Source organism: Centroberyx gerrardi, chromosome 6 (assembly GCF_048128805.1).
Source record: "Centroberyx gerrardi isolate f3 chromosome 6, fCenGer3.hap1.cur.20231027, whole genome shotgun sequence".
Taxonomy (NCBI): domain Eukaryota; kingdom Metazoa; phylum Chordata; class Actinopteri; order Beryciformes; family Berycidae; genus Centroberyx; species Centroberyx gerrardi.
In genome coordinates, this window is record NC_136002.1 from 1886605 (window position 1) to 1947552 (window position 60948).

General features: G+C 41.2%; 3 protein-coding genes across 4 annotated transcripts; 2 read left to right on the forward strand and 1 right to left on the reverse strand.

The window, feature by feature from the left end:
• The first annotated feature begins 12848 nt into the window (after nt 1-12848).
• Nucleotides 12849-15875, forward strand: kcnj13 (potassium inwardly rectifying channel subfamily J member 13). Its single transcript, XM_071901321.1, has 2 exons — nt 12849-13410; nt 15301-15875. The coding sequence occupies exons 1-2, from the start codon at nt 12894-12896 to the stop codon at nt 15873-15875; spliced, it is 1092 nt and encodes a 363-aa protein (XP_071757422.1). The 5' UTR covers nt 12849-12893.
• Nucleotides 15876-21416: 5541 nt separating this feature from the next.
• Nucleotides 21417-33478, reverse strand: efhd1 (EF-hand domain family, member D1). Its single transcript, XM_071901319.1, has 4 exons — nt 33201-33478; nt 26582-26729; nt 24926-25060; nt 21417-21562 (listed from the first exon to the last, which is right to left on the reverse strand). The coding sequence occupies exons 1-4, from the start codon at nt 33476-33478 to the stop codon at nt 21428-21430; spliced, it is 696 nt and encodes a 231-aa protein (XP_071757420.1). The 3' UTR covers nt 21417-21427.
• Nucleotides 33479-37986: 4508 nt separating this feature from the next.
• nlrx1 (NLR family member X1) lies at nt 37987-60502 on the forward strand. 2 transcript variants are annotated; one of them, XM_071901317.2, is made up of 14 exons: nt 37987-38099; nt 38270-38357; nt 38518-38605; nt 39381-39446; nt 40168-40280; nt 41315-41705; nt 42585-42816; nt 43605-44772; nt 45470-45653; nt 47312-47407; nt 51023-51109; nt 51785-52036; nt 56041-56251; nt 58577-60502. In XM_071901317.2, the coding sequence occupies exons 4-14, from the start codon at nt 39430-39432 to the stop codon at nt 58724-58726; spliced, it is 2901 nt and encodes a 966-aa protein (XP_071757418.1). In that variant the 5' UTR covers nt 37987-38099; nt 38270-38357; nt 38518-38605; nt 39381-39429; the 3' UTR covers nt 58727-60502. The 2 variants fall into 2 exon arrangements, with proteins under 2 accessions (XP_071757418.1, XP_071757419.1); XM_071901318.2 differs by lacking the exon at nt 37987-38099 and having other exon boundaries at nt 38335-38357; nt 38520-38605.
• Nucleotides 60503-60948: the final 446 nt, after the last annotated feature.

Sequence of the window (60948 nt, forward strand, 5' to 3'; positions counted from 1 at the left end):
TTGGAAAAGGCTTCTACGGAGTGCTGGCAACCTCTCTGTGTGTTATATGGACTAACAAACTTCACCTGTGTTTGAACTGGCATGAGGGTGAGTAGATAATGACAGAATTTTCATTTTCATCTTCTCTTGCAGGTCAGGCTGAGCACAATAGTCTTTCAATGTTGTTCCAGCCGTGAACTTGGGGACCGCAAAGTCCTCCCCCTCCAAAACTATTGCCACCTGTAATCACAGTTATTAAATAATATGGCATTACAATCATCCCTCAAAGAAAAAAAAAGAATTGTCACACAATAAAATTAATTTAACGTTCCCTTTTAGGACTGGAAGGTTGCTAATTACAATATACAATACAATAGTTAATGTAAAAATGGGGAGTAGTGAATAAACAAAAATTTGACTGACAGGACGGCTGTCAGAGACACAAGTGCTGTTGCATGTTCTCAACAACATCACTGTAGTGATGCGTAAGGTTAACATTAGGTAACGTTTGTTAGCTTGATATGCTATGTAGCCAGCTTGCTATCGTAGCAAATGTTAACTTACCTTTATAATTAGGGGTCCAAGCACATAGTGCTGGAACCCTATTGTTTTTGCTGGAATTCTTTCTTTCTTTCTTTCTTTTTATCCCCTAAAAGTGTCTGCAGCTCAGAAACCGTAAGTCCTACAGCAACCATATTTGGCAGGTGGGGTCCTACGACCCCCCACTAACCCGCCAAATATCATTTTCAATGTCCACCATATTATATTGTCCGCCATTTAGAATTATTTAAGAAACACTTTTTTCGCAACTCCTCCTAACCCTCTGATTCACACGAAAGTTGTTGTGTACAATCTTGGGACCGTCCTCTTACAAAGATGTATAAAGGTTATTGATAGGTCAAATGGTTTGGCTTTTATTGACCAATAAACTTTTAACGAAACATGCCCCAACACTAAATTGTCCATAACTCATTAGCCATTCATCTAATCAAGCCAAAATTTGAAACACGTTGAGGAGTGTTGCTTGAACACGCCCACAAAAGCATTCTGAGCTCTGCCACTAGTGGGTGCTACAAATACAAAAAGTTCATATCTCATAATTGACTGCATAGATTTTTATTAAATTTTGTGCACATGTTCTAGGATGATGTCCAAGTTGATCCATGAAATTTGGTCATTATTGATTAAAGTGGGCGTGGCTTATAGTATAATAACCAAATCTTCATAGGTATTAAATTCACAACTTAAAAAATTCATAAAAACTTCACTTGTCCCTTTGTTTTGTTTCCCCACTGTGGAACAGTAAAGTGGAAGATGGCAGAGTGGTTAAGCACAGGGCTTTGGACTACAAGTTTCTGAGTTCAAGTCCCTGATGAACTGTGACCATTTTGAAGTTTCATGAAAAGTAAATCAACACTAAATCACACAGTGCAGAAAACTCAAAGCAGGTGTTTGACATCATCTGTCAATGGCAAAATACCTGATTGGCATCACTGATTGGGGTGTGGCCAAAGTTTCAACCCAGAGAGAGCAGTGCAGCAGCAGTTTTCTGGCCCATGTGACTTAGTATTGTTTTATTCATTAGTGGGGAGCACTACAATGTTCTATAAAGTGATTAGCACTGTCAATCTGTCAATCATAGGCTGCAGTATCACATTACCTCTCCCTTTAGTTAGCTTCTCCTCAGTAAAGCTGTAACAGGCATTTGGCTCAGTCGGTAAGCCTTTCAGCCTTTCATGTGGAAGTTTGTGGGTGCAAATCCAGGCTTGACCTTTCCGAAGTCGTTAGTCGTCAAGAACAAGTAATAGAAAGTTTGGCCGTTGGGAATAACTTCAACAATGTAGTTGCAATGAAAAGATTAACTTGACAGAAGTCACGGGCCAACACAAAAGCCGGTGTAAAGCCATAACTAATAGACTGCATGTCCGATCTTCACAACATGTCAGTTTTTGTGTGTGTCCTTCTACCTGCTGTAATGTTTTGTCTATCTGTCTGTCTTTTCAAATTGTGCCTGGACACCCGCAATTGCCGCTTGCGGCTATATTCAAAAATGTAATTTTCGGAGAACAGCCATATCCTTTGTTCTTCTTTGCTCATTCAGTGTGTGGAAATTCCTCTATGAACCGACTAATGTCACCACTTGAGAGAGCTGGGAGATCATTAGGCAAGTTGGAAAATGCCTCGTTTCCATTTTGAAGAGGACTGGCCCGGATCAGATCCAATGTCACCTGGTTATGACATCACTTCCTGTTAACATATCGCTGTATGAAAAAGGCTCATTGGGGTCATTTAGATCCCATTATGTTGTAGATTCCAGACACAATGCATCTCATGGTTAACTCATCAATCTTTAGATACTGAGCATCACCACATTGTACATTTTTCCACATTTTTCCACAAATATCGATGTCCATCAGCTTCACATTTTCAACTAGTTATCTGACAAGAGGGAAACAAGCACTGCTTTATTTTACAGCCCGCACACCTTGTAGTTACTCCATAATTAAAGGGAACAAGTACCAATAACATTTGTTTTGTCCCCCCAATTACTTTATTGTACCCTGTAATTATTTTTTAAGTATGTGGTAATTATGAAAATAGTTACACCATAACATCTCTTATAATTGCAAAATTGTTACCCCTTAATTCCCGGACTTCTTTGTTTTGTTACCCTGTAACTACACCATTGTTATTTTAGTAGTATCCCATAATTACAAACTAGTTACACCATAATTAACGGGCTGTAAAATAAAGCGTTACCATCTTTTGTTTATATTGTTGGATGCTTACCTTATGGTGTTTTAATTTACCACTATCATACATCACTGCATGTGTGTGTGTGTGTGTGTGTGTGTGTGTGTGTGTAGGTGTGTGTGTGTGTGTGTGTGTGTGTGTGTGTGTGTGTGAGAGAGAGAGAGAGAGAGAGAGAGAGTGGAAAAATTAAAAGAGGGGAAAGTGAGAGGCGACACATTTCCCAGCAGCAGGTGAATGACCCATGTATTCTCTCACTCTTCAGACTAATGAGAGAGAATGAAGGCAGAGCTACAACAGCGAGAAAACCTCCAAAGAATGCCTGACATTCTCACACTGTCATGTGCCACTTCCACCAAAGCCTGTCAGAAGCAAACTGAATGTATAACTGGGCTGGTGTAAAACAACAGAAATATTAACTCCACTGACACTGTACTGTAACTTTTTAGTAGATTTCTACTTTTTCCCTTTCCTCTCCAGCACGGTTTTACACATCACAATGATCATATTTATCCAATGAAAATGAGAACATAGACACCAAATCATATATATGTTACTTGTGCAGTGAGCCATGCTGACACTTTAGCATACAGTATGTTGAGTGATAGTAGGCTCCATGCTAACACTTTAGCCAACATGATCTCATAAAAAGTTGTGAAATGAGCACAAACTCTGCAACACAGATTTACGTGCTGTGGACACAAATTCTGTGAAAATTACATACCACAAATTTAAAGATCCAATTTGTGTTATTGTCACAGAATTCTGTGACAATAACACAAATTGGATTCTGTGGCAACAGCACGAATTGAACATGGCATTTTCAGCCAAAGGTTGGATAACAGTTAACTTTAGGCAACTAAAACGACTTTGGTTAAGGTTAGGGTTAAGGTTATGGTTAGGCAACTAAAACAACTTGGTTCTCTTTCAAACATTCGTTTCGGTATCTCACTATGGGACACGCCCCCCTCGGTGTGTCCCCAGAAGCTCTCCCACTACGCCAGTATTGACTGGCTGGCAGAGATGACGTCTGCATCTCGGGGGAGGGACTTCCTCCTGCTATAAAGCAGCGTCATCTCGTCAGTCTAAAACTTCTTCTCGCTCCCAGAAGCAAGCAAACTCTCAGACGGCGAGCGCAGCTAACTGGATAGCTAACCTGTTCACAGAGCGAGCTAACCACTCGGTCAACGAGCGCTATCTTCGGGCTGCCTTAGCTATTTGTGAGTAATTTGGCTGGACTGTCTCCAAACAGTAGCCTCAGCAGCTAGCCACCATACTAACTGCTTCCCGCTCCTTCTTTATCTACGGAGCAAACCATAACATGTCGCAGTCCGTACCCTCCCTCACCATGGAAAAGGGCAAACCCCTGACCAAGATGTGTCCATGTGGGAACAAGATCTCGGGTGCAGACACCCACTCGGTGTGTGCTGCAACATGCTCAAACCGCGCTAGCATCCCCGGCTGCGTGTGAACACTGTGCCCGTCTATCCATCAAGACCCAATAGCGCAGACTAGCCCGCCAAACTAGCCTGTCCGGTGCGGACCCTATGACGGGGGTAACCAACCCCCCGTCACAGAATTTGACAGTGAGCTCCCAGGAACCCACTGAAGGAGTCAACTGCGGTGACCAGCTCGACGCCGCCTCACCGTTTCCAGACAAAGCCGACACCGGCCTCACGGCCCAGACAGAGTCTATCAGCCTCGGTTCTGAAAAGGACGAGGATGACGACGTCGAACCCTTCTTTTCTCCGCCACAAGCTGCAAAGTTTGTGGCTGCAAGTGATGGGTGCAGCGTTGCTAGTGGGACGCCGGACCCGGCAGCTAGCATGGACCTGCATGATGTCTGCAAAAGAGTGGCTGCAAAGCTTGGCATCGCCTGGCCCAACGTTCACAGGGAGACCACCACGTCTCACTACAAGGGCAAGAGACTGCCTAAAGCCAAATGTTAGGCCAGACAGCTACTGCCCGTCTTCCCCAAATGCCTGGAGGAGGCTACCCAGTCATTTGACAGTGAGCTCCCAGGAAACCACTGAAGGAGTCAGCTGCGGTGACCAGCTCGACGCCGCCTCACCGTTTCCAGACAAAGCCAACACCGGCCTCACGGCCCAGACGGAGTCTATCAGCCTCGGTTCTGAAGAGGACGAGGATGACAACGTCGAACCCTTCTTTTCTCCGCCACAAGCTGCAAAGTTTGTGGCTGCAAGTGATGGGTGCAGCGTTGCTAGCGGGTCGCCGGACCCGGCAGCTAGCATGGACCTGCATGATGTCTGCAAAAGAGCGGCTGCAAAGCTTGGCATCGCCTGGCCCAACGTTCACAGGGAGACCACCACGTCTCGCTACGAGGGCAAGAGACTGCCTAAAGCCAAATGCTCGGCCAGACAGCTACTGCCCGTCTTCCCCGAATGCCTGGAGGAGGCTACCAGGTCATGGAGCAATCCATTCTCTGCTAAGAACCCCGTCCAGGGAGGGTCTGCGTTGGACTCGACATGGAAAGCAGTGGATTCTCCCAAATGCCCCCTGTGGAACCCCTCCTGGCATCCCACCTCCACCCTACGCACAAGTCCACCATGACTGTGGTGGGCCCCACTCTGCCGTCCAGAGCCGACTGCTTTCAGTCTTCCATGACTGAAAAAGGCTATAAGGCGGTGGCCATGTCTATCAGGGCCCTGAATGCATCCTCGCTGCTTTTGGCTTACCAGGCTGCACTGGAGGAGGGCATGACGACCGCACCCATGCCAGCACTGTGGGAAGAACTGTGCGTGGTCACTGATCTCTGCCTGTGTCTACACAGATGTGCTGTTCAAGCCTCAGGAAGAGCTATGGCCCTGATGATCGCCCAGGAGAGGGCAAGATGGCTAAACCTGTCTAGCCTGTCCCATAAAGAGAAGACCCAACTCCTGGATGTGCCTGTGGACCCCAAAAGTATTTTCTTTTCGGTCCAGCAGTGGCGACTATGCAGAAACGGTGTGAGGAAAAGAAGAGGGAGGGTGAAGCACTTAAGCTGTGGCAATCCTCCATAGCGAGGATTGCCCCTGAACAGTAAATCTGCACCCAGATTCAACATGCCAGGTACGTAAGTGGCTCGCAACCATTCAGAGTGCTAGGGCTTCATCTACGAGAAGCGCATATGATGGTAAATGGTGAGCCTTTGACGACTGGTGCGTATAAGCGGGGATAATTGCTTTCCAGAGCCCCGTGTCTGTGATCCTGACGTTCCTGCAGGAGCTGTTGGATAAGGGCTTGGCCTTTTCTACGGTCAAAGTGTACTTGGCTGCCATATCGGCTTGCCATGTAGGCTTCGGGGATAAACCGGTAGGCCAGCATTCCCTAATTTGTCAATTTATGCGAGGGGCACGGCGCCTCCAGCCGGTATCCAAACCGCTGGTTGCCCCGTGAGATTTATCAATGGTGCTTGATGCATTGTCTCGTCCCCCCTTCGAGCCGTTACATCAGGTGGAACTAAAGGTGCTTTCCCTAGACACCTTTATTACTCGCGTTGGCTTCAGCAAAGCGCGTTAGTGATATTCATGCACTGTCGGTGAATCCGTCATGTATGCAGTTCTTGATGGGGGATTCTAAGTTCTTACTGAAACCCAATCTCACATTTGTCCCTAAAGTTTTCAACTCGGGGCTGACGTGTCGCCCTATTGAGTTGTCTGCATTTTATCCTCCTCCATTCTCCTCTGAGGAGCAGGAGCGACTTAATACACTCTGTCCGGTACGGGCGTTGCATGTTTATATTGATAGAACAGCTGGATTCAAAAAATCGGACCTTTCACACTGGATCGTAGGGGCTATCGCCTTGGCTTATACGAGCAAGGGTTTTCAACCTCCTGCAGGACTGCGTGCACATTCCGCCAGTTGGGTGACTCCCCATACCTTCGTCAGGTTTTATAAACTGGATGTTACTGCTCCTACATTGGCACATTTGGTCCTGAGTGTAGGTTCAGTGGCAAAATATGTCAGTTTGATCGGCTGCATTATATCAGTCCTTGAGTTGAGCTTGTCTGGCAATACGGGAGTCACGATATCCCATAGTGAGATACCGAAACAAATGTTTAAAAGAGAACTTTAGGTTAAGAAATTAACCCCGGTTCTCTGATAACATGAGTGAGGAGGGTGGTCTGGTGAGATACCTCACCAGACCACCCTCCTTGCCCAGAGCGATGTGCTTAATGAGACTGACAAGATGACGTTGCGTCAGGGCTTTATAGCAGGAGGAAGTCCCTCCCCCGAGACGCAGACGTCACATCTGCCAGCCAGTCAAGACTGGCGTAGTGGGAGATAGCTTCTGGGGACACACCGAGGGGGGCGTGTCCCATAGTGAGATACCTCATGTTATCGTAGAACCAAGGTTAATTTCTTAACCTAAAGTTAAGGTTAGGGAAAGGCTTTGGTCATGGTTAAATAAGAAAAACTTCTTAAAGTTTAAAGTTCTTAAAAATTTCACTTACAGTAGAAATTTCCTTTGTAGAAATTGGGAATTGAACCCTGGTCACCAGCATTGAAGGCAAACACATACACCCATCCACCACCCTGACAACAACACCCTTATTTTCCACTGTGCTACTTCAATATGAGACTACTTTCTGATTATAGTTGTGTCTATTTCACGTAACCGTTTTGTGCTGGGAACACATACTTTTAACACTTTATGTACCACCAACACGTAACTTGATGTTAACAAGTCATGTTCATTTCACATGAGATCAGGTTGCTTTAGCACACACCATGTTGAATGATACAAGGCCACTAGCATAATCCAAAATAAGAAGACTAACCCTTTAATAATAAAATGTTGTTAGTGGTTTTTATTATATGGCCTGTAGATTCATTCATTTAAAAAATGATATATTATAAAGTCAATATAGCAGATGATTGCCAAGTTTACTTTTGGCACTATTTCAGGTGAGCAACCACATACAACCACCTTCACTTCCTATGGAAACAGAGAAAGTAGTCCCTGATAGTTCAAAACCAACCAAACTGCCAGACTTGATATCATTTAAAATGTCTTATCATTTAGCTTTAGAGGTGCTACAAGTTCTCATTTTCTCAGTTTTGAGATAATGCTGGTAGCCTATTATCATTCAACAGTGTATGCCAAAGGTTTAGCATGGAGCGTGTTACCGTTCAACATAGTGTATGCTTAAGTGTTAGCAGCCTACTATTACTCAACATAGCGTATGCTATGAAGCACCAAGCCAACGATCTACCAGGTACGTATGGATGTTTTTGGAGTCTATGTTTTCATCATTTAAGGGCTAAGTTAACCAATGGGTCCAACTACTAAAACCTTGATGTATTCCTTTAAGAATGAGAGTAACAAAAACACTTCATACCAACAAATAGAATGATCCAGATATAAAGATAAAATCAGTGAAAATATCTCTGCGTTTGAGCCACTCTGCAGATCAGCAAACTCAGATGCATGCCTTGTATTGTCAGTGTTGCGTGTTGAGCCTGGCTCGCTGTGCCATCTGTTGTACACTGTTCAGTTACATAGACATCAATAATAGACAGATATTCATATGCTTAGTGCCACTGTTCACTAGTTACATGGGACTGTCACGTGGCTCTTTTTTGGAGTAATTCCTGCCCCAGGAGCCCAGTTTTATTTCCCACTGTTTTGCCTTGAGTGTGTTAAAGGACACATTGTGTATTGGAATGAACCACAGACCCCAGTGTTGACCTTTGACCACCAGTCATATGGCTCTGCTATACTTTTGCCATAGTTTCTCCAATAATGGAGCTCTCAGTGATGTCTGATTAGATTAGAAAAATTTTAATGAAATTTAATAAACTCATTGATGCAATTTGTTTTACAGTTTAAGAGCAACTAGCAGACAACAGTTATTTCAACATTCAACACAATTATATCATATTGGAGAAGTGGAATCACCTATTAAAATAAAAGGCATACTGTAAAATGATAATTGTACAATAATAACAATGGTTAAGCGAGGTTGGGCTTTAAACCACATTAATTCACAGTGAGGCAGTAGTTTTCCAGGATAGATTAAGGCAAAACCACAAAAGCACATACTTTGGGTAATATGTCACTTTTCAGAGGCCATGGAAGCTATGCAGAGGTTAAGTGTCAAATGTTAATGAATGGACAGGTTGGTATAAAACCTGTAAACATTTCCCCATCATTTTTTTAAGCATGTTCTATGCACAAATGTGTATGTGTTCCTTAAAATGTATAATCGCTTTGATAAGAGGCCACTTTTAGAAAGAGTCTGCACAAATTAAGTATGAATAACCACTGTCAACTCTGTACTGCACATATGTGAGAAGAATTAATTTTGATGGAAAACAACATACTATCCAACTTATTGTGTACTGTCACTTTTTTAGGAGAGGGAGGGGACTAAATATGTAGATGCAAACACGTGCATGTATGCGTGCGCACACACACGCACGCACACACACACACACACACACACACACATACACCTCCTTATTCCCAAACCCATTTTCTCCCAGCAGCCGCAGGACACCAACCAACAAGCAGCTCTTTGAATGAACTGTGACAAGGTGTTGTTCTTTTCCCCCTCCCCCTGTCTTCTGTCTTCCGGGAACACTAATAGGCTCCATGCAGAGTAATGTGACCAATTGAATCATCCTCGGCCCGGAGCTGGAAGCTGCAGATCGGAGGAGCAAAGCACTGCGCTCAGTCCGGCTGACGCTGAAAACGTCCTGGGGTGACACTTTTAGTCCTTCTTTTTCCTCGGGACTCCTCTGGGATTTACCCCCGTCCTCTCGACCCCAAGGAACTGGTGGCAATTTTCCATCTGCTTTGGCCCCCCTATCCCTTTGGCTGACCTCAGAAAAGCTCTCAGGTGAAAAGGTCAGAGGGCACTCCTCAGCCCTGCTGCTCAAGGTGAGTACAAACTACAGTGTCTTGAGATCTTGACATCTGCTTGAGGCAGATGCTGGGCAGACTAGATGCATTGATACAAGGACAATGAGTGCAACTGATCAAATTTGGTGATCAATTAAGGCAATCTGAGGAACGTTAGTCATAGCAACTTGTTAACATCATAATCCACAATGCCAGCGAGGTTAAGCTGAAACAAGATTCATGACATGAGATCAGTTGGGTACAGACATTAGTCATTATAGCCATTGTTAAGTACATTAATTGCAGTAAAGCAGTTATTTCTTAAATATTTTAGGCAGTGATGTAGACAGAAACACAAAAAGAGGGCAAACTATGACCTTTAGTCGGTGATCATCGTAAGACAAACATCCACCAATATACACAAAATCAATTATGTTTTCCAAAAGGTATTCATTTAAGTTTTTTTCTAATATCAGTTTGATACTACTTATGACGATATATGCTACAGATTTAAGATACATAAAATTCTGTCAGCTTAAAACTCCATTTCTCCAAATAAAAAGGTGGGCAAATTGAGTTGGATGGGTTTACCCTCCACTACAATCCTGGTCGTAGGTAACAAGCATGGACACAAGGGCAACTGAAAGTCAAGACACCAAAAATATAGATTTTTAATCACCAGAATGCTATGGCTTATCAAACATATTAGGTTTCTTGTTGCTATCAGACTCTCTCCCGTCTTTATCCTTGTTCTGTGTAAAAGTGGTGTTTAGAGAGACTAGTAGAATGTTACAGCAGCAGTCAGACTGTATGTTACATAAGCACTTAGATGTGGAAATCTATGCACCCCTCTGACTTACACCTTATTGACAAAGAGATATTTTCACCAACTTGTTCATATGTTAGCATAAGTTTGATGTGGGAAAATGACTTGATTAGGCAGCGTCGCACCTTGATGATCATTATTATCCGATTATTACGGCTAGTCTAAATATTACCACTCGCCTCAGGGACTGACGGATCGTCCAACGTGTCAGACAGAGTGCTGTTTGTTGGCATCGTCATACGCTATAAAAACTCATAGGGGAGTTTAGTGAAACCAACTAATCTTTAACACATTAACTCAATGTGTGTACATGTTTGCCAATTTCAACGTACAACTGCAGCTTATCAGCTTCATAACTTAGAATGAGTTCATGAGTTGTGACTTAAAGTTCTGTGTTGAAAGAACATCTTACCAAGCATTCATTAAACTGAATGAGAGACATTACCTGGTTTTTAGCAGACTTCCCAGCACACACTGCATTTGCATGAACTCTCCAGAAACCATTCCTTCTTCTTTTTGGGATAAAGTTACAGGGTATAGACTTGTTATGTGTGTATGTTAGGTGAATCATAGGTCAATATATGATGAAAAGAATGGTAATAATGGTAACTAAACATGCATTACTGCAGATTACTTTACTGTATTACTTCTCAGCATACAGTATATTCATTGTGTGACAACTGACAGTAAAATCGTCTCCACTAGTGAAAGAATAAATAACACTGGAATGCATTTCATCAAATCATGGATTCAACTACTAAACACTTTTCAACATGACTGGATATTTAACTTAAGTTCCCTCAGTGAGTTTTACTACATTAGAACAACTCATGAACTTTGACCTCACTATTCAGTACTATTACAATTTCAAGGCAGCAAGGAAACGTACGTTTTTAAATTGCAGGTTCTTAATAGTTGTATTGCCTGTTAATTATTGGACACTGACTGAGGAGACAGGGACGGTTCTGTCAGATTTTACCGTACAGTGAGATCCAGTATAATGAAGCCCCGGCCAGCACATGGCCCTCATGTGACGACCTCGCTGATCGCATCAGGCTGGTGTTTCCCTCGGCCTCAGCACAAAGAAACACTTCTTACCAAGCTGACAACACACTTACACTACACTACTTAGAACCCTAGTATTACTTAATCTGTTGTAGTGGCTTGTGTCAGAGATAAACCCTAGATTTGGTGGCTTTTGTTTCATAGCAATAGTTTGAATATATCAAATATTGATGGATCTTGTCCCCAGATTGATTATGCTATCCTTATTGCATGATACATGCTGAAATGGACAAAGAATTATTTAAGGTCTTTGAAGAGCCAAATCAAACCAGAGATTCTCCTAACTTTTAGAAAACAAGTTTTTGCCCATGACTGTCTTTGTGTATATAAAGACCTTGGAAATGATAACCTACCAGTGACACATGCATGGTGTATAACATACTTATGTTTTTTCTACTTAGTGGCTTGCTTATTTCTGTAAGGTTAAATGAGGTGAAATGTGGTTTAGAAAACTATATCAAATAGATGTTTTTATGTGTAGTCTCCACCAAATTCAAAACATGTTATATGATTAACAAGATTTATTAAAAAAATTAAACAAAGTAATAAGATGTCCAAATCTCTAACTCTAACTCAAACAGTCCATAAAACATTGGTGCAAACAATTTGACAGAAGTTGACAGAGTTTTATCTAAGACACTACACATACAACATTATTCCCCCATGCCTTTACACTTGGCAAAGGCAAGGCAAGGCAAACTTGATTTATATAGCACTTTTCATACACAAGGCAAATTCAATGTGGTTCACATAAAACACATAAAATACATAATTTGTCTAGTAAAATTCCATTAAAAAAGAAAGAAAGAAAGATTTACTGTTTGTGCACACTTTAAATCTCTTGCTCTCCCTGCTCCAGTTCCATTTAAAAACTATGCCAAAGTCAATGCAAAGGCATAAAAAGAAGTTGTGAGTGTACATTGCATGCATGCATTACATGATGTTAAATGTATACTGTCGTTGGTTAACAAGACAAGAAGTTGAGGGACATGCAGGGCAGTGCAGTAAGTCTAAAACTCCCCACAGATGAAAGACACATTCCTACTCTGCATGTCGCTGTGTTACACAGACAGATTCCCTACTGGGCCCTGCTCTAATCTCCTGGCAACAATATTGACATAGAAATAGAAACTTTGGAAAGGACAAGACTCTAGCTGTCTGGCTGTAAGGCCGTGAAGACTGCCTTCACATACATCTGGTGATCAGAGTGCCTCTACACACATAAGACCTGTCTGGATGAAGTACATGTTGATTCAGTGGATAGAGCTCGACCATTTGCAGCTGTTCATAGCAGACAGTATGCTATGTATTATCTGTACCTCGAATCCAGCCCACAGTCTTATGAAATGTGCCTGGGTGTTTTGACCATTTCATTTCAGGACTATCCTTACCTTGACCTGCCCTGCTTGAGATCCCCCTGTAACCATGACAACCAAATCCAACAGCAACGATCTGGGCGGCAAGGCCTCCTCCTCTCCTCTCCTCTCTTCGCCAACTCGCCAACGCCTGGTCACCAAAGATGGCCACTGCGCCCTTCGTCCTCCTCCGTGTCCTTCGGGGTCGTGGCCCGGGGCTTCGGCCCGAGCCTGGCTGCTGGCGCTGCAGGACCTGTGGGGTTTGGTGGTGGGTCTACGCTGGCGATGGGTCCTGCTGGCCTTCTGCGCCTCCTTCCTGGCCCACTGGCTGCTGTTTGCCTGCTTGTGGTACTTGCTGGCCCACCTCAATGGAGACCTGGCTGTGCGGGATCATGACGCACCACCAGAGGGCCACGTGGTTTGTGTCAAGCACATTACCAGCTTTACCGCCGCCTTCTCCTTCTCCCTGGAGACGCAGCTGACCATCGGCTATGGCACCATGTTCCCCAGTGGGGACTGTCCCAGTGCCATAGCACTGCTGGCTGTGCAGATGCTGCTGGGGCTCATGCTAGAAGCTTTCATCACAGGTACAACACTCCTCACCACTCTTTCCTAAGCCCTTCTCTCCACAAACAGTATCTTGAAACAGAAAATGAGGATTGGTTGGCAAAACCGGGAAATGCTCTACTTATCCCCATCTTATGAAATTCTCAGTGACAACTTCCTTGTAGTATCACTGTAAGAATCCAAATTATCCAACTGACTACTGAATATTTTTCCACCATTTTTTTGTTTTTATGTGTCTGAATGAATACCAGTTAAAGGTGCAATAAGTAAGGTTTTTACTGTCTCATAGCACCTGTAGGAAGATCACTGCACACTCAACTACTATCTTTTGCTAAGGTGCTAGAGGTCAAAAAACATCAAAGTGGAAGAGCAAAACTTCTGCATACTTGCAGAGGCTAAAATACCTTGTTCTCAGGTCAGGCTGTGCATGTCTGTCTGTCCAAACATGATATCTCAGACAGGGATGATGCATTTTGGCTCTGTGTTCTGCTGTTTAAAAACATTACACTGATTGGCCTATTGGGAAGCGCTATAATTAAAGGTCAAAATTTCAAAGCCATAATTGCTTGGAGGAATGATGCATCTTGTTATTGATTGACCCAAGGGATGCCTGCATCATTTGTAGGGGATGACATGTTTACTTGTTTACAACAGAAAAAAAAACACAGTGGTACAAAGGTGTGAATTATTAGTTTTGTAGATATAAAGGTGTTCCACTTGCATTTTGATGATTTGGACTCCTTAAGTGGTGCTTTTATAGCAAAACTGTAACACAACAGACCAGGGGAGTTAATATGAAAAAGGGTGTGACTAAAGCATGAAATCAAAACATTTTCCAGGGATTCATATGTTGCTGTTAACAGAAAAAAACCACATAGCTGCTAAAGTGTGTCAGAAAGGAAGAAACAAACGCTCATGTATTTTGGAAAATCGGTTTTAACATGTTTAACATGTTTCAACTGGTTATGAAAAACAGTCAATCCATAAACCCATAAACTGTAACAAGTTACAATTCAAACAATAAAATTGTAATTACACAACAATATGCTCTTGTCACGATGTCGTGTACTGATGAGTTCAAACTCCAGTTTATAATTGACATGGCTTAATCCACTTGACAACAGTTTTCTACTGTTAGTGCTATTTCCTGCAAGTACAAAATGGATGGGCGCCACACTCTCTCCATTAAAGGAAATGTTTATTTAGAGAATATCAAAAATATGAAATTTCAGCCAAGAAGGCCTTCATCAGACAACAATCAACAAGAAAATGTAGCAATATATGCCGCGTTCATGTGCTGGTGGGAAGGTCCAATATACAGGACTTCCAAGTTGGCTGCTAAACAGCGTTGCATTCACGTATAACATATTCACATATAAGGTTCATGTAAGGATCATTGCGCCATAACTCGAAACACTGGAGGCAAAATTATGCCTGATTTTCCGACTCATTTTCCGACAGCATCCTCCAACATTGAATGCTGTTCATGTAACATTTCCAAGTAGGAAATTTGTTTATCCGATACATCCAATACCACATGAATGCAGGGATATAAATACAAAAGACAATGGGAGAAACACAAAGTAATCAATGATTTGCCAATCAAGTGGGGGCATAAAGCAGACAACCAATCATACAGTAGGATTCAAACTGTCTAATATGTATCAAAAAGCAAAGAGACAGTCATATTATCATCTGGCCAAAATCTCAGGTTTTTAATATTGTCCAGTTAAATGAATAATACGTTTAATGGAAAGAGTGTGGCACCTGACCATTTTGTTCCTCTAGACTATTTTTGCGGTTGCACCTCTGCTCCTGTTGTTGGAACCCAATTTCTCGATGTCATACTACAAAGATTAATAACATCTCATATCATATTACATTCACCTCTCATTGTCTCTAACATTCAGGTGCATTTGTGGCCAAGATTGCCCGTCCTCAAAAAAGAGCAGGAGCCATCCAGTTCAGCCCCCAGGCAGTGGTGGGCCAACACCAGGGCCAGACCTGCCTCATGCTGCGAGCCACCAACCTGCTGCACCGCCCTCTGGTGGACGTGAAGGTGAGTGCCGTGCTCTATGAGGAGCACGAAGGTCAGGCCCTGCATCAGACCTCTCTGGACTTCCAGCTGGACCATCTAGGCCAACACCCCTGTCCCTTCTTCATCTTCCCCCTCACCTTCTACCACCCCCTGGACCGCCGAAGCCCCCTCTACCCGGCCCTGTGCGAGGGCACTTCCACCCACTTTGAGCTGGTGGTGTTCCTATCTGCCTCACAGGAGGGAACTGGCGACTCTTGCCAGAAGAGGACCTCCTACCTCCGTCAAGAGATCCAGTTTGACCGTCGCTTCGTCCCTGCCTTGGGGCTGGACGCCCGGGGGAGGTACAAGGTGAGCGCCCAGCATTTTGACACAGCTCACTCAAAGGATCCTTTGGACAAGGACTGTGTGGTGCAGATCAACGGTGACGGCAGCGACAGGATGGAGTAAGGATGCAGTAGGGGAGGTTTCAGAGAGATAGAGGCGAGTTTCTGAGGGACAAATGGCTGCAGAGGAGGGTAAGAGGTAGTGAGGCAGAGCAGTAAGGACTGGGACCAGTAATATGGGCAGGATGATGAATGGAAACGATAGACAGATATATGGAAGTGGAAAATATGGCAGGAATAGTGAAAGTTTGAAAAGAGGAAGTACAGATAAGGAAGGAACAGAACGCAATGACTCTATTATCATTCATATAAAAGGGCATTCATGTTGCGGATCAAAGATTTCTTCCATTGATGTTTATGGACTAGCTACACAACTGCTGGATTAGACTATGGACTATCAATCTGAAATGTCAATTACCAAAAGGATCACATGGGATGAAATTCCACTGTCAATATTAAGCTGCTATGGTTATTCAGTGGGAGCCTTTTGGACAAAGACTTAAATGTCTTAAATTCCCTTAAATTGAGCTATCTAACATTAGACTGACATGCCTGAATAAACGTATGCCTAAATAATGATTGACAGAATGATATTGACTGAATGATTTGTAGATTAATGCCTTAATTTTTAAAAATCATCACCTAAATCATTATGCAAACCAAAGATTATATATATTATGTTCAATTTGTACAATACTAAAACGTCTCTAGATTTAGCACTTTAGGAAGAAAGTGCAAGTTAGGAAGAAGTCTTAATATTTTAGTAAATGTGTATTTGGAGTATTTGCATTTTTCCCTTTGAACTTTCTTGATATGAAGAACGAAATCACCATGTTATCCATATGGTTTAAAGAAAATTTCATGTAAAGCAACATAAGACATATAAGAGAAGTGTTCCATAAAATGTGATTGTGAGGGATGAGATCTAAATGTATCACACATGCTTCAATGCCTTTGTACAGTGTACATTACATGAAATAAATATTTTCTAAACAAGCTGGCAAATGAGAAGACCCATCATTTTAATCACCTCATGGGCATGGACCCCATGAACTCCAACCTCATTTTTTTATTTTATTTAACCATTATTTACCCAGGGTAGGTTGGCTGAGCATGCTCTTTTTCATTAACACCCTGCCCTACATTCACAATTACAAGCACTCATATGGTTTCGAAACAAAACACACATTTGCAATTTCCATTATAATCTGTTTCTATTAACTTTACAACAGCCTGAAATCCACCAGAGGCTCTATAGCTCCCTCTGTAGGCTATTCCAAGTAGAGGGCGCACAGAATATAAAAGCCTTCTCCCAAGTTACACCTAACAACTTTAGGGGGCATGTAGCAACATAGAAAGAAAGAGAGTGTACCAATAGCCTTGTAGATTAAGACATACCAGTACCTGAGTCCCCGCATGGAAAGAGAAGGCCAACCAACCTTGGAGTATAACCATGGGTGAGCTCCAGCATATGAAGACAATGCTGAGGCATTCAGCAGATGACCATAATCTATGCCTGACATTGAATTTTTGACCAGATGCTGTATATGCTGCTTAAAGGAGAGTTGATCATCAAGTAAAACTCTTAAGTATTTGTAGGTGGTGACAAACGCAATTGTTTTACCTTGAAAAGTGACAATACTCTGATTCAGTGAAATATTCCTAGAATTAGAAAAGACCATAAGTTTGTTTCATGTTATCACAGTCCATCTTATTGTATTATTGTAAGTCATTTTGGACAAAAGCGTCTGCTAAATGACATAATGTAATCTAATAATGTCCATCTACTGATTTGGTGGTAACAGATGCTGCATGGATGACGGTTGTCCAAGGCTTTAACAATGCTGCCCCCTGGTGATCTTGAGTAGTACTGCACACATCTCTGTTTCACTCCCCCCCTGTCTGCTGTCCAATATAGCATAAATCAGTATTCTCAACCATGGTCCTGGAAGTCCAAAGAGTCTGCAGGTTTTCATTCCAAACGATCGCTACATCAACTCATTTCACTGACTCGTTCCGTCTCTCTGGATGAAGGTGTGTTAATCAGTGAAATCAGCTGCTGTAGCTAGTGCACATAATTGACAACCGTTGGCATAAATGACTTTATTCCAAGTAGATCAAATATGTAGATTCTGGAGTCACAAATTGACAGCTTCACCAACTTCCTTTTTTTTGCTTTTTGTCAAAAGAATGCAGTAGACAAGAAATCCATTTAAAAGGCAGAGTGGGTGACTAATTATTTAAGTTTGTACAGACGACTTAATTCAGAGTATCAGCAATCAACTATGTACAAAGTTTACACTGGTATCTGAACAGTGTACGACTTCCCAACATTGCTACCATAGCTATTCCATTTAGATCGAGCCTCCTTTATTAGTAATGAGATGGATTTCTACATTTTTCTATCAGTGTTTGATATCCTTTATTGCAAACATCAAGTCACCACATTTTCCATTCAGGTAGGTAGTATAACAACATTGTATAATTTTAAAAAGTGCCCAAAAATATGTCACAGACCTTTTTAAATTTGGCAATTTAACAGTCTATAGTAAAGAAAGAAACTTAAGCCTAGATTACCACAAACACAAATGACAATGGTATACTATTTTATTTATGAAAAAATACATCATTTTCATTTTCCACAACAAATAGCTAGAAAGGTTTGTGCTACATACAGTAGTTTTGTTACATGATAGACAACCAGCGCAAACTAGAAATTAAATGCATAAATAAATGGGACCGGTTACATGAACTGCACTGCACCTCTTATGGGGCTGCTACACAGGACGCTGGGCCAAACAGACGATTCGCGACATTGCAAGTGTGCCATTCTTTTCCAATGAGAGGAGAGCAGTGAGCAGAATTTCCTACTGCCTAGTCAATCTCACAAAATCGAGCTATGCTTGCCGCACTGGTGCACGACACATGAACACGCAGGCTTGTAGCCTACCAGGTAGCCAGTAATACTACATTGCCTTGTACTGTAGGCCAGTGATTCTCAACCTTTTTCATATCACAGACCCTTAATTTAGTCCACATTAGGGCCACGGGATCCCATTTTATGATTTTAATCACAAATCTGAGAATATTTTTATCGTTAGACATGATTTTGTCCAGAATTCTATGACTATCTGTATTGTAGGTAGAGAGATAACAGTGAAACTATGATAAAAATTCTCTCATTCTTCTACATTCTCTAATTGTGTTAACTTCTTGTAAATGAAATAATGGTGAAGTTTAACAATTTATCAGTTTGCTAGGGACCCCCTGGAACCCCCTCAAGGACTCCTAGTGGTCCCCGGACCCCACGTTGCTTGATTCACAGGCTAAATTCATATAGCTGCCTGGCAGACTGCCTCTGTATTGCTTTGCTTCCTGCCAGGCACCTGTGATTGTTAAACAGCCTACAAGGCAAGGTTATTGTTATTACAAGGTTATTGCTTAGCTGTCTGGCAGGCTAAATTCCTATCTATCTGCCTGACAGACTGCCCTGTATTGCTTTGCTTCCTGTCAGGCATCTAGCATTGTCTAACATTCTTTAGTCTGCCTGGCATGCTCTTACTTGGGTTCCTGGGAAGCTTAATGTGACATTCTGCTGCCTAAGAGACCGCTTCTATTGTTTAGCAACATGTAGCTAGTATTAGTTTGTACCGGCTGCAGTCTGGCAGGCCAATGCTACTTAGTATTTTAGCAGTGGCAGAATATCACTGAAGTGTGTGTTCTCACTTTAGTTAGGGATAAAACAATAGTATTTTAAAGAAGATATCATGTTAATTATAGGCACTTCTCCAAAACTTTAGCTACTAGGTTAGCTAGCTAGCCAGCTAACAGAATTACCACCCTACACAAGGTGATCTAATCAAATATTGGCAGCTTATTTGCATGCTGTCTCTTCATCTTATCACAGTGAAGCCCCAACAAATACAACACGCCAAGTGACCAATTCCGCATCTGTTCATTTTCTATGAAAAGCGAGATGTTCATTGTGCATGCTGGGATAGCTTGCGTTGCAAACCAAGCACGCAATGTGGGGAAAGGAGTGGGACAAAAGTTTAAATTCCGATGACTTTATGCAAATGCAGGCAGTGTTCTCCATGCAAGAACCAATCCATTTGGCCAAAGAAGATGACATTGATTGCGCAATGCTTCTACCAGCTTTCACCCACTTTGTCATTACCATGAAGTAACGTCTCCCTACCCATCAGGACACTGATAGGAGAAATGCTGCCTGGAGGAATGAGGCAGATATCGTCAGTGCCCCCAATGGGAAGTCTACACAAGCTATTGAGAGGGCTTTACCAGTGAATTCAGCAGTCGTTAGCAATAGTTTTTCCTTAGTCGATTTGTTGTTTGAAATGTATTTCTCCAACTCCATGTCCTGGTTATTAAAACACAGTTATCTAAAATGTTTGCATATCAAAATATTTGGGTCGGGTAAAATTGATCCCACTTGCTACCAGTAGTTGACATGCCCAGAAATGATCCAAGCTACGACTCCACAAACCCATCGCCTACAGTGGGGCTTCTCCGTCAAGAGATGCGACATGTCTATTTACGGCATGCCGCAGTTGAGCACTGCCATAGAACTCAATGAAAGCTATTACACCAGCCACAGACGCTGTGGAATTCTCTGCAGCTGGAATTCTATTTTTGCGCGAGTGGTCTATGTCTACGTGCATATCTGTGGCCAGATGGTCTATAAAAACCTACGTACGTGCTTTGAGAAGCCCTATTACACAAAATGGTCTCTAAAAACATGCATAAATGCTTTTGTGAATTGTATAAAGCAGTGATCTCCAACCATGTGTCATCAAGAGTATATGCAGGTTTTTGTTCCAGCCAACACAATAGCAGATATGCAAACATATTTGAATATTATAAACAAAGTAACAAGAAAACAAAATTGTTTGACACATATCTTCACATCATGATAATGTTTGTAACATAAATTTAAAATTGCTCCACAAACCTATTAGTGAAAATTATATCAGTCATCCCAGAGCGTTAATCAATTACACTGCAACTGGAACATATAGGTATAGAGAACATATACTGCTTTGCTCTTCCTAAATAAGTTAATATTCCCTTGAAATGAGATTTCACATCCATTTTTTTAATATGCTTGGGTCAGTTTGTTTGCTGACATGTTCCCCTCAAAGTGTGTATTCACCATCAGCATTCAGACTTCTACTCTGATAATTGCAAAATTACTAAAAGAGGATCAGGGTGGATCTGCTTGAGTATGGTATGTGTGTTAGAAGTATAATTTTCAGGCTGCTGGAAGGAAAAATAAAAATTAGTGAGTGACATCCCAATGCTGCCTCAGGGATAGTCACAGATGGCGGTTGACTGCTTAGAAACTCTACGGACAAAAATCTAGTTCCGAAAGTGTGACTTGAACACAAACTAGCTTGGGGAGTCTTTGAGGTATGAAATGTTAAATATTTAGGTGAAGTTTTTACTTTAATGCAGGAACAAGCCTTACAAAGTCTCCATTCTTGTCATAAAGTGGAAAATTCTGAGCTATGACATTGGCTAAAGTGGCAGCATATAGTGAAGCCGTTTCTAAAATCTCCTTAAGGGTGAATGTGCATGTCCGGACCTTCATCTGGAGGGTCATGAGCAGAAGGCCGACTGCAGCTCTTTGAAGGCGGCCCGTCTCTGTAGCCTCTCCAGTTCCTGCCTCTTGCGTTCTTCTTGTTCCTCTCGAATCTCAGCCTCAAACTTGCTGCCCATAGACAGAGCTTGCATCTGATAACACACAAAATGGCAGTGGTTCTTTCCCATCAATATAAGTCATTGCTAAATCCTATGCCCTGTATGACTATCCTTTCACCTCGCTTAAGTCATCAGGAGTCAATTCATTTCCTATTAGAGGTGAGTGAAAGTAAGCACAAAGCTAAGCATTATAAGCATTGCCATCCTAGACCAAGAGGGGATAGGTCTAGAATGGCAATGCTTATAATAATGACATAGCCATCGCCTATCTAGGCAATCATCAATGTACACGCTTGTAGAAATTACCACACCTCCATGTATGTGTGTTACACCACCATGTGCCATTAGGGCCTTCTTTACTTTGATTATAATGGGTATGGTTATAATAATGATGCAGATAGGTATTAGGTGCTTTTATACAATGGTACTGCTGGAGATATTTTATTTTTTTATAATATGCAGACTTAAGCATAAAAACAGAAGAAAGCAAGGATATTCTAACTACCTTTATGGTTACTACACTAGTCAGCATAACAACCCACTGCAGTTTTCATAATGTGCTCCACCAAGTGGAATAATTTGTTCAACAAGCTGAGGTTGGACTGCCTCAGCACTTTCCGTTCAAATAGTCACTGTATTAATGAAGGGCGTTTCATGCATACAGGGACATGGAATCTTTGTTCATGCAATGAACAAAGATTTACAAGCATAATTTTACTGTTCTGTTTGTAGATATTTCTACATTCTAATTTCTTTTATCATTTAGCATTCAAGATTTGCTGGTTTTACAATTTGATTTCCCCTGTACAAATAAAGGTTGAGTAAAAAATATTAGCTTGTTGAAAAAGTCACATTATCAGTGATGTAAATAGGTTTTCAATGTAGTGAGTCCCCGGGACCCACAGGTGGTAATTTGAGTGGGTCCCAGGGAAATTGAGTGGGTCCCCAATAATATTTGTTTTTTTAACAGCAAAAGCACAATTTTTCTGTTTGTATTTTTAAGTTAATTTTACCTACTCCTATTTATATATTTGATTGCAATGTTACACAGCTCACTCTGCTGCTTACACAGCAGAGAGAGAGAGAGAGAGAGAGAGCCCAGCAGTCTATGTGACACAGAGCTTCAGGAGAAAGCGAGGAGCATAAAACAATGTGCTTTTTTCCACGCATGAAAAAACACAACCGAGCCCGACATTAGCTGTTGTAACAGTCGCAAATATGCCTACTATGCTTTTGGAACATTGTTTGGTTGCAGTAACAGATTAAGTCACTGGGTGGCGCTCCTTGTTTTTTTACTGAGACTGAGTTACAGCAACAGGTTGAGTAGGCTACTACCAACTACTCCCAGTCTACCCAATACTGACGTCGTCTCGCTCTGTCATGCTATCCAGGAGTAACGTTAGCCTACTTCCCTAAAGCTAACAAGCACAAAGCTAATGTAAGCTAAGACACGACCAAGCGCGTTACAGTCTCGGGTCCCGTCGGGTTCGGGTCGGGTTGCAGACCTCTAATGTGTAGTAAATGAAACGACTAGTTAGTGAAATCAAAGTCCTATGTTGCAAACAGAATGGGCATTTTTATCTTGTGGCCATCCACAATGATATGAATCGATTTGAAGAAACATAGTGGCTGATGCACAGACATGTCAATCATGGCTTTTTTTCCTCGAATAGTAACAAGCAACTTCGGGTAGAAGAAATATCTGTTTCCATCGCATTAGCCTATCTGTGCTTTCCCGAATAACGTATTCGGATACATCCCTACCTGCAATAGTTTGTTGGCCAGCAATATGTTTGATCTTTTTCTTTGGTGGCATTTTAAAACGCTTTCCTTTCACTCATTGAGACTGAACAAAACGGGGGATATGCGTGAGATATATGCGCAGACGGTGAGAAAATCGCGGCCGGTGGATTTTTTTTTTTTTCAACACGGCGCGTCCCCTGGACGGTAAAGCATAATCGGGTCATCATCGACATGAGTGAATACAACATCCACGTGAGTTTATTTACCAATTACCAAGTTTGTAGCCTTCTTGAAATTAAATCTGTACGGCGAAAGTAGCATTGGATGCAGGTCCAGCAAGGGCATTAAGTCTCTCCCGCGATGATTGAGACTATTTTCTAGGAAAAAATAGGGTGCGTCCCCTGGACGCGTCGATAGTGAGTTTACTGCGTACTTTCGGATTTTAACGCGTCAGAGACGCAGGACGCGCACCTATTTACATCACTGCATTATGACTGCCAGGTCACACCTGTCAGTCCTGAGCTGACTCAAACGGTATCTACCAAATATTTTTTGGTTTATTTTATCCCATTTAGGTGGGCTTTGTCATGGGACAATATAATAAGTAGTTCAGACAATCAAGTATTTGAAAGTCAATGCAGTCTACTTTCCCGTAACTGTCGACTTACCCTGTATTTGCCCAGATTTCCTGCATCGAGTCATATCTGACTAGTTGGTTAACCCCACCCACCCGATACTCCATGCAGGTTAAAACAAAAACTATTTGCTCCAAGCCTGGAATCACAACTCTTAAACCCAGACTTAGAATTTTTAAAAAATAAACTATTTTATGTATTGACTCAAAAACAGTAGCCTACCGGCAAAAAATCAGACACAGACCTGAACAGAGCCATGGCTTGTTGGAGATATATCTGTTCAGATCTAGTCAATATCAAGGAGCCAAGCTGTCCCATATAGCTCATGACCCAGAGCACAGAAAATGTTGGATGTTCTTTTTTGTGCACTAGGGGGCAGTATGCCCTAAACCAGTCTCTATCAACTCCAAATGTGTTGGGAGGAGAGAGGGAGGCTATCAGACAGCAGGGGTGCGACAGCTCAGTGGTATTTTTAGTCATTTAGCACAGAAACATTAACCAGATCTCTCCTCCTAACCCACATGAGGAAAATGAGGGAAAGAGGCCACAGAAATTCAGCTCACATTTTAATATGGCTGACCTGTATATTCAACTGGGACACTTAAACTACTGAGACATGAAAACAATGACAGAGCCATCTGCGATTATATCTGCATTGACAACCATATATCATCATTTATTTTTCCACCTATACCCTTTCACTCTCTCTCAAAGCAGACACACACACAACCACAGACCTTACATTGACTACATTAATTCCCTCCCTTACCCTCACCACTCTAATCTAGATCTAACCCTAATCTTAACCCTAAACCTAAGTCCTGATCCTAAACTAACTTTAACCTAACCCAAACCCAATCCTAATCTTAATCTTAACCCTAAACTCGACCCTTGAAAAAGCAAGGGCCGGCCAAAATGTCCTCAGGTCTCAAGGGTCTAAAACTCAAATTGGTTCTCGCAAGGACAGAAGTACAAGACCAAAGACGATACATGCACACACACATGTAAACATTCATACCTTGGCTTCAAAGAAGTCTTTGGCCCCCATCACTCCCTCAGTAGAGACGTCTATCTCCGACAGCCTGGCCAGCACCATCAGGCCACTCTCCTCCTGCAGCTCTCCAGCCGCTGCCTTCCGGAAGATCAGGAGAAACTAGAGGAAGACGGCAACTAAGGTTAAGACTTTCAGTGTTTTCCCTACCTTGAATAAAATGTCCAGTACTAAGGTGCCACTACAGAGAACACTGAATTGACAGTTTATCATCGCCTTGTACTCAACTGCGATATCAGACATGGCTAGCTGGTAGAAGATTCAATTAAAGTTCCCTGGTTTCCTGATAAGGTAAGTTGTGTCACTTTACAACATTAGATTGTTTGATTTAGTTTTTGCATTTTGTTTGTTGGACTTGTGGAATAGTGGTAATATTGGTAGCATGTGGGTCATTATGTGTCTTCGTATTGCTTGCATGTGAAATCAGCAACAGTTCAGAAGAGCCAGATCTAGCAAGGGATGCTGAACAAAAGTAACTATAAGTTGATGTACCCTTCCTGGAATAGTAGTGACATCATAAGACGTTGCTTTGTCTAGGATGGCTTATAAGCTTTGTTAGAGGGTGAACTATATATACGCTTGTATTGTCCTCCTCTCCATTCTGGAATGCATGAATAATCCTTTGATATAGACATAAGACTGTTGTTGTGCTTCATACAATAGTTATTCAAAGTAGACCCTAGGAAGATCATCATAGACATAAATTCTTCCATTGCCATCCCTTTATTTTTCTGTCTTACTGGGTGGTCTTGTTAAGTGGTACAGGATCCACTGAATTGTTACAATTGACGATTGTGGGCTGTGGGTTGAGAATGTACTGTTGTGAACTAGTGGTAATGTTCGTTGTAAGGTTGGTTGAGTGGTTTGATTTATATGTCGTTATATTTTCAGGTGGCTTTTCAAAACTTGAAAATGAGGCAAATTTTGTTTAGTGTGCTTTCGTTTTGTAAGTGTTCGGCTTGTTGTTTTTTTGGTCTTGGCTTTTTAGTAAACTAAATGGCTTGTGAGCCAAGACGCTTACAGCTAGCAAGCATGGAACTAGTGCCAGGTTTTTACTTATTATAGAAAAAGTCAAACAGCCCAGCCAACTCTAAATTTGGTATTAACGTAACTGCACCCAATTCCAGACATCGTACGACCAAACTAATTCATCCTGTATTGTTTAAATTTAGATTTCTCATAAATGAATCATGCCGTTTGTCATTACCTTGTAATTTTGTTTTCTTCCAGACCCTGTAAATGGATGGTAGCGCAAGTAGTTTTGAGGTGCAAAAGCTTATGCAGTTCTGGACACTTCATTCAGGTCATGCCCAAAATGCAATCTAAGAGTTTACACTTCTCACGTTAACTGATTGTCTTTATATGTCTAAATATCTATAGATATGAATGAAATTTGATATTTAGCATCCCAAATATGTAGGAATTTGCCTCACTTGCCTTTTGGTAGGGGACTTGAAAAAAATCGTACCGAAATACTCAAAATGTCCGTAATTGGATAAGGTGTCAGGGATTGGACACAGTTCAACTTTTCTCCCAAACTCCTAAATCTGTAGCTCTTGCTTTTTCTCTACTTCATCTTCACTGGAAGACGAGAACAGAAGAGCAAGACATACACACACATACCTCTCTGAAGCTCAGCTTGCCATCAAAGTCTTCGTCCACCTCCTTGATCATGTTTTTGAGGCCCAGGTGGGTCTGCGGAGCTCCCAGCTTCTCCATCATCAGCTTCAGCTCCATCAAGTCGATGAAGCCGTCTTTACCGGAGTCAAACCTACAAAAACACATCCAGAATTAGGTCCAACTGGGCTGGCACACAGTGTAGAACCAACTGGTCTGTGGTTCCTCATGCAGTGATTATGCTTTGATATTCAGTCATTAAAAGGAAAACTCTAGCCTTAGATACTCTTGCCCTGTTTGATATGATCAGTTTGTGATGTTCAATGCATCCCAGGAATTTTGTGATGAAGTGTTGGAATTGACTTTTCGTTGTACCCACTTACCCTCAACCTGCCTCATCTTCCTCCACTCCAGTTAGTGATTTGGTACGTTTCCCTGAATGAACCACGGCCCTTACTCAGGACACAACATATTAATTGTTTATTGTTTATTTGGATCCCCATTAATTGTTACCAAGGCAACAACCAGGGTCCACAACATGTCTTGTGGCTGCGTATTATCTGGCAGGCAAAAAAAAAAAAAAAGAAGTTTAATTTCTACCGGGTTCCCCTTTTGGCTCTGATGTTAAATTCCATGACTTTTCCATGGTTTTCCATACCTAAGTCAGAGGACTTCCATGACCTAAACATTTTTTTTTTGGTAATGGTATTGGTAATGTTGTTTTTCTAAAGGGGTGAACAGTCTGAACTCCACTCCAGGTGGACTGATCACCTAAACCACCTAATGCTCCTATGTGTGAAACAAGTCTGAAAATACATTGTGCTATGTTCCTGGAAATTGACCCATTTGGAAAATTCCCTGATATTCCATGACTTCCCCAGAGAATTGATCAAATTCCCTGACTTGCCCTGTCTGGAATACAGCTTTCAAAATTCTGTGATAATCCAGATATTCCATAGCCAGTAGAAACCCTGTAAAACAGGTTTCACTGGTTGTTCCCTAGAACAGGTTACACAAGTTACAGGGTGGAGTGAATATAGTGAAAGTCTTGCTGTCCAACTGGCTGTTAGGATAAAGGCCACAAGTTATCTACTGCCACCTTGAGTGCCAAATACACACACCGTTTTCTCCAATAAAGCACGAAAACAGCCATTCTTAGGACACAAAGCTATCGCCTCAGTCACGCTTGCATGTGATTGTGTTGTGAGAGATTCGACTGGCCAGTCGGACAGCTGTTATCACCTGTGAGCCAATGGCAAACCACAGAGAGGCTTATGTCTGATAGAAAGAGTATTTATAGAAGCTTTCAGCAGCTGTTGGGGGGGCAGCAAATCTGGTATGAGTGAAAGCACACACACACACACACACACACACACACACAGAGAGAGAGAACTATCAGGCATGCCGAACCCAGAGTGAGAGTAATCTGCTCAGACCAAAAAGGAAGCCATTGTTTCATTCCAACTCTTCAAAAGGCCATGAGGGCCCTCCCTCTGTGCATTTGAAAAGACCCTTATTTAGCGCTGTTAACCATGAAACAATCATCCTAAGATAACATCATCGCAGTGGCACAAAAGAACATTGAAACCCATCCAGCATTGAAAGTCTCAGGAGGAAATACTCTAAAACCTAGTGCATATCCAAATACCTATAACTAAGGGTGCCTTCACACCACATGTTTATTTGAACTCTGGAGCGTTTCTTCCTTTAGTTCAGTTCGTTTGGCCAGGTGAGAACAATTCCATTTGAACTCGGGTTGCACCAAATAAAGACACAGAGACAGTTGAAAATGCGAGTCTCTGTCCTCTTCCAAGAGAACTGACGTGTGGTTCATTAGGAGTGAGAACGTAGTCCAAAGAAACAACCCCAAAACGGATTGATACTCATATTCAGCTATTTCTTCACGTGTTCTTAACTGGTATGAACACCAGAGGAGAAGAAGAGCGAGGACAGAGAGGACAGGACAAGTCCACCATGCTTAGCTTAAATTACAGGAAGTGGAATAAGGTTTGTTTAGACCCCCCATTCTCCTGCCACCAAAATCTCTAACCTGGTGGGATGACAAGTTACCAAAACTCTGTCTAATAAACAAGCTACTTGTGAGTCCTGTTTACAAGCCCTGGTTCACTTACAATTGGCCAATCTTTTCAGTGGAATCCACAAAGAAACCAATGCAGTGCTTCTGATCCAAGTCTAATTTCTGAGCCAACTATCCAGTTGAAAGCCAATTAAATCCGCTCACACACATATACACAAGCAAGAAGTTAAGTACAGTAAATCAAATTTGTGCAATGTATCTGACAACTGCTGGTTGAGCTAGCAGTGTGACAACTGTTCCCACAACAACTGACCATCTCTGCCCACATCGGATTCCTGAGCACTTGCGTGGCCAAAGCTTATTAGAATTAAAAGACTACGACTGAAAACTAACTCGCTCACTGCCTAAAACTCATAAATGTAATTAGAATAAAAGCAGAAAAATGGAAAACTATAATAGCCATGGCTCACTACCATGCTTTTGCATTTGGAAAAAGACGCATCAGATTATCTGCTGAGTTTAATTCAAACAGCAGCTCACATAGTGAAGATAACCATGTTTCCTTGTCTGCTTGCATAGATACTTAAAGTCGTTCTGACCTGAATAGCTTAGGTGTTTTCTTCTGAATTCACAACTAACTGTTTAATACCAGAGAAGAGGCTTTCTTCATTTCAGGGAGTGGTGCCACTTTCCCTGCAATGGTCTGGGCCGGGCCTCATTGTTCCGGCAGCATTGTTAATTATAGATGCCACAGCTCTTGGCATAAGGGAACTCACTCTCACTCACTGCTTTTTATAGTCTCCTTCATTCTGACTTTTCAATTCAGTTCAGTTCAAAGAGCTTTAATGGTATGGCTAGAACAGGAAATCTAAAAATATACAACAAAATAGAGATAATAAAAAGCAATGATAACTTATCAGTTGAACTTCTTTTTCATTTAAGACAATAATATTTCAATTGGATGATTCAGTTGAAATGTTTAATTTGGTTGGTTTGCTCTTCCTCTGGATAACTGAAGCACACACAACCGGTATTGGTGTCAAATTCATTGTTTTTCTTTAATTTTGGGTAAGAATTCTGCTCTCACATCTGTGGATTTTCCACAGTGTGATAGGAAGTGGATCTCTGTCTTCAGCTCTCCTATCTCTCTCTCTGCTGCAGAGATGGATTGTATGTATGTATGTATGTATGTATGTATGTATGTGTGTGTGTGTGTGTGTGTGTGTGTGTGTTTGTCTGGAGAAGATGCAGGTAAGGGTTGTCAGTAGGCTACAATACATCCTCATTTGCAATGCAGCAGCCCATTTTAGCCTGGCTCTAACTCTGATGTGGAGTTTTGCTCTACAGATAAAATATTTTTGTGGACATAAGGGGAAAAAAGACAAAGGAGCGAAACTGAATTCCTAACAAAAAAAAAAAAAAACACTGAGTCAACAGAGGGTGCATTGTTACAGTCCAGCTAAAAAAAAAAAAGCTACTCAAACAAATCTAAATGTGAAGCTATATTTCACTTTGGTATGAAGGTGAGGATACATGGGCAAATATACATTTTTCTGGAAATACTCCTTTGCTTACTATTTCCTCACTATAAATAATTACTAAAACTAATGTATCATGATAATATCTAGCCAAGCTTTCAACGCACTGGATTAAAACTGTGAAATATGCCTTTAAGCCCAGTGCTTTCTGAGAGGAAAACTGGGTCACCAGGCGGCGGATCCCCCATGGGAATGAGGACTGGGTGAATGGGATCAGTGCAGCATAATAAGAAAAGGAGTGAAACTGAAGAGATTTGAGGCGGAGGTAGCTGAAACTCCTAGATGACAGACGAGTTTTGAGGTTAGAAACCAGGTTGTGATGCCTACCACCTATTTGCCCCGGCCACATTCCCACCAGCCAAGTACCCACCAGCTAAACTACGCCATCAACACCCACTAGTCCAGTTGGACCTGGGGCAAACTCATTCCAAAGCAAAGCGATGAGGAAAGTCTCAGAAAACGACAGCTACCGCCATCTGACCTGGCACCAACCACCCAGAGCCGGGGTCAAAAGTAGCCTGAGAGCCTGGCTGAGGAGAAACTGGAGTTACAAGGCCTATTCCTAAATAAATTCTCAATGGAATGCTACTTGGCATATAAATACATGATACAAGATGCATCATGATCATGATATCATGACGCATCAAACAGACACCTGGCATTCTATTGGTTAATGCTTGCTCCAGATGCCTTAAATTTGCATAAAGTAGACCTGAGCTCTATTTTTGGCACCACCCTCTTGCCCCTACTCTTGGAATTTTTCAATGCTCACCTTCCTACAATTCTCCACAAAATGTCTATGCCTCTCATTCACATGAGTAGGGGACATTAACCGATAAAGGTGAAACTAAAGCCACCGACACACCTGACCTCTCCGTTTGTGTTCTGCGCCTAAGATCAGCCATGAAATAATTAATTGCATCAAATCAGGAGGCTGTCAACAATTGTATTAGCTATTGTTGAGCATGCCACTATATCCTGATCTCATAATACGCAATATAGGGTCCGCAATTCAATACAACCACGATACGATGTCATAAATAAAAGTTCAATGACAACAAACTAGTGCAGAATTATGTTTATTTCTGAGTCACAAATCTCTCTAGCAATGGCACTGGCTTGCTAGAATATAAACAGCAATTTAAAAATGTCATTACAAAGTGCACACAATATAATTTCGATGGTGATCTTGTGAAACTGATTGACAAGCAGTCTCATTTGTGATTACTACAGCAGAACAAAATGTAGCCAATATCGCGATACATAATGTCGCATTTTTGTATTGTGATATGTTGAATTTCGATATATTGTCCCATCCCTAACAGTGTCCATATAGTCAGCGTTCTGTACTGTAATGATGTATTACATGAAATTATAGTACTATGTAACACCAGATTGATGACCACATCATGGAGGCACAGGATAGGGCACACTAGCAACGAGCAGCATGTGACACTTGTGTCCGTCATGGGAGGATATATGCTTATTAACAACTGCAGGGACTATTGTTGGGCTGAAGAACTCACTGAACTTAACCCCATGCTTTAGGTCAGAAAGAGAGAGAGTTGAAGGGAATAAATGCTAAATTAGACTTTTTGAGCATGCATGATGTCTATGTGGGGAAATGCTCAATTTGTCAATGGACGTCTTCTGGTGGAAAAACAATACAACATAAACCAACAAGCCTCGACCAGCAAGGACACAAGACACTTTGTCTCTACTAGACAGAATATGAGAATTATTCTTTCTTTCTTGCTGTACCTCTCCTTCCACCCTGTCCGCCTAATCTCTAGTATCTGAGAAGTTCTGTGACCTGCTACCTCTCTCCTAAGTGGGACTCCTTCTGCGCTGAGACGAGCTCGACTGCAAAACCAGAGCAGAAAAACTGCACAGTCATTGCATAATGTAGACCCAGTACTGGCCGGCAATCAATAACTTGCAATGTGCTTTCCATCCAAAATGTTATATCGCAATGTAACAGAGGTGGGGACTCGAGTCGCATGAAAGTCCTAGATATTTAGTTTTCTTTAAGATATTAAATTGATACTGGACTCTTGATTTGTTCTGACTTGAGTTGATGTTCTACATTTAGACTTGAGACTTGACTTGGTAATTTACATTTAGACTTGGGACTTGACTTGAGACTTGTGCCTCAAGACTTGAGATTGACTTGGGACTTGCGCAGAGTTGACTTGGTCACACCTCTGCAATGCAATATCGTGATATTCGAAAATACTGCGATATTCGATATTATCCAATATTGACCCAAGCCTGATTTCTACCCAATAGTTTGATGTGTACCTGTAGCCAGGTGGCTGTACTTGCATGATATCAGTTTAAGCACAATGGTTCTATAAGTGGTGCAAGAAAGTATGTAATTTCACTCCTTTCCTGATCGGAGGTCCCACCAGCACGAACACAAAGACGCTATTGTCACCAGGAGAGGGGGGTGCTGCTGAGGAAACTGCCTCAGACAAGAGTGGCCCTTATCCTCTGATTGAAAAGAGCACCAACACAATGCCTGTACAGTTCCATTGCACCAGGAGAGAAAGAGAAAAAAAATATTATTTCACCCGGTTGTGGGTGTCAACATGCCCCGTGACCTCTGTCATTTCATTGGAACTGGATGACTTCTCATGGTCTGATGTTGCAGGTGGACCAGCCCATGAGAAGAATAAGAAGTACCACAGAGATAGGAAGTCTCTCTTAAATTTACACAAGACTGGATGGACGAAGTGTATAAGAAATAGAGAAAACTCCCAGGTGGTTGTGAACAGCGCCTGCAGTGACCAGTGAGTCAATCAGTCATTTAATCAATCAGCAGAGTCAGTAGTTTCACCTGGAGGCTTCACGTCAGCAGCACAAGCTTAATCTCATCATGGGCTTCTAGTCCCACATGCTCATTCAGTAATAATCCCTTTAACAGTTAAGTAAACATGTCGGCCTGTTCATTACATAGCAGAGACAATCCCATAACCAAAAGAAAAAAATCCCTGACACCCTAAAATCAACAACAGTTTGGTCTTATCAGGTCTCAGATTTAGCCTACCTCTTGAACATTTTCTCCATGTCCTTAATCTGTTTGCGGGAGAACTCTTTAAACTCGGTGAAGGGGTTGAAGACCCGGGCTGGTCTGGGAGCAGCGCTTCCCTCGTTGATGTCCAGCCTACGGGTCAGCTTGGCGGACAGTTCGGAGGACGAGTCGCTGCTGGGTGGCTCCGGGTCCCGGGGTTTGACCGATATCTGCTCGGTCGCCGGTTCGGGTTCAGCCGCCTGCACAGCGGCCAGCCGCCGCTGCAGTTTCCTGGCCAGCTCTTCCGATGCCATGCTGATGAGGATAGCAGCCTTCACACTGGCTGTCTGAGAATGGAGCTTCAGAGCGGTTTAAAGTACCAGTGTCAAACTAGTAAGAATGAAAAAGGACTTCCGGTCACAACCTTCAAAATAAAGGCCTCGTTGACGAACGCGTTTCAACGTTTTTGTAGTATTTAAAGTGATATATAAAGTGATAATTAGGCTAACTTCATTTGAGGGTGGATCTGTAGTAAATCAAAATACAGTTGCTGTGTTTTTTGTTTGTTTTGTTCTGATTTTTTCTTTTTACACCCTCCAAGTTATCTGAGAATTTCTTTGTAATTTTTTTAACAGTTATCTGGCATCTTGCATAGGCCTAACATATACAATAAAAAAGACATTTAAAAGAAAAAAAAACCCACATCTATTAAAAAGTCAGAGTTTCACTAGATATTTATTGTAATTTTTTTGTAAGGCAAAATCAACTCACTTCCGGTCTTATTCTTGCTCTCTTCAGCAGCTTGACCCAGCTCGTCAAGTTAGCCAAAATAACAATAAAGCGTCCGGTCGAAACTTTTCAAAATAAACCCTTTATTGACGAACAAGTGTTCCATTTTTTGAGGTTTTTTTTTTTAGTAGGCTAATACAGACGTGAAAAAAGAACGTATTAAAGATGTCATTAGAGGTGCTCCGAGTTCGCTCACTATGACAAGAAATAGTGCACAGGGCTTACATTCACTAAAGAGGCAGAACACTGATTTACTGATTTGGCGCCCCCTAGTGACCAACAATATTTGCATTTCAAGTGTTAAAGCTGCCTCACTCTTGTCTTGCTATAAAGGCAGAGACAGTGTAAAAAAAAAAAAAAATCTAACTTTATATCACCAAACATAACAAGTAAAGTAGAAATAAAGCATAAATAAATAACTATATAAAAATAACTAAGCACAACAAAATATTGCACACTTATAAGAAAGTAAAACACTATTTTACAGTAAACAATATAAGAAAGAGCTTGTAGAAAATTGTAGTTACTGCTACTTACTATACTACTCCACATATAATGTATAGGCCTACTATGACTTTTTATTTATTCATTTTTTATTTATTTATTTTTTATTACAGAACACCATATTTATGTGATTGTGGGCATTTGCCAATGTAGCTACAATGTTTCTCTGCAACCGCTTGCGCCTAAATGTATTGTATAATAAAGTATAATAATGTATAATAAAGGAATTTAGGAATATTTTGACGTGCTTTTGTGCAACAACAATTATGTGACCTTTGTAATGTTTAATCTGTCCAAAAAATAACATTTCTCCATTTAAATGTAGAGGAGAACTTTATCAAAAGGATTAGAATAATTTTTATGATAGAAAAACTTTGCATGTAATGTATAGTTGTAGCCTATATTAATGGTTAATTTGTTGTTTTTGTGGTGTTTGTGCTGTAGAGTGCTGTAGATTTGTACGAAATTACGCTTTTATTCTGAAAAGACCGGGCCGGAAGTTGTATTTTTGTTTTGGCTAGCGGAACACAGTCAATACTATCCCTGAACGTAGCTGTCCGGGCGGACGTAGGCATGTCACCGATTCTCTCAATCACAGTCAACGGTAATGCCAAACCAGGAAGACCGAAGACCGAAAGTAACTAGATAACGTTAAACATCTGGAAATACTGCGGAAGACAAGGGACGACGCAGGACGCAGGTAACCAGCTGCATTAAAATGTCATGTTAAATGTCACTGTCAGTTGCCATTTCGTGTGAAGTTTGTATAAATACTTGACCCAAGCCCTTAATTGAAAACATACTACCAGTTACGTTTGAATCCAGTGAATATACAGGGGCGTACTGTCATCTCTGTTCACATTGGCCTGGCTACCGTTGCTTCCCCAATTCTTTCCATTACACCGCGTTGGAGTAAAATCACTTCAGATGTTTGCCTATGTCAGACAACAGGGAGAAATGGAACAGAGTGTGCTAATTCTGTCTGTTTGGGGAGATGAATAGTCCTGATTCCTTGGTAGGCGACATGATACATTTTTGTGTGAAGACAAAATTATCTTTTCACTGGTTTGCTTCTGGGAAGTAGCTAGATTCCTGCAGCCGTATGCGCCACTTATCTAGGTGGAGGCCACCTGCAGTCTGTTGTACTTTATTTATACCAGTGCCAGTGGTGGTCAACCGGTACATGGAGGCCCAAGAGTGTAGACTCAGACTGCAGCTGCAGCTTTTCATTCCAACCAAACCGTACAGATTTCACTGGTTGGTAGTGGTTTGTGGTGATAATCAAGAAAATCGGCTGCTGTAGTGTGTTAATCAGTTAAATCAGCTGCTACAGTGTTTGGTTGGAATCAAAACCTGCAGAGTCTTGGGCCTCCACAGACCATGGTTCACTACCACTGCCCTGTGCTGTATTTAGCACAGTCCCTTGCCGTAAATCACATGCATGCATTTATGCGTTCTAAAACTGTGGTGGTAAATGTTGACCCACTGTTGAAATATCCTCAGGTAGACAGTCCTACCAGGAAAATATTGATAGACTGCCACCGCAATGCTTATAGACTAGTTCAGTGATTATTATAAGCTACCAGTGGAATTTGAAACCCACTGACACCTTAGCATCAACCCCCTGGCACCCTTAGTGGTAGTGTTTTACGTCACTGTCACAGAAATGACTTGCCACTGGTCCCCCGCCCCTTAAACTTGCGTAAGGATATGAGTTATCTAATAAACCAATCAAAGCAAGGAAGGTGGTGACGTTATTGCAGAGCACCAATTGCCTCACGTTTAAAATAATGGTGGCTCAAAACAGATAATTTCTGTCAAGTTGTTGTTTTTAGTTAACTGATGCATTGGATCTGACCAATTTCCGGCCCCTGTCAAGAGGAAATCTCCCTTAGAAAGTTATTTGTGTCATTAATATCACTGCACACACAATAAAATATGTATTTACCATTTATATGTGATGTGGACCTCATCCACTGCGTTACCACACAGTCTGTTCCTATATGTCTGGGAATGTAGCATCTGCCTCCACTTATTGTTCAGCAACCATACTTCAGGGCGCCATATACAAGTGAACAATGTCCATTTAAAATATACACACTGGCTTCCAATAAAGTTTGGGTCAAAGTTTTGAGTTAAAAATTCTACATTAGTTGCATATAAGGCCTTGCATGACCAGACACCTGAGTATAGGCTATTGCTAAATTGCTTAATCCATATCGTTTTACAGTGCTTTTATGATGTTATGAGATATTTGCAATTTTTTTCGTCCTCTTGATTGTTTTTTAAAGTAAATATCTTGAATTAAACATTGTCTTAAATATTACAACGTAGGCTACTGAGGTATAATTCCTACATGCTTGGTGCTAGAGCAACCAAACAGCAGCTAGATATTTGGGATGGACCCTAAAGTGGTCGTGCTCCATGGCGGCACCTTCAGGCCAACCTTGCAATAGCAACTATTTTTTTAAATTTCTCTTGCGGTCCTGCAGTTGCAGGGCTTGCACTGAAATGTTCTATCTTTGAAATGTAGACATTTTCCAAAATGACGATTCAAGCTTTTTCACTGTCAAATAATTTGGCCCATGGGCTTGGTCCTTCTAGTGGCCCACTGGCAGCTATATTTATTATTATTAGTAGTAGTATTTTATAATAGTAATATTTAATCTTTGCCTAAGCTTGACAATGACAAGAAAACCTTAATCTCAGAATCAGGGGGCGATCAAAAAACGGGAAGCGCGTCGCAAGAGAAGAGAGAGCGCCAGGCGTGCCGTACCATAGGAAAACAATGGTTTTGGTGGCGATGAGGAGGACGCGGCTTTATCCAGCAGCACCAGAGAGGACAGTAATGGGCCGAGTAGGTGGAAGTCATGCAGATTGTCTAAATAAATAAGTATAATAGGCTAAATAAATATATCATTATATATAGATTATAATAGGAGATTGACTTGGTTACACACAATAACAAACAGACCGGATCAAGCGAAAGGTAAAGAAAAACGTTTAATTTCTCTGTAGGGTCCTTTCCATAATGTTGTCAGACACTTATAATAACAACCTGAGCCTGTCAGTGGCAAAAACAAGCACTTTTAGTGGACGTACATTGACGGTTCACATTTGTCCCGTCGGATTACATTGCAGCCTGTTTCGCGGCTGCCAGCTGACGCGATCTCGCTCAATACTGGACCAATTTCAAAAATTCTTGTCCCCATTAGTTACTTAGACACAAAAAGTTGGGAAAATAGGGTCCAGGCTTTTCGAATTTGCAAAGCATTTTGGATATGCAGTTCGTTCGACACGTCTCGGCCACCGTAAAAAAGGGATAGGTTGATGATTAGAAAGAAGGACTGAGTAGGGGAATTGACAGAACGTGGCTTGTTCCAAGCCTTAGGGGAGCTGGTGTATAAAGTAGACTGGTTTAGGAGGGGCGAAGAAGCTCATGTTACAGGAAACCTGACAAGTCAGATCTCCTCCTACTAGATCATGACCTAGCCTGCCTGCAGTCACCATTAGTCAGGTTTAGTAGAGTAAAAGAGCAAGCAGCAGAGTACTAGCTTACTATCAACGTTACACTAGACTTCCATGCACTGGAGAGAGATCAGTACAAAATATTGAGATTTGTCATTTTCATGGCTGCCTCTGGTAGGGATTCATATCATCTTCTAACTTAGACTAATAAATAAATGATGACTACAGGTAGCTACTGTTACAATATAGTGAATTCACAACTGTTCATGTGGTTATTGTTATTATATGCAAGCTGAGGTCCCTGGCTTGATATAGTCTTGGTTACATTATCTGCTTTATTCCAGGTTCACTTCAGCACTTCTGATCCTACATATACTGCAGGGATGTGAAAGTGCTGATCTACAGTATGGAAATGTGAAATACTGCTGTAGGGTAAGGTAAATCCCAAGGTAAATCCTCTATGGATTTAATAAATGGGTTTGTTTTCTGTTTTCCCAGGATAATTGCAACATTCAGCACTGCTTTCCTCTCGAGTCTATTTTCTTTTTACAGTATATGAAAGGAATTATAAATATATTGTGGTGCATTCCAGAGGCTGAGCAGGAGGAGGCTGCTGTGTTGGTGTGTTTGGACTCTCAGGATCATGCCTTGCAGATGGAATGGCTTCATGTAGGAGTAAGGTAGGCTACAGCAGTCCTCTTGATTGATAGATAAGTCTAGTTCTATAGTTTGATCTCACATGGGAGGTATTCTTGCTAGGATAGAAAATGTACCGAGACTACTGCTAGTGCATATTCTTCTTCTTTCCCAAAAAATCGTCTTTGCACATTCCTATTATGTAACATTTCTATATGCTCACTTAATATGCGACCTTTGACCCATATTTACACCTGAAGAGCCTCAACTCAAGAATACTAAATCTGCTTCACCATTATAAGGTTAAGTAGCTTAAACTCTTAAGTAGCATCCTGTGTGTTTCTCACAGAACTGTGAGCTTGGAATGTGCAAATGCCCAAATCATAGATAACACTGACCAAGTGGCCTCGACAAAATAATAACTTATTCTAGGCTCCCAACCTGCAGATTGAATAAACCTGTCAAATTGGCACTCTCTCATCTTGAGTTGTCTTCCACATCTTGAAACTGAACAACTGTATTATGCTACAGAATATTTCTGTCCCACTGTTTTACAGTTGAAGAGTTTCAGTTGAAAATGAGATATCTGACTGAATCTGACTCCTATACTCTGATGAAATGATTGCCAGCATAAAAGTGAAACTAACTAAAGAATATTATTGATAGTAATGCAGTGTGTATTAGTAGTGTGATTGCTATCTAAATATATTTGCTCCTCTATATTTTTTAAATATTAAGCAATGGTTATCAGGTATTTTGGCCTCATAGCAATGAATGAAGTCTATACCACTGTATATGTTGTCTGTGCTTTTCATATAGAGATAAACCATAGCACTCCGCGAGAGGAAGAGACACCGCGTACAGGAGGATGAGCTCACTGCACAGGTCAGTCACAAACTCTTGTTTACGCTGAAGTTCAAACATCAGTCACACACAGTCTGATCCTCACTGATTAGCGCTAAATATTAGCCGACTGTGTACTCAGTGACGACTGAATGGGACTGAATTACCTAATGTTAATTCCGGCAATGCGGAGTCATTGGAGTTAAAATTAGTTTGAATGAATTCAGGGCAGATCGTCAGAGTCACCGGGTGTTGTCTGTGATATTTCTAGCATTACTTTGAAGGATGAAAGTGAATAATGAAGTGATAAGAGTGAAGAGTTACTTGATTTTGATGTAATATTTCTAAATTAACTAAATTAAACATGGCACACGCAAGAGAAAGGTAAAAGGTAGGTCATCAGTATTGAAGTTCAAATTTCTCAGTTACCTCTCACTGCCAGTTGGCGCTACCATTGTGTGAAGTTGCCTAGAGCAGCTTTGAGGAAGTCTTAGTTAGGTAATCGGGTGTGTTAATTTGCATGTTTACAAGTGCCTTGCAGGTATTCCGCTATACCTGCTATAACTTGTAAGCAGTTAGTCTAATAACAGCTGTTCTGTGCCAGAGAGCTCTGGCTCTCTGAATAGGTACAGGAAAATGAGGTGTTGACAGTGGGAATTATATGAGCTCTCTTGCTTGTCTCCATCTCTACATGTACATCCTATAACGTTCTGAACAGTGTTGTCTTACTGAATAAACCTGTATGATGTGTTTTGTTCCACAGACAGTTGAGTCAACTAAGCGGGGTATGGAGATGGAGGAGGAGGGTAATGTTTTCTCTCTACCCCACCAGTGGGTCTCACTGCAGGACCCTCTGCTCCAGTCCTTCAGGACTAGGTGCGCAACAAACTATGTCTGATTAAAAAGCCATGTTTAATGTAGTAAGGCGTAAATATAGAGCATGTTGTATTGTGGTCAGTCAGCATTAAGTAATGTACTCCCTCACATAACAGCAGGTAGACAGGGAAGGAAGGGCATGTTGGTAGGTAGGGTACATGGTTGGTAGGTAAGAAGGTAGGAAGGTAAGAAGGTGAGAAGGTTGGTAGGTAGGTAAGAAGCAGGGTTTAAATTGGGATTTGGAAGGTGGGAGACGAAGAGGGTGGGGGTGGGGTGGGGGGTTATTCAGATTCACCTAAAAAAAAACTGCCAGAGCGGAGCATATGATGAGCTTTTTGCAACCTAAAGAGGTTTGACTTCAAAAACCAATGATATCAAGCCAGAAATTACAGCTAAGAATGTATGTATATGATTCCGGCTCAAAATGCATTTCACAGAAACACACAGTGGAAATACACTGTACATGGTCATATTTGCACCACAGAATCCTATATATACAGTATATAGCCTATATTTGATGATCAGCCTACCAATGTACTGTTGTTATTGTTGATTAATACATGTGCACTGATGATTAGATGTCCAATAAAAACAGACATGTTTGTACATGAGAGAGAGAGAAATTTAATGCATGAATGCATCTGTGAAGAAAGTGAAGAATATAATCAGCAAGTGGAAAAGTACCAGCATTGTTTCTGCAAAAACAACATTATAAAAGATAAGGAGCACAGTCCTGCTGCGACTTGCACTGCGTGTCCGTCCCGCAGACAAAAGGCAATCTGAATGAATGAGGAAAGGTGGAGGCACACCTGTGTGGCTCAAACTTTTTTCTTTTTTTTTTTCAACCGAGCATGCCGGACCGCTGATCGCAGATCATTCCAGCCCAATTTAACCTATGGTAAGAAGGTTGGTAGGTAAGAGGGTACGAAGGTAGGTAGGTTAGAAGGTAGGAAGATAGGTACGAAAATAATAAGGTAGGTAGGAAGGAAGGGTTGTCACACAAAAGACACATGTTTTGTCTCTTCTCTGAGCAGATCCCATAGAGATCCACAAGAGGAAGCTCTTCCTGTGGTTCAGCCACCTTCCCCAGGAGGAGCAACAGTTTGGAGGCTACTTCACCCCAGAGACCATGCATGTGGAGCCTCTGATCCTGGAGAGACAGCCTGAGGAGAGGACAGGACTCCTCAGCTACCCACTGCAAAGCCATACTCCCTCCAGCCCCCCTGTGACTGTGGAACAGTTGTTTGAGCCCACTCAGACATGGAGTAAGGATAGGGGTCTCAATGTGCTGCTGTATGGGGCTGTGGGAACAGGGAAAAATACTGTGGTCCGGAAGCTGGTACTGGACTGGTGCGCCGGGACCACCCTGACCCACTTCAAGCTGCTGGTGCCCTTCTCCTGTGAAGACCTTGCCCAGTTGACCAAGTAAGATGTATTTCTTTCACCCAATGGCATTACATTTTTCTCAGTTGTCTAGTGTTATACGTTTAATATCTTGTGAGCTTGGAATTTTAAGGTTCTATCTGACTTTTATCCACATATTCTTTGAGTGTTACTTTATGCTTTTGTGGTGTTCTATCTCTGAAAGTACATTTCAGCCTGGTACTACAAGGCTCTGTGTACCATCCAATCACAAACTTCAGTGCTTCTGTAAGGACCAAACTAAATTCTAACTTTAAAGGATAATTCCAGTTATTTTCAATCTGGGCCTTATTTTACTAGTTTTTGCCATCATGACGATTGATTAAAATTCACATTAGACAAATACAAATACAGGGCCATGGGTTGAAGCCAAAGTGATTAGAACACGTAATCAAGGGAATAAATTAGGATTTAAGGCTTAATACAAGTTAATTGCTGGTTTAGTGACTAAACTGTTAGCTTTCTGATGCGTTGTTCTAAGATTCTAAGAGGCTGTAAAGATTCTAAGATTCTAAGAGGCTATAAAGATAGATTGGACTACATAACAGTTTTACCAGCTGGGATGTCAAAACTTTGATGCTCGATGTCTCAGAACTGAACTTTACCCAGATAGAACTTAATCATTCCAAGCTCACAATATGACATATATGTTACAGATTCCATATACTATACTTTTAATGTTATATGCTGCTACTGATTAAATGGTAAAGCGTACAACTGAAATCCCATGATAATTAAAGTATGTGTCAGTATGTGTGTGGTCGACTATAGATGCTGCTGCATCACACTATATAACTGCCAGACTCAAAGACTTCTAGACTTCAAAAGTGATACAAATTTATACAAAGTTACAACAAAGTTACAAACACCCTCTCTGCACAGGGTTACTTCCTTAAGGGATTTGGTGAGCAGGAAGTACCTCCACTTGCGGAAAATCCCCCTGCTGAGTGGCGAGGGGGACCAAGCTAAGGATGTGCTCTTCGTCTTCAATGGGATGGAAAAGATGAGGCTGGACTTCCGCATTGGATCCACAGAGCTTTGCAGTGACCCCAACGATGCGCTGCCCGCAGGGGTAGTGGTGGTCAACCTGCTGAGGAAGTACCTCCTGCCTGAGGTAAGGGACAGTCAAACATCTTATCAATATTATTGCATTTTTTTGTCACCCTGTTCTGTTCTATTCTATTCGTTTCTATTCTATTTAGGTTGTGATCAGATAGGAGGCTTTTTTCTCATTGCATGTGTGAGGATTGCTGGTAGAGAGGAACAGCTTGAGTGCAAGGAGCATTACATCATTCTTGTTGCTATGCAACATAAAGTTTGACAACAAGTTATCTAATTAGGGGTTAGCTTGTTAACCTGAAGTAACAAAGGGGAAAATAAAAACAGACCAGAAAAAGTTAGTCATTGCTCTGCTTGCTCTTGAAGAGGATGAGGAGCCCATTCTGAAATGGAGGATGTAGCTAAAATTAACGTTACTCACCGGGAAACTGTAAGAGCCTGCTCGTTTGGTTGGTCGCTCTGTTTGGTTGGTCGCTCTGTTCACCACTTTTGGTCATGTGGTTGAAAGTGTGCCACAGGGGGTTAGATTGTGGACAATCAAACAGGAAACCCAAGTTAGATTCCCAGCAGGGACGCTACCACAAAATGCAATGTCACAGGGTTGTTAGACTCTTAGTCTTGTTTCCTCTCTGACACTGACATAATGCGTTGCACGGCTGAGAAGTGCACCTGCCGCAACCAAACCATTTGACATAACCGAATAAAAAAGGCACAGGCATATTCAAAAAAGCGTCCTATGTGATCGCAGCCTAACAACTCTCATGTAAAACCATATTTGTTCCTACAGTATATTGACTACAATTGGTTGGTGGTTACATAAGTTGTCTGCTGTATGTTTCCCAGGCCAGTATCTTGGTTACCACCAGGCTGTCTGCCCTTGACCGCATCCCTCAGAAGTATGTGAGTCACTATGCACAGATCTGCGGCTTCAATGATCCAGACCGCCAGCGGGCATACTTCACCAGCCGGCTGCTGCAGCAGAGTGGGGAGAATCCACGAAACCGTGAGGCCCAGGCTCTCATCGAGCTGCTCTACCTCAACCTCCAGAGGGAGAGCCAGCTGGCTGCAGCCTGCTTCCTCCCCTCCTACTGCTGGCTCACCTGTGCTACCTTACATTTCCTCCATTTCACCAATGCCAAGGCACCCATCCGCACACTGACTGGCATATACACCAGTTTCCTCAGGCTTAACTTTGGAGGTGAGGTGCTGGGCACAGGGGTGGGGACAGGCGTGCCCATTCAGGAGCACCACAACTCTCTGATGCTGTATGTAGTCCGTACAGTTGGGAAACTTGCGTTTGATGGTGTGACACACAAACGCACCTCATTCTCAGAACAGGAATTGGAGCAGTGGGTAGGAGGGAAGACAAAGACGGATGAGGAGCTGCGTCAGCTGACCATGTTTCGAACTGATGTGCTAGACTTCTTCTTGGCTCCATGTGTGAAGAGTGGTAAGGGTTTTCCAGGGGAAGTGAGTGAGAATGATGAGAGGCGATATGTGTTTGCTGTCCCAGCCATGCAAGAGTACCTGGCTGCTCTCTATGTGGTTCTAGGAGAGAATAAATCTGCTCTGGAGAAGCTTACTAAGCAGGTGACTGTGGCTATCGGCCAGGCAGGTGAGGATGTCAGTACCCTCCTCACTATCCTTTCCAAGTTTATTCCCCTCCGCATCTTTGCTGTCTTCAACCTCCTCAAGCTTTTTCCAAGGCTGTATGAGCAAATCAGCAGTCACAACAAAGGCAGCATTGCCAGAACTATGGCAGCCGAGATGTTCCGCACCGAGGATAGCTTCAATGAGGATGTCCTGGATCAGGTGGAGCAAAGCCTGCTGGGAGTCCATGGCCCGCAGCCACAGCAGCGCAATGAAAGCCAGCCCTTTGAGCTCTACCCCATCTTCATGGGTGGCCTATTGCATTATGGCAATCGTGTCCATCTCCAGCAACTTGGCTGCAGCATCAAGAGCACCACTGTGGCCCAGATCACACGTGCCCTTAGGAAATACCTTGTCAGAGGTACTGTCTGTGTTCTTTTCAGACTTTCTTCTCAAACTGCATACATGTTTTGAATGGTTTCAAATATTTGAAGCACTTGAGGTGCACTTTAGTTCAAAGTATTGTGCATCTGCTGTCTTCATTCTGAGGATATTAATAATACTAGTAAAGTCAAGTGCGCTCCTATCTTGAAACATATTTAGATACCCCTTAAGCCAAGCTTGAGCCTTTCATAGACTTTCAGGTCCAGATTCACTAAGGACGCGTTCACGCCAACCATGTTTGGAGCAGTTTTATCGAACTCTGTAGTGTTAACTCCTTTGGTTTGGTTCATTTGGGCATTTGGTATGCATCAACTCAGATGCATACCAAATAACCGCACCGAGATGCCTGAAAATGTGGGTCTCGATCCTCTTCCAATCAAACTGTGGTGTGAACGAGAATGTGATACGAACCAACTACAAGAAACTACCCCAAAATGTGTAGTTTTATGGGTACAAGGAGACGGGTATTCACTAATCTGCAAATTATCAAAACTTCATTATGTCTGTTTTCTTTGTTGTCTGTGTTTTTGCCATGTCATCTTTCTTGTGTAACCTTTATTCTGTCTTGATCGCGAAAACTTATAGAAACTTGCTCTAAAAATAATTATTATAAGTCAATATTTTGACAAAAAGCTATATGGACAATAATATTCTGTTATCTTGTTTAATTGTAGAGCTCAGCAAGCCGCAGCCACCAGAGGAGCTGATGGATCTGCTGGTTCTCCTGTATGAGTTTCAGAACCCCAGACTGACTGCTGAGGTTCTGTCCTCCATCAGAACCATCTGCCTCCCCAATATTCGTATGACGCCTCTGAAGTGCTTTGTTCTGAGTTCTGTGCTGTCATGCGCCCCTGCCAGGTACTGTAACTATTAGTTGTGTTTTTATTGTCAGCTGTACAGAATGTGACATGTTATGCATTTTTAAAGCTGCACTATGCAAGATTTTTATGTAAAAATGTACCTAATTCACAAAGTGTGGCTTTAACAGAGAAGAGAATCCCATCCCCCCTAATTGATGCTGCAGATCGCCCAAATTAAATTCTGGTGTCACTGGCGGGAAATTGGCATACAGGAAGTTGAAACTTCGAAATCCAAAAGTGTCTACTAAACACTTGTGAGTGAGCGCTCCGTCCATCACCTCCACCCCACCCCCACCAGACACTATCAAATTTTCACTGTACTATGTAGCCAAACCAATTCAATAGCACACAAGTAAGTAAGTAATATTATGCTTGTTGTTCACAGAGGCGGGAACACGGGGCACATGAGCCATTATAGCCATACAATGTTTCTCTATTTGTTGGTTTTCTGCTGGCCACAGGTCCGGGAGGCATTTAAGTTTCTGAATTTAAATAATTCTTAATGGCCAAAATTGATAATTTAGCATTGGAAACCCTGTCTTCAACCCTGTTTAAAAATGGCAGTGAATATTTGATTATCCAACCTATGTCTAACAAGAACACGCGTAGATGAGAGAATGCATAGCCTTGCTCTCTCTTGGCCTCCAATTCAGCCCCTGCAAACCGGTCAGCTGGAGTAGTTAGACTAGCTAACTTTAGCGTAGCAACCCTTGTGCATGGTAGCTACAGCTAAGTAGGAGGAGCGCTCTCTTGTGACTATGCAAAATAAACGACAGTAGCGCTGTGCTCTGTTCACAACGCTGTATGAAAAAGGTGGTAGAAATTGCTGGCAGTGTCATTACCATTATATTTTTCACTGCAATATATATATATAGGTATACCTATATACCTATATATATATATATATATATGTGTGTGTGTGTGTGTGTATATATAGTAAAAGTATGTGTGTGTGTATATATTGTAAAAGTATATATAGTATATACTGTATAGTAGTCAGTATAATAAGTAGTGTAACCAGTATAGATAAGAATGGCGTGAAGTTTCAAATGGGCCACGCCCACAAAGTGCGGTAAAAGTGATATGCCCCACTCTATCTCTATGGGCAAAACCAAAAATTTATTTTCTGTGGTTGCTTTTTCTGTGTTCTGATCATTTATGTGAAATGTATGTGGTGTAAATAATGTGTCGTTACCTTTTCACAGTTATCAAAGAACTGCATTATCATTAAAACGTTTATTTTCTGGAAGTCACAAAATGCTAACAAGCTAGCAAACTTCCCTTCAAGAGAGGAGTCGTGTTGCATTTTTACACTTAAAGAAAAAACATTTTAATGATCATGCTGTTTTATTTAAATTTAATAGGGTTTCACACTTGCACCTCACTTTGCAGGCGTGGCCTTTTTGCCATGTCATCACCATTCTGATCTCTATCAGCCCACCCCTACTTATAGGATTTCTGGTTATTGAAGTCCTCAAAATTCAAATAGTTACCTCTTGCTGCCGACATTGTATAGTGCGGCTTTAATATATTTGGCAGAGTTTTTTACAGCAATGGCCACAATGTCTTTTTAGTTACCATGCAAAGTATTAATTTGTTTATGCTTATGAAAGATAAAAAATGCTAGAAAGAAATGCTTCTGGTGTCTTCCTGTAGCTATCGCCTCGAAGAGCTGAACCTGTCCTCTTGCCTCCTGACAAACGACATGCTTGAGATGCTGTGGCCAGCCTTCAGACACACACAAAACCTCAAGTGAGACAAACTACATAACTCATCTCTTGTGTATTGCAGTGAAGAAGAGACCTCTCACAAACATATGTTTCTACTGCCTAAGATTAACCACTTATGGTGGTCTTTTAATTGTCATCATCCAAAACCATATATAGATGATAATGTTCCTTTGCCCACTTCTTTAAGGAGTGAGATTTTTTTTTAACACCATTACATTTCCCAGTCAATCCTTATCGCACCTAAGTAAATCAAGGACTCAAAGATCAAAATACGCAATGATTCATATGACATTCATTGGGTTGTGTCCAAATATGGAGCAACACTCTGGCTTGTATTACTAATGGATGTTTGTGAGCAGGTAATTCTAAGCTTAACTGCAAATATCAGATCCTACTTGATCCTTCTGCTAACAAATGACCCAGTTCTGGCAGGACACTCAAAGTCATGCTATGCTGTGTCAGCTGACTGCTGCCACACCTATCGCATCTCACTGCACTGATTTGGCGGTCTATGTAAAAGCTTTCACAAAAACATCCACACTCTACTCTGATACGTGCCTTGGTGCTGCGTGCTTGCTGTTGTATTTTCAAGAAGGCTACAAACACTCTGCTGCTCGGTAAAGCGACCTTTCAGATAAAGAATCTCCGGAGGCACCATCAACCATCCACCACTATCCAGACCCGCTGTCAGAGCTCTCTTCTGGCAAATAAAGTCCGCCGATACTGCTTCAAGAAGGCTTGGTCAAGGAAAGCATCGTGTTCACACTGCTTATCCTGCAGTTCCCGCAACAGCGCCGCAACTCTTGCTAGCAGCGAGAAACTCGGATTACAGCGAGCTGGCGGCAGTTCATATATGCAGCCCTCATCCGGTCATGAATGCCCACTTCAACACCGATCCATCCCCAGCATCAGCTGCTCATTAGACCCAGGCTCGGACCCAAGGCCTCGGAACCAATGTGTACTGTCCTCCACACCGACCAAGTGCTTTGACAGTCAGATAAACACCTTTCTTCAACTAAGACTCCATAGACTGACTTTATTTCATCCACAGGTTTATTAGCTAAAAAAGGGTGAAACTGAAAAACAAAGTAGAAAATGCACATCTCAATGAACTTTCAGCAACTTGACAATAGGCGTACAAATGCCCAAAATGTTTACAATGTGGGTAATTATGAAATAAATTGACAATGGAGTCCTCTAATCTCCAGATCTCTCCTCGTTATTTATCTCAATTAGATTAACATAAGATGTAGCTGGTATTACTAGCCAGCATAGCATTAAACAACATCGACACTTTTTAAACTCACAAAACAATTATATGTCACAAAATATTTATGTAGAAATGTAGATAACTTGTAAATTAACAAATACGTACAGACCCTAACCGCTACCACAGGCATAAGGATGCGAACAGGAACACATGGATTGTAGCAGGTAACTCTACATGTGCAGCAACAGCTGTCTCCATGATTCATACACTCACTACCTGTTCACGACAGGAATAGATTGCAAAAGGAGAAAATATAACAAATCGCCACTAGGTAGGTGGTGCTGAAACTGAATCAAGTATCAAAGAATTGATAGCACAACTCAAAACAGAACACAATGATTTGCTCTTAACATGCTGCAAGAATGCATCATTATGGGTGGTTGTTGAGCTTCAATTTCAATTCAGTATTCCTGTGTATTTTGGTATATGGAGATGCTGACATGCTGCTGGCTGTCACCTCAACTGGGCTTGCAAGCTTGCAACTGCAGCACGCTTGTTGCTTTACATGGGTTAGACCATAAATTAAATGCAGCTCGTCGCTGAGAGAAACATTTTTGTTTTGGAGGGTTTATTGCGCTGGCACAGAATCTCTCGCTATATTCGACCATTTGTTGCTATATGGTTTTTCTTGGTTAATCTTGTGATTAGAGTGGTCCTGTCTGAAGTGATATTATTGCTACCCAAACGCTTTGAACTCTTAGACGGCGCTTTAATTGTTTCCTCATTATAAATGGTTGTTCTGCATAGTAGGTGGCTGGCTGGTTCTCATTCTCACGTAAATGTAGAATATCCATTTAGATCTTAGTTTCGTCTTTGGTGATCAGCAGATGTGCTCTGAGATGTGTGTAGTCTCAGAAGCCACTGACCAAGATATCTTTTGGGATATCCTGGTAATCCAGGAAGCGGTGGGTGCTCCACAGAATATACACAGAATATTTTGCCTACACCAGGATACAGTAAGCAGTATCTTGCCTTTGTGTACATCTGAAAGGGCTGTTGACGAACACTAGAGGGAGCAGCGTGTGCCCGTTCTCTAGAGGAAACTCCTGCCCTGCAGTACTGCAGATGAGACGGGCATTGAAGGGTGTGTCGATTTGTCATATGCAAAAAAGTTACAGATACTATAGTTCACTTAGGTAGCATGGTTAATCCTGATTCTTCACAGGAATCGGGAAGGCCGAACACATACTAGTGACTTGACATATGGTTCGGCTCTATGTTGGGGTAGGGGGTTATTGCAATCTTATTTATCATGTGCTATGTATTCTATGCGTTATGCTGCAGCAGGGAGCATCCTCAAGAGTAGAAACCATACCGCCAAGTCAAATTGTATTGCCATCTCTATTTGCAATAAATGATTAAGCTATGACATGAGTGATTCCTGACAGAACTGCCTTCCCAGGTAAGTTTATCATTACTATAAACATGCACTGATGTAATGTCAGAGATTGTATTATTTTTATTTTTACTTAATATGCAAAGGTAAAAAAAAATATGTTAATTGAACAACACTGCTTATCATTGAAACAAGTGCCTAAAGTAGTGAGTTATGATGTTACGTAACTTTTCTGTCTGTATTTGATGACCGTCTACAAGATCTGTACCTTGCCTTGTTTTTGAACGTGGGTGAAAGCATGGAGGTGAGAATGGAGTTCAGTGTGTTCAGTCCAGGGTTAATGGGTGTAAGCTATCCTGCATAACATCAAGTTGGTCACTGGCTGTGTTAACATGCTAAGAGAATTCCGTTCTTTACCCAGTTACTTGAGTAACCTGGTTTTGGGTCGACACATGTAAATGTCATAACTGGGTTAGAATAACCTGCTCATGCACCGATTATGAGAAACCTGGTTCTTACTGCCATATTAAACAGGTGACTGTGACATGGAAGCATGTTACTGCTTTCACTTTTGGTTTGTACTGTCTGTAAGACTCGCACAGCATAATGGGTACATTTTGATGTCAATAAAAAACATGGCAGTGAGCAGTACTTACTATTGGATCATGATTTCTTTCCCCTACATTACAAGTAAGCTACTACTGCTCAGTCAGCTGATAGCCAAACCTTTCCATACTTGCCTAATAATGGAGAGCCGCTCTATCTGTGGGTGGAACATCTATCTGTGGACAGGAATATTCTGTTAATTGGTTTATTCATGGCAACAGGGAGACTCAATCTCAGGGTGTCCTTAAGACTTTGAGAGCATGACCAATCGCTGGGTTACTCCATGCATGTGAACATAGCCACTGTTACGGCTGTTTTTAAATACCTTTCATGTTGACTACATTGGATGACTCCCAGGCTCGGCTAGCATGTGTATGGTTTGTGCGTTTGTGACTGTTGTGTATGCCTCTCTCTGTTGCCCTCAGTCTCCAGTTTAACAGCCTCGGTCCCGAGTCCTGTATTCTTCTGAGAGATCTGCTACTAGACCCCAAGAGTTCTATTAGATCTCTACAGTAAGATTATGTCTCTAATAATGTCTTTATGTTGCTTTAGGCTGCGTGTCCAAAGGATTCCTCTGTTCGCGTTGCTGCTGTCATTTTCTCATAAGTCAACTTGGAAAGAAGGCACAATTGTGTATGTTCCCAACAGCTCTGGTCTCTGAGCTGGACTCCAAAATTTTGAATTGTTTAAACTTAAGTAAATGGAGTGTTGGGCTTCACATGGGTTTCCCATAGTCTAACATAGTCGAGGCACTTTGGACACAGCCTAATATTGTTGAAGCCTTTACAGGTGCTCCTAAGGTAAGTCATTATGTTATGGCACTTTTGAAATTTACTGCATTTATGACAAGAATGGTAATAATCAACTCATTAGCTTGAAGTGAGTGCACTAATCATAAGCTTTGGGTTATACATTGATGAAGGAGACATGGCAAAAAATAGGGCTTGGCCTAGATAATAGGTAGATAATACCTATTAACACCCTTTTTAGAATATGATGCATTGATAACCCTTAGTCAAAAAGACTGCCCCACCAGTATTCAAGATACTGTACAATTATAGACTTTCATTTGAGATTAACTCAATGAGATCATCACCTGCCTTTTGTTGGTATCGTCGAAAGTAACTACGGTGTCGTTTGAGTCGGAAGTCTAGGCATCACCTCATTATTCCCAACCTGTTCTCCAGACTGTGTGACAATCCTCTGCTGGAGTCCGGAGCCCGCCGCCTGCTGGAAACCCTCCCAAAGAACCAGTCACTGAGGCACCTGTCCCTGATGCACACCAGCATGGGGGACCAGGGAGCCCTGGAGCTGGCTGAGAGGCTCCACCAGCACACTGGGCTCCAGGAGCTCAACGTGGCCTACAACAACATAGGAGACAATGCCGCCCTCACTCTAGTGGATGCCTGCAGGGAACATCCCAGCATACACACTGTGCAGTAAGGAGCATTTCATTACATCCAGAGTTGTGTATCTTTATCCGGAGTTGTTCCAAGGTCTTCAGGTCCTTCCACCCCAGATCAAGTGTTGCCCGATCCCTCCACGCTTTTAAAGATGTCAGGTTCCTTGTAAGATTCTTATCCTCACTGGTACAGCCAGTGCATTGACACCTCCCACAACCTAACCCTGTATTTCCCCATATCCCTCCTGTTCTGTTGCATCCCAGACATGGAATCAAGAATAACCCAGCCCACTTTTCCCCACAACTCCTCACAGTGAGACTTTCACAGTTGCTCTAGCAAAGAGTGTTGCCTGCTGAAGATGCAAGTATTCTTGGCATCACACAGACCTACCAAGCTATACACATTTTCCCCGTCTTTTATTTCTATAGCACTTTTCAAAACAGATGTTACAAAGTCCCTAACAAACAGGCAGCAAAAGGAACATGAAAAAAATTCTTATTAAAAATTTTAAATTATTGTTAGTAGAGACGGAGGCAGTTTTTATCTATTTATATGACATTTTACAGGAACTTAATGTTAAGAACTTATATAAAGAGTGAAATCAGAGGTTCCTGATCAATAATTTTGATAAGAAATTCAAGATATATGTAATGTAGGCCAAATGTACAGCGTCTTCAAAAGTATTCAGACCCCTTGACCTTTTGTCTTGCTATTAAGTTATTTCAAAATGCATTTATTATGGATTTTTGGTCTGGTTTCTGTGCAAAGAGAAAAGAAAACTGAAGAAATGTGAATGTATGAAATTAAAATAACAGAAATTTAGTTTGCATAAGTATTGAACCCCTTTGCTTTGTTGGGGATAACATTTCTTATCATCTGTTCCTCAGATGTCACATTTAGATTGTATTTAGGATTCAAAACAATGTTTTCCTTTCAAATGTTTATTCATTTGTCTATCTTGCTAACAAAGCATTCACAGTGCTCTTCACTGGTGCATTATCACACTGTCAAACTAATCCCAGTAGATTAAAGATCAAATATAATTAAATCCAATGTGGCCTTTGAACTGTTGAGCAGGCCTGAACACAGCTAGCAGTGTCGGTCATTGCCTTCCAGTTGGTTTTACTCCTTTATTTGTTACATGTACAGCAATAACTAGCTTGTCCCCAGTTTTTATTATGGAGCTTTAACTCCCCACTACATGTAGCTACTTTCCCTGGAAAAGAGTTGGCAGCACTGGTAGTGTAGAGGAGTTTTAGTCTTTATCTGTGCTTCTGCCTCACCCTAAATGCCTGCAGCATTCTTGCCTAGTTTAGCTTTAACTTTTGTTTAATTCCTTTGATTTCTGATCTTTTTGTAACTTTAAGAAACCACTATACATATATTGTTTCAGTAGTCATGGGCCTCATGCAGCAACATTCTCTTAAATTTCTCTTATATTTTCTCTTAATTTTCTGTTGAGAGAAAAAATAAGAGAAGTCAACTCCAGATGCACCAAACGTTCTTAACCATCCATATCTGCTCTTACCCAGGTGTGCTGAATGATGAATCCCACTTGATCATAAATTGGAGGCGCGTGGCCGATTGTTTGTTATTAGCATAGGTAACGCCCCCTAAACACCATATTGTGGCGGACTCTATAGACATTATTCACCATAATCTGTGGTTTGGGTATGTTTAACAAACGCAGTTATATTGTGTGCTTCTCAGGGTTAAGGAGACACGGTCCCTTTAAGAAAGTCTGGTTTTCTGAGTCTGACGTCAGCTCGACGTAATGTTGTGTTTTTGAGCGCGAGGAAAATTGTCTTGCCCTGTGGGTTAAAAATAAATGACACACGAGTTGGTGTAGTCAACGAGAGAAGTTGTCCGTCTCCGCATTCCTGCCACTTCTACAATATAAGGGCAGGTGTTGTGCCGTGTGCAAATACTCTGGCACATGGCCAAGAATTGGAGAGGCGCTCTAGTCAATCTGAAACGGCTCAGCAGCCATTCGTCCGTCTCATCAAATAGATCTGTGCGATCTCTAAAAACGCGTTCTCTGCGTAAGGCCTGGATGGCCAAAGCATCTAAGAGCAGTATGTAAGCCATTCAGAAGCTGAACGCACGCAATATCATCCAAGGGTTTTTATAGTCTTAATTGGGATCAATGGACCAATAGCATTTCTTTGGCCCACGAATTTAATAATGCAATCATTATAATTACTAATTATAATAATTACTATTATTAATTAAACATATAATAATCTACATTTGATTATATGATATTGATGCGTTTTTTTATGTTCCTCAAATTTAAAACTTATGTTTCCTTGCATTGGACAAACAATTTGTGGACTGTGAAAACGAGATTTTTTTTCTTATCTTGGTAAGAGTGCTCTCGACCACTCATAAAATGTTCTCTTACCTAAGAGAAGAGCAAAAATAAGAAAACATTGGTGAATCCCTGAAATCAATGGGTACTAACAAAATAAGAACAAATCGTGGATACGAACAAAAATAAGAGAAAATTTGTTCGTATATCGCATCTTGCATGAGGCCCATTACATACAGTACACAAGCTATAAGAAGCACATGTTAGAAATGCACCCAAAAGTACGCTAGCTGTCGCGTATGTAATACACGAAGATTCCAGCTAAGTATTCACGTTCTTTCAGGGGCGGAAATTACGGGGGGGACAGGGGGGTCCGGACCCCCCCTTCCTGGGACTAGAGAGTTGTCCCCCTCAATATATCATTGTAAACATAACTATATAATTTTAAATAATATAATAATATGCATTGAAAGCACTTGTGCTAATTATAGACGCAAAACAATGCGTTTTTAAGTTTCGAAAGATTGCGCCCCCCCCCCCCCCTCATACGCCTCACAGTGGTTTGGTCCACTGCCTACCTGCCTCCCCGAACCCCCACACACACACATCAGCCCTCGGTACGAGTGTGTGTGGAGGATCTCTGGAAGTGTGTCAGTGGTGGCAGACCTCCAGTAAGAAGCTACTTTGCAAAGGTTAACTTAAAACAAAGGATGTGTCAGACATTTTTCTTTACTTCTACCACTCAATAGAATAAAACACATTCACAGTTGTAATCAGACTACATTTTGTTCCGTTACCTCGCGGTTGGATCTCGTGCGTCAGCGTGTTGGCACGGAGCCGCGTCTCCTAATACATGTATGTGTATGGAGGCAGGAGGTCTATCCACAATTAAAATCCTCATAACTCACTGAATTTTCCACCGATTTTAAATTAAAATACGGGTTTTCATACCAAAATACTTTATCTTTTGTAGATGGTAACAGTAATATTTCTATAATATAATATTTAAGATTAACTTACCCTATGTAATTAGGTTCTAAGTATATTATTTTTTTCTTACTGCATGTAAAATGGCTGCCACTATGTTATTTTGTTAATAATTTTGGAAATAAATGAAGACTTAATTAATAAAAAAGACATAATTACAACAAACATTATGTTAAAATGTAAGTAAGTTTCTGGCAGGCTTCATAGCGTTCTGGACTTTTACACATTGACAGCAAAACATTAGAGATCTGCTTTTTCGGGAAAACTAAATCTAATTAGGCATATATTAGCTTTAGTTCAGTTAATAGGTGTTGCATCTCACCTACTACTGTAAATAACCTGCATGGTGTGTGTGTGTGTGTGTGTGTGTGTGTGTGTGTGTATGTGTGTGTGTGTGTGTGTGTGTGTGTGTGTGTGTGTGTCTATTTGTCAGCCAGCCAGGTCAGTTAAAATGGCAGAGAAAAGAAAAACAGACATCCAATCATTTTTCAGTAGAAAGACCCCAGTAATATCAAAGGCAATTTGATAAAATCTTCATAAGAAAGGAATGAAGTGCTTATGGAAATGTTTCATAATGGACCTCTATATACATTTAATACAACAGTACTTTTGGCGGCACCTTTGGTGTCCCCTTCAGGAAATGCTCTTGAGAAATTTTTCTGTTTATTGTCCCCCCCAACAGTGAAATGAAATATCCGCCCTTGCGTTCTTTGTAACTCCTTTCCGTTGTTTTTTGCGGCAGCTTGTATCTGAACCCTCTCAGTGACGTGGGGAAGCAGTCCCTGTATGTCCGAGGCGTTCCCGCGGGGCAGGGCGGCACCGGCAGGCGGGTGAAGGTCCTGGCCTCTGTCACCGAGGGCTCCGACGTCTCCGAGGACTGGCACCCCATCCTCAGCGTGATCCGAGAGAACGCCTCGTCCTGGGAACGGGAGCGTGTACGGCAGCAGCTACAGGTACACACACATACACACGCCAGAAAATTCCCCAAAAAATCTAGTTATTCAGTGTTTAGAACTGTATTGTTGCCATGGTGAAAAAGTTAGATTTAGATTGAAACCCAGGATAATACCACAACTATTACTGCTACTACTAATAATAAGATAATCATGCATACTTGTGTGGAATCCCATCGAAATGTCTCATTAGAACAGAATACAATTCTACAACATGTTATAAATCAAACTGCATCATATCCATCATTTCAGAGGTGGACGACACTGATTGGACCAGATTCCATTTTTAATAAAAGGACAATATTGGCTTGAAATGTCGGCAAACCAGAGGTGGGGACTCGAGTCTGCCTCAAGTACAAGTCATGTGACTCGAGTCCCCACCTCTCTCACAGTTTTAATTGATGCATGAAGAGAATACTTGGGACTTGACTTGACTTGTACTTTGATGACTTGAAAAGGTTGAAACTGATTCTAGAAATCAAACTCATGATGCTCTTACCAAGTTTTTATCCTATTAAAACCATATTGCATTGAAAAGTCCTAGATATTTAGTTTTCTTTAAAATATTAGTTTTTCACAATTGCTTACACACATTTTCTGAAACTAAGGCTCATTTTCTCAAAACTCTAAACACAAAACACAAAACCACTAACACAAAATGCAAAACTCCACAAATCACTGGCAAAATGAAACACTGCATTCAAAACCATTTTTATCTCTTTTCAAAATGTTATTTTGCAACAAAGTGACACACACAACCATCATATGAATACATCTTTCTAACAACCGACTACACACTGATGTGCTTAATAGAAAACACTGTTATGAATATCTCATCAGTAGGCTTATGCCTTTTGCATGTTCAGAGGTACACTCATGTACTGTAGCCTGTTGTAAAAGGCTGTTACAGTACATACACAAATACTGTTAGGCCCAAAATACTTTATTTCAATCACAAATACTCTATTTCAACACTTCAATATGTGTTGGATGTATGAAGTGTTCTACATACAAAACACAATACAGTAGGAGAAAAACAGAAAAAAAGGTTTTCTGTAAAAAATTAATTAAAAAAACGATAAAAAAAAAAAAATGAGGCTGCATCCTGCCTCCTCTTTGGGTCGGACAGCAGCTCATCTCACAAGCCATGTTCACACAGACTAGTCGTCTCTCAGTTCTGCAGAAGATCTAAAAACATGATGTGATTGGTTATGGTACAATAATATTTCTATTTTTCAATATGAAATGACACATTTCTGTAACATTGGCCAACCATCACTGAGTAGCACAGGCCTAGTGATATGTAGGATATATTAGTATAGTATATTATTAATATAATATACTATAGTATATTATAAAGAACAGTAGCATGGTGTAGAGAGGCGTAACAGGCATGTAGCCTACTCTCTACACCATGCTACTGTTCTTTATAGTATACTAGTCCTATTTCTGAATATCTGGATGATGGAAGCAGCAGTGAAGCTCAGGTTGGGCTGGACTCTCTGCCCAGCCTCCCTCATGCTCAACCCATGTCGACCACATGGTGAACCAAAGTGACCCGGATCTCATCTGAGATAGCTCCTTCTCCTTATTCTTCTTTGTCCTTGTCCTCCTCTTCCTCATCTTACTGTCACTCCTTTTCCTCTAGCTCTCACTGCAACATTGGTTTCCATTGTTCTCAAAAACAGGAGAGCTCACCTGTGGCCTTTTTCATAGTGCTAAAGCTCTGATTTCAGAGTGAACAATCCAGATATTAGTGTTTATATGTGTGATGAGAGGATGTGGCCAATTGGTAAATGAAGTTTAGCATTTGGGATGGCAGAGCTTCCAAATGAACACATGTGATTTTAGTTTTTGAATGTTGTGCCTAATGTAGAGAATGAGAGAACACTACACATTACTGTGTGTAGTGTTTTGCAAAAAGTGTGATTGAGAATTGCAAACTGAGTGAAAAGCAGAAAATGTGCTTGTAGGTTTGCAGACTTGGTTTAGGGATTTGATACATGAGTTTCAGGTTTTAGTGATTGTGTCCGAAGTTCCAGTTTTAGTGTGTAAACAATTGTGAAAAACTGTAAATTGATACTGGACTCTTGATTTGTTCTGACTTGACTCATTAATGACATGGACTTGACTTGGACTTGACTTGGTAATTACATATAGACTTGGGACTTGATGTGAGACTTGTGCCTCAAAACTTGAGACTGACTTGAGACAAAGTTGACTTGGTCACACCGCTGCGGCAAACTGATACATCCGTCTAGCCCAAGCTGTTAGACTCTGTTGAGTGAATTCCATCAGTCAATCATCCAACCCACCTCTCTCCAGGTTTTCCTCAGGGATCTGGAATGGGGTCGTCAGCAGCAGCAAAGCCTCTGGAAGAGGCTGCACTTCCGCAGGGTGGAGAAGGGAGTCCGGAAGACGCTACGGATGCTGGAGAGGGACACTCTACCTCGGGCCACGGGATACAGGAAGTAACTAATTACGAGCAGCAGGGGGAACGGATGATCGAAGATCTTCAGGAGCATATTTAAGTTTGCCTTTGAGTGTTTCCACCCTAGAGATAAATCTTGAAGCTGAATTTAAAGTTGAGGTACAGAACAAGCACTTAAGATATTAGGACATTGATAATGGGGAAATAAAGTCTTCCAGTTTTGTTAGCTGCCACGGTATTTTGATGTATGAAAAGCCATTTTGATTTTACTTCAGTTTGATAATGCAACCAACTCCATGCTAAAATCATACGGATGGATTGTTGTATTTCACACAGTTGTTGCATTTATGCTTGTAACATTTGTTTGTTCAAATTGAATAATATCTTATATGCACAAGAGATAAATCTGAGGCTATACTTGAATTTGAGGTACAAAACAAACTTAAAATACTAACATTAATATTGGAAACACAGGAGCTTACTTACTACTATCTTCATGTGGATTTTATGATTTGTTATTATGTCTTCCAGATGTGTTGGCTCCCATGGTATTTTGATGAAAAACATTTTAATAGCACTCCAGTTTGTTAATGCAGCCAAATCTATGCAAAAGTCATATAGATGAAATTTGAAGTGTCCTTTTCAAGCCATCATAGTATTACACGCAATTGTTTAATCCATGCTTGTAAAGTCTGTCCCTGCAAATTGAATATTTATTGATGAATGAAGTTAGTCTGTCTTTGTTACTTATCCGCACTGCCAAACAGCAGTGCCTTTCTGTGTTACTTTTTGAGGTTTATTTTTACAAGAATAGTGGTGCTGCAGTTTTGCGTTGCATTCATCAAATATTCTAGCTTTTAATATTTGAAGCTGTTACTATTATTTAGTGATACTGGTTGTCATGGTGTCTCAGTGTTTTGGTTACGGGTACAATTCCTAGTCCTTTCTGTGTGGAGTTTCCTCCCACAGTCAAGTGGATGGAAGACTCTAAATTGTCCATAGGTATAAATGTGTGTCTGTTTATCTGTGTTAGCCCTGTTGATGGACTGGAGACCTGTCCAGGGTGTCCCAGTGCACCCGCACACCAATGCCAGATTGATTCTAATGGTCATGACAGTCTTGTTTTTTTTGCACGTTCTAGCCTGTATATGACAAAAACAGCTTTTAAGACTGAATGGTGCTGTATTGATGATGGATTGTAATGTAAACCTGCCTGGTAACACTTTATTTTCCGGGTCCGCAATTTCCTAATAATTTCCTGGAAAGGAACTGTTAATTTCTTAGGAAGTTTCCTGGAAAGAACCATGACATTCTGTACTAATTACAGGGAAAATAGAGAAAGAATTCAATGGTAGAGTTTCCAAGACAAAACCATGAAATTATGTAGTAGTTATATAAAAAAAATTGAAATTAGAGGAAGGAATTCAACAAATAACTATATTATATAATTATATGAATAATGACTTGGTTACCCAAATGACCTCTGCCTATTATTTTTCCAATTAATAGTTTATAGTTTTGCAGTTCGAAATTGACAGTATCTTATCGACTCCACCAGACTGCAGACATTTTCTATATAACTACTTCATCATTTCATGGTCCTTTCCAGGAAACATCCCAAGAAATTAACAGTTCCTTTCTAGGAAATTATTAGGAAATTGTGGACCCGGAAAATAAAGCGTTACCACCTGCCTCATTAAATGTTGGCAGCAAAGGATGTTTTCTTCTCGGCAGTGTAAAAGAAATATCTTTTATAGATGATTTCTATCAAGCTGTATGTAAAGGCATTTTGCAAAGAATAAATTGACTTCCTCAAAGTCCCTCTGTGTTTTTCTATAGGTCATATGAATTCTGCTGCACCACCAATTCATGCAGTTTTGAAGTTTAATTTACAGATTCCCTCCCCAATTTTTTTTTTTTTTATATTGAAACTATTAAAAAAAAGTGGATTAGACAATTCCATTCATGTTGAGCAAATGTTAAGAGTTAAGACATGACTTATGAGAAAGAAAAGAAAATAATAGAAAAAATAATGATAAAATAAAAGAAAAAGAAAATGCTAGATGAGATGTCAAGAGAGTATCCATTTAGATCCAGAAAGTGTTACAATTTTACATGAGCACAATATTACAATCAGACAAATACTTTATCAGTGCTTTTTTGTTTTCAGATGTTTTAATAGACACCACGTAGGCTTCCATATCTGTGAGAAAGACTCTGAAAATTGTTTTTTCTTTTAGATATCTCATCTTGTAGATGAAAAAAT

Bases quoted from the DNA above. Each gene is read 5' to 3' on its own strand.
- kcnj13 (XM_071901321.1), top strand. From the start codon at position 12,894: ATGACAACCAAATCCAACAGCAACGATCTGGGCGGCAAGGCCTCCTCC. The intron at 13,411-15,300 runs GTACAACACTCC...TCTAACATTCAG, and splicing joins GCTAGAAGCTTTCATCACAG to GTGCATTTGTGGCCAAGATT.
- efhd1 (XM_071901319.1), bottom strand. From the start codon at position 33,478: ATGGCATCGGAAGAGCTGGCCAGGAAACTGCAGCGGCGGCTGGCCGCT. The intron at 26,730-33,200 runs GTAGGCTAAATC...GTGTTTTTGTAG, and splicing joins ATGGAGAAAATGTTCAAGAG to GTTTGACTCCGGTAAAGACG. The intron at 21,563-24,925 runs GTATGAATGTTT...GTGTGTTATCAG, and splicing joins AAGACTTCTTTGAAGCCAAG to ATGCAAGCTCTGTCTATGGG.
- nlrx1 (XM_071901317.2), top strand. The intron at 45,654-47,311 runs GTACTGTAACTA...GTCTTCCTGTAG, and splicing joins CTGTCATGCGCCCCTGCCAG to CTATCGCCTCGAAGAGCTGA. The intron at 52,037-56,040 runs GTAAGGAGCATT...TTTTTGCGGCAG, and splicing joins CCCAGCATACACACTGTGCA to CTTGTATCTGAACCCTCTCA.